Source organism: Oncorhynchus mykiss, chromosome 21, assembly GCF_013265735.2.
Source record: "Oncorhynchus mykiss isolate Arlee chromosome 21, USDA_OmykA_1.1, whole genome shotgun sequence".
In the NCBI taxonomy this organism is placed as follows: Eukaryota; Metazoa; Chordata; class Actinopteri; order Salmoniformes; family Salmonidae; genus Oncorhynchus; species Oncorhynchus mykiss.
In genome coordinates this window covers 20,054,297-20,122,806 of record NC_048585.1, presented here as the reverse complement: position 1 = coordinate 20,122,806, position 68,510 = coordinate 20,054,297, and the positions used below count along the sequence as shown (strand labels likewise).

General features: G+C 42.0%; 1 protein-coding gene and 1 long non-coding RNA gene across 2 annotated transcripts; both read right to left on the bottom strand.

The window, feature by feature from the left end:
* Window positions 1-11,093: 11,093 nt before the first annotated feature.
* On the bottom strand, window positions 11,094-13,682 carry nmes1 (Normal mucosa of esophagus-specific gene 1 protein). The gene is given in 4 exon segments (NM_001160604.2): window positions 11,094-11,489; window positions 12,796-12,856; window positions 13,104-13,192; window positions 13,486-13,682. Coding segments are annotated over 4 exon segments (318 nt in total). The 5' UTR covers window positions 13,585-13,682; the 3' UTR covers window positions 11,094-11,420.
* Window positions 13,683-30,692: 17,010 nt separating this feature from the next.
* On the bottom strand, window positions 30,693-67,641 carry LOC110499953. The gene is made up of 5 exons (XR_005038552.1): window positions 67,493-67,641; window positions 59,326-59,416; window positions 47,945-48,042; window positions 32,149-32,249; window positions 30,693-32,015 (listed from the first exon to the last, which is right to left on the bottom strand). It is a non-coding gene; the product is annotated as an uncharacterized LOC110499953 (long non-coding RNA).
* Between the last annotated feature and the right edge of the window lie 869 nt (window positions 67,642-68,510).

The following is a 68,510-nucleotide window of genomic DNA, read 5'->3' as shown; positions in this document are numbered from 1 at the left end:
AAGCTACAGAACATGCGTAGTACAAGTTGTTGTGTTGGAAACTTTGACAAGAAACTTTGTTGTAGTTATTGTGTTTGAATTGAATCTGAATCTTATTAGCCACATCAACACAACACTTGTGAAAGCCATCCGTTAGGATGGAGTAGCCCACACACATCAAGCAGGAACCTGTGTGTTACCTAAGAAGAGACAGAGGTGGACTCATCGTTGCCTTTCTATCTGAGTTCACGTGTCTGCAATATGAAGGCTTGTTCCACTAAGGCTGCGCGGAGTGCTGACTCAGAGGCTTCCTTTCTCACCCTCTCTCTCTGGCAGCAGGGGGTGGGGGTATGCCAGTAAGTAGATGCATAAATAGGCCATGTGCATGACTCCCACTTAACAGATCTCCAAGGCTATCTGTAGCATGACAGATTCCCACTAAACAGGTCTCCAAGGCTATCTGTAGCATGACAGATTCCCACTAAACAGATCTCCAAGGCTATCTGTAGCATGACAGATTCCCAATAAACAGATCTCCAAGGCTATCTGTAGCAAGTAAATGCTGTGTGCCATAGGTTATGAACACACTTTTGCACATAGCCTACCACCATGTACTACAGTATAACACTCATGCCTCTTGTATTGTCATTCAGCAGAGTGATCTTAGAGTGGAATAGGTCCATTTGTATTTCTGAATGTCTATTAATTAATGTTCAGATGGGAGCTCGCATTTGTATGTGTTAGCAATAGTGCTTTTTTACATTCATGCTAAAGACGCAATCATTACCTTGCTCAGTTTGTCTATGAAACACGGTTTAGTTTGTAACATTTCTACCGTGTTCGGTGTTCTCAAAAGCGCTCTCATGCACTACTTTACCTGTGTAGTGTGCATACATTTTTTGGGCTAAGTTTTGTGTCAATTAAAATTCATTATACTCATTCCATGACCATTATACACTGAGTGTACAAAACATAAAATCTTCGGGGCATGGACTCTACAAGGTGTCAAAAGCATTCCGCAGGGATGCTGGCCCATGTTGACTCCAACGCTTCCCACAGTTGTGTCAAGCTGGCTGGATGTCCTCAAGTTGGCTGGATGTCCTTTGGGTGGTGGACCATTCTTGATACACACAGTTTGTGGTCTCTTCTGCTTCTATGGAAGACTAGAGTGGTGAGATCCTGTTTGTGCTGTTGTATTACACTAACACCACTAGATGGCGTAGTTATCATCAGCATGGTGTGTTCTGTCCAGACTTGAGCCTAGGTGTCACAGTGAGGAAGAAGTGAAGCATACACTCATGCTGAAAACCACTACACTTGACTAGCCTGTTTTTCTTCTATACTAATAACCACCACACTGTGACTGGCCTGGTTTAGAACTTTAGTACTGCACTCTGCTCTTGGCCTGGGTGATCAGTTTAGAAAGGATACAAACCCTGCCTATCCCAATAAACAAGAGGAAACAGTCAGTGTTCTGAGTGGAGTGGACGCCTAAGTCACAATGAGCTAGACTTCCTGATCACAAGACAGGGGTGTGAGTGGCAGGATGTGTGTATGTGAGACTGTTGTCACATACACACACTGACCCCTATTCAAACCCTTTACATGTGCACCTTTAATTTCTTTCCTCTTTCCTCTAGGTAAGTGCAGATCTCACACAATGGAAATGGGTGTAAACAAGGGTTCTGTTGTATAGCTTTCACCCATCCAGTCATATCAGATCATTGATTACCTCAAAGAGAGGAGGATGGACTATTTAGTCTCTGTGGTAATAAAGAGAGTCTTTTTTACTTGAGATATCAAATTGATATGGTTATAGAGCAATATCTTTTGATGCAGTTGAAGTCTGTTTACATACAAGTTTGTTTACATACAAGTTTACATGCCCTTAGGTTGGAGTCATTAAAACTCGTTTTTTAACCACTCAACAAATTTCTTGTTAACAAACTATAGTTTCAGTTAGGACATCTACTTTGTGCATGACACAAGCATTTTTTCCAACAATTGTTTACAGACAGATTATTTCACTTATAATTCACTGTGTCACAATTCCAGTGGGTCAGAAGTTTACATACACTAAGTTGACTGTGCCTTTAAACAGCTTGGAAAATTCCTGAAAATGTTGTCATGGCTTTAGAAGCTTCTGATAGGCTAATCTACATAATTTGAGTCAATTTGAGGTGTACCTGTGGATGTATTTCAAGGCCTACCTTCAAACTCAGTGCCTCTTTGCTTGACATCATGGGAAAATCAAAAGAAATCAACCAAGACCTCAGAAAAAAATTGTAGACCTCCACAAGTCTGGTTCATCCTTGGGAGCAATTTCCAAACGCCTAAAGGTATCACGTTCATCTGTACAAACGATAGTACGCAAGTATAAACACCATGGGACCACGCAGCTGTCCTACCGCCCAGGAAGGAGACGTGTTCTGTCTCCTAGAGATGAATGTACTTTGGTGCGAAAAGTGCAAATCAATCCCAGAAACAGGTACAAAAGTATCTATATCCACAGTAAAACGAGTCCTATATCCACATAACATGAAAGGCCGCCCAGCAAGGAAGAAGCCACTGCTCCAAAACCGCCAAAGCAAGACTACGGTTTGCAACTGCACATGGGGACAAATATCGTACTTTTTGGAGAAATGTCATCTGGTTTGATAAAACAAAAATAGACCTGTTTGGCCATAATGACCATCGTTATGCTCGGAGGAAAAAGGGGGATGCTTGCAAGCTGAAGAACACTATCTTAACCGTGAAGCACGGGGGTGACAGCATCATGTTGTGGGTGTGCTTTGCTGCAGGAGGGACTGGTGCATTTCACAAAATAGATGGCTTCATGAGGATGGAAAATTATGTGGATGTATTGAAGCAACATCAAGACATCAGTCAGGAAGTTAAAGCTTGGTCAAAAATGGTCAAGTCAAGGTATTGGAGTGGCCATCACAAAGCTCTGACCTCAGTCCTATAGAACATTTGTGGGAAGAACTGAAAAAGCATGTGCAAGCAAGGAGGCTTACAAACCTGACTCAGTTACACCAGCTCTGTCAGGAGGATTGGGCCAAAATTCACCTAACTTATTGTGGGAATTTTGTGGAAGGCTATTCCAAACGTTTGACCCAAGTTAAACAATTGAAAGGCAATGCTACTAAATACTAACTGAGTGCATGTGTAACAGTATAACTTAAATCAATATCTCTACTATTATTCTGACATTTCACATTCTTAAAATAAAGTGGTGATCCTAACTGACCTAAGACATGGAATTTTTACTAGGATTAAATGTCAGCAAATGTGAAAAATTGAGTATAAATGTAGTTGGCTAAAGTGTATGTAAACTTCCGACTTCAACTGTATATGGGTACCAAGGTAACAAGAGTTCAGACTTCGCCTCACTGGAAGTCTATCTGTCCAGGCTCACCCAGTGGTTAAATGACACATGCTCATCTGTGGTAATGGCAGCTACAGTGCCTTCAGAAAGCATTCACACCCTTGAGTTTTTCCACATTTTGTTGTGTTACAGCCTGAATTTAAATAGATTAAATTGAGATTTTGTGTCACGGGCCTACACACAATACCCCATAATGTCAAAGTGCATTTTTTTTATTTTTGTGTTTACAATTAAATTAAAAATGAAAATTTGAAATGTCTTGAGTCAATAAGTATTCAACTTCTTTGTTATGGTAAGCCTAAATAAGTTCAGGAGTAAAAATGTGCTTAACAAGTCACATAATAAGTTGCATGGACTCACTCTGTGTGCAATAATAGTGTTTAACATGATTTTGAATGACTTCCTCATCTCTGTACCCCCACATACACTGAGTGTACAAAACATTAGGAACGCACCCCTTTTTTTTTACCCCGGAACAGCCTCAATTCGTCGGGGCATGAACTCTACAAGGTGTCGAAAGCATTCCACCGGGATACTGGCTCATGTTGACTCCAATGCTTCCCACTCATGTATGATGAGATGTGCATTCTTTTATAAGTCCTTGGGCACCAATGTTGTACTGGATTGTCAATTCACTAACTGTAGCCCGTCTGTTGCTCTGCACAATTTGTGTCACAGCCTCCTTTGTCCTCTTTCATCAATGACCACTGGCCTGCCGTTGGCTGGAAGTCCTTTAGGTGGTGAACCATTCTAGATACACACGGGAAACTGTTGAGCATGAAAAACCCAACAGCATTGCAGTTCTTGTCACACCCAAACCGGTGCGCCTGGCACCTACTACCATAACCTGTTCAAAGGCACTTAAATATTTTGTCTTGCCAATTCACCCTCTAAATGGCACACATACACAATCCATGTCTCAATTGTCTCAATTAAAAATCCTTCTTTAACCTGTCTCCTCCATCTACACTGATTGAAGTGGATTTAACAGTTAATCAATAAGGGATCATTCACCTGGAGTCCCCTGGTCATTCTGTCATGGAAAGAGCAGGTGTTCCTAATGTTTTGTACACTCAGTGTATACGTGTAGTAAGTGGTGATATAATAATAATGCTTTATGAGAGGGACTTGTAGGTGTTATTGCTCCACCAACCAGTAAGAGGACTCTGTCTCTGAATGCCAAACACAAGGAGAGCAACACAAAGGTGCATGCACGCGGACACAACAGACACACACAGTGTCCTGAAGGTAACTCTATCCCCATCCTGCTCTCCCTCTGCCTCAGTGTAATCAGTAATCATGTTAAGAGAGGGATTGGCTCCAAGCAGCCCAGTCTGGTGCATTAGGACTGTTCCATCAGTCAAGACAATGCATGGCCGATATTGTTTTCTGAATACTAATTCTAGACTGACATTTTGGGACACAGACAGAAGCCAGACAGAACTATGATGTTACCTTATGGACAGTTGGGCACAAGGGTTTTCGTTACACAGGTTAATGTCTCCATCAGACACACTTCTGGGGACAGAGACAAGCCAGACAGAGCTGTGATAAAGTTACCTTGATGATAGTTGGGGACACAAGCTTTTGAAAACAACCACCAGAATTGACGTACTTAACTCCATGTAGACACTCCTCATTAATAACACGAGCAATGGTACATTTTTTTGTCAATAATTATTATTTCACACACTAATACGATTTGTTTCACAAACAAACAGCTTTGGTCACATTTATAGTCAGCTATAGTGCAGTACAGTGCAGTTACATCACTGTGACAGACAGACAGCTGGTTTACAGTGAAGACAAAAGCTTTTACTCTTTACAGCATGGCGATGTAAGTAACACTACAGCTGTGGACATCCTCAGTCCTGGGGACAGTACTGAGCACAGTGATACCCCACCAGCATAGCAGAAGCGTTTCCGCACACTAAGTATCAGAGAAACTAGTTATGGCAGAAAGGATTCTGCTAGACTGGGAGGGGGTGCAGGGAAGGGCAGGGAGGCAGCTGTCATTCAGGATGGAGGGGGGAGGAAGGGGAGAGAATGGAGATAAATAGAAAGAGAGAGAGATTACTTGGTCATACTCTTCATCAGCTCCAGCTCTTCAATGGGCCTCCATTTCTGGTTGATAGTGACCAGCTGCACAACACCAACAATAACACTACTGGTCATATGTTACTACAAATACTCACCAGCGTTGGGGTCAATTCCATTTAGATTTAGTCCATTGACAAAGTAAAGTCAAGTTCAAGTTCCAGTTTTCCTCATTGCTTGATTAGAATTACAGTTGCAGTCAACATCCTGGATTGACAAAATTGAAATGGAATTGACACCAACCCTGCTGCTTCACACTACATCCACAGTCAATCAATCCCACAGGGCATCAAATCATCCCCACTGCATCTGCCTCCTTTATCAATAGGTCCCCATGCAAATAATCAACTGTGAATACAGATGTTAACAGATTAAATTACTTTTAGATTTAGACTTAGATTTAGACTTTTAGACAGTAGAAATAGGAGACGTCCCACCCCCGATGGGTGCCCAGCTGTTTATGGTAAGTTATAGTCCTACTTGGCAACGTTTCTCTGTTGTGTGAGTGACTCAGGAGAATAGAGGAGGAACCACTGCACTGGCACACAACCTACACCCATAACGTTAACCACAGAGTGGTCTCAATACCCATACCAATATCAATTTAGAGTGGTCCTCTGTCAGAAATAACGAGGCATGTGAAGAGTGTTTATAATGTAAAGCATACACAGCTCACTAATTAAGCAAAAAAAGAGCAAGAAATGTCAATACCAAAATAGACAGGTAATAAATAGACAGACATAAAAAGTGTTTATAATGTTATCAATCACTTTCTGTGGTTTAGATGGGTCCAGTCTCTCCCAGGGTTCAGTGTTTGTGCTTTTATTTAAACTGAAAGTAAGTTGAAGGCAAATGATTAAAACAGAATATATCTCTGCCTGCTATGCCAGGGCTTGTCTTTATCAAAATATAAAGTTAAAGGGGCAGGCCTGTCAGAGACTGATAAACAAATGTGGAAATCAGCATGGGGCTGCAGTTAGAGCAAGATCATACCAGGTTAGTACTTCAAGTTTCTAATCGTACCCATTACTAGAAACACAATGAAATAACCAGACAAGGAAATATAATGCACATGCAATAACAACAAATGTGGATTCCCCAGACCCAGATTAAATCTTACCCTGGACTAAAAATGCTTTGTACAGTACTAGGTTCATTTGGGTCCAGGAAATCAGCCCTAAAAATGTACAGCAAATACATGATAAAATACATCAAATCTCACATGACATCATTCTTGTAAACAGGAAGTAGAGGGAGGCACAGGTGACTCCTACAGCAGCCAATGCCACGAAGCCAATCAGAGGATCAGCTGGGGGAGAGAAACATGTAGCTGTCAGGATAAGGGCCTCATACGCTTATACGTGGATAGCATGGTTGGTCCTAACTCCATTTGAGAATTGGGGTCTACATATTTTAATTCAGGAAGCAAGGGAAATGGAATTCCCATAAATAAATACAACTTAAATGATTCATTTGGAATTTAATTTAAACTCTTGAAGGGAATAACCTTGCTAGGATAGGAAGAATGAATAACCTTCATCAGAAACCATAGAAACACTGATCCAAAACAAGAAATAGAGAGAAACTCACCTCTTTCCTCTTCCTCAGCATCAGAATACATCCATACTACATTTTTATTTTCAAATTCCGTTCAGGTATTTAAAAGACAACAGATATTTAAAATATTTAAAATATTCCACTCAAATGATTGAGTGGAATATTAATTTGGTAAAAAGTATTATTCTGTCTAGCAAATCTTTTTCTGTGTAGGTCCATCCTATAAGGCAACAGGTCTATAGATGCTGACTGTCTCACCTGCTGCCGCCAGAGTCCCGCAGAGCATCCTGATCATCTATTGAAGTAGGCTACTATCCGACCAGAGGTGATACGAATTGTAAAGCACGTAGACATATTCGCTATCGAAATCCTTCACAGCGTTTCAATTGAGCCGGCGGTTGATCAACTTTCCTCTGTGAGTGTGAGCGCATCGCCCCCGGTGGCTTCAAATGTTCAAGGTTAAAATGCCAAGTGCATTTCTGTTGCATGTTTTCTGAGCATCTCGAAAACAGAGAACTCTTTCAAGTAAATATAATTGTTAGAACCATTTTGATAGAAAATAAAATGTGTTTAAATGGTTGGAATGTAAAGAGACTATTATTTAGGGAAAACAAATATGTTTAGAAGACTTTTCTATTTTGTTTCTTGTGACACCTGGTGTTTACCTGTATTGGACCAGCAAATTAATATGGTGCAGTCAGTCATTGATAGACACCAAGCAAACACATTGTTTTCAACTACACTGAACAAAAATATAAACGCAACATGTAAAGTGTTGGTCCCATGTTTCATGAGCTGAAATAAGAAATCCCAGAAATGTTCTATATGCACAAAAAGCTTAATCATCTCAAACTTTGTGCACAAATTAGTTTACATTCCTGTTTGTGAGCATTTCTCCTTTGCTAAGATAATCCTTCCACCTGACAGGTGTGGCATATCAAGAAACTGATTAAACTAGCATGATCATTGCACAGGAGCACCTTGTGCTGGGGACCATAAAAGGCCACTTTTTTATGCACAATCACCCGACCTCAACCTAATTGAGTTGGACCGCAGAGTGAAGGAAAAGCAGCCAAGTGCTCAGCATATGTGGGAACTCCTTCAAGACTGTTGGAAAAACATTCCAGGTGAAGCTGGTTGAGAGAATGCCAATAGTGTGCAAATCTGTCATCAAGGCAAAGGTTTGCTACTTTGAAGAATCTAAAATCTAAAATATGTTTTGATTTGTTTTACACTTTTTTGATTACTATATGATTCCATATGTGTTATTTCATAGTGTTGATGTCTTATTATTATTATTATTCTACAATGTAGAAAATAGAAACATAAAGAAAACCCTTGAATGAGTAGGTGTGTCCAAACTTTTGCCTGGTACATACATACATACACACATACACACATGCACGCACGCACGCACGCACGTACATACATACATACATACATACATAACATAACATAACATAATACAGAAAAAAGAACCAGAAGGCATTTGAACCCAATCTGGCACAAAGAGAAGATTCACATGGGAGACAAGCCTATACACAATCTATATACTGTACACGTGCATTTTACCACATATAGAAGCTAAATATTTTTTACAATTTAATGCTAGGTGTCCCTTTTTCTTTTATTCCAGGCTTTATCTAAACATTCCACAAACGGAAATACACAATGGACAAAAAAACATTACAATTGAAAAGAGCAGTAACTACACATTTGGTCAAAATTGAGTTCAAATTGAAATCAGGCTTTGTAGTATCGGTTTATCTTGTGTCAAATTTGCTGTAACTACAAAATCCAAGTAAAAACCAAGGCAAAAAGCAGTAAATGAAGTAACTAAGTGCACTCTGGCTTTGTCCCACCATGTTTTCACTGAAGTTACTGTGATTTGCCTTGATATTCTATCGGGCCCTGAGTTCAGGTTATCCCAATCATGACGCCCTTACACACACACACTATGAGAAAGCCAAGAAAGTTGGATAAACACATTTAGATTTTAGATAGTGCACTTTGCTTTTGCATTACCAATATAAACTCAGCAAAAAAAGAAACGTCCCTTTTTCAGGACCCTGTCTTTCAAAGATAATTCGTAAAAATCTAAAATAAATTCACAGATCTTCATTGTAAAGGGTTTAAACACTGTTTCCCATGCTTGTTCAATGAACCATAAACAATTAATGAACATGCACCTGTGGAACGGTTGTTAAGACACCAACAGCTTACAGATGGTAGGCAATTAAGGTCACAGTTATGAAAACTTAGGACACTAAAGAGGCCTTTCTGCTGACTCTGAAAAACACGAAAAGAAAGATGCCCAGGGTCCCTGCTCATCTGCGTGAACGTGGCTTAGGCATGCTACAAGGAGGCATGAGGACTGCAGATGTGGCCAGGGCAATAAATTGCAGTGTCCGTACTGTGAGACGTCTAAGACAGCGCTACAGGGAGACAGGACGGACAGCTGATCGTCCTCGCAGTGGCAGACCACGTGTAACAACACCTGCACAGGATCGTACATCCGAAACATCACACCTGCAGAACAGGTACAGGATGGCAACAACAACTGCCCGAGTTACACCAGGAACGAACAATCCCTCCATCATTGCTCAGACTGTCCACAATAGGCTGAGAGAGGCCTGTTGTAAGGCAGGTCATCACCAGACATCACCGGCAACAACGTCGCCTATGGGCACAAACCCACCGTCTAGACCAGACAGGACTGGCAAAAAGTGCTCTTCACTGACGAGTCGAGGTTTTGTCTCACCAGGGGTGATTGTCGGATTCTCGTTTATCGTCGAAGGAATGTGCGTTACACCGAGACCTGTACTCTGGAGTGGGATTGATTTGGAGGTGGAGGGTCCGTCATGGTCTGGGGCGGTGTGTCACAGCATCATCGGACTGAGCTTGTTGTCATTGCAGGCAATCTCAACGCTGTGTGTTACAGGGAAGACATCCTCCTCCCTCATGTGGTACCCTTCCTGCAGGCTCATCCTGACATGACCCTCCAGAAAATAAAATTTGATTTGATTTGAGCATGACAATGCCACCAGCCATACTGCTCGTTCTGTGCGTGATTTCCTGCAAGACAGGAATGTCAGTGTTCTGCCATGGCCAGCGAAGAGCCTGGATCTCAATCCCATTGAGCACGTCTGGGACCTGTTGGATCGGAGGGTGAGGGCTAGGGCCATTCCCCCCAGAAATGTCCGGGAACTTGCAGGTGCCTTGGTGGAAGAGTGGGGTAACATGTCACAGCAAGAACTGGCAAATATGGTGCAGTCCATGAGGAGATGCACTGCAGTACTTAATGCAGCTGGTGGCCACACCAGATACTGACTGTTACTTTTGATTTTGATCCCCCCCCCCCCCCCCCCCCCCTTTGTTCAGGGACACATTATTCCATTTCTGTCTGTGGAATTTGTTCAGTTTATGTCTCAGTTGTTGAATCTGCTGTGTTCATACAAATATTTACACATGTCAAGTTTGCTGAAAATAAACGCAGTTGAATAGTGAGATGAGGTTTCTTTTTTTGATGTGTTTAGTTGTTGAAGGTCATACAAAGGCAGAGTGCAGTATCGGCATTTTAGGGGTCATAGGTCAGATCAGTGGTCATAGTTGTTTTCCTTAAACAATGATTTTATAATGAGATAATACAGTGCCTTCAGAAAGTATTCACACCCCTTAACTTTCTCCACATTTTGTTGTGTTACAGGCTGAATTTAAAATGTATCAAATGTATATATTTTTTGTCACTGGCCTACACACATATCATTTTAAAGTGGAATTTTGTTGTATGAAATTTTTACAAACGAATAAAACATGAAAAGCTGAAATTTGCTAAACAATTCAACATAATAAGTTGCATGGACTCACTGTGTGCAATAATAGTGTTAAACATGCTTTTCTGTACCCTACACACACAATTATCTGGGTCCCAAACACTGAATTTCAAAAATAGATACAACCACAAAGACCAGGGAGGTTTTTCAAAGCCTCGCAAATAAGAACATAGATGGGTAAAGGACATAGATGGGTAAAAATGTAAAAAGCAGACATTGAATACCTGTTTGGGCATGGTGAAGTTATTCATTTACATTTTTAATTGTTCTGTTGGTGGCATTGTCATCCTACAGCCATTGCTTTAGATTGGATCACACAGGCACACACTCCTCATGAATCATTAATAACACAAGCCATGCCCATTTTCAATTGCAATAACTTATTTCACCCTCACACATACATTATGTTTCACAAACAAATAGCTTTGGTCACACTTATAGTCAGCTATTGTGCAGTATTAGAGACTCTAGTCTGTGTCGAAATGATTCCGATGGAGGGGGAGGGGAAAGGGAAAGGGAGAGGGTGGAGAGAGAGAGCGAGAGAGAGAGAGCCCGCACGTGCGAGATCACCTTGTCATGCTCTTCACCTGTTCCAGTTCTTCAATCGGCCTCCACTTCTGGTTGATGGTGACCAGCTTCAGAATAGGAACAACACAGTCACTTACACAACAGCAACACTTACAACAACAAGCACCACTACTGATCACATTTTACTACAAATGCTCACCAGGGTTGGGGTCAATTCCATTTACATTTGGTCAATTCACAATGCAAAGTGACATTTTTCCTCATTGCTTGATTAGAATGTCAGTTTCCTGAATTGACTGCATTGAAATGGAATTGTTAGCTTCCAGTGTTGGGGAGAACTGAACTACATGTTCTTTGTCTATTTAGATTTTTTTTTAAAGTAGATAACAACTGTTTTACCATGTAGTGGTGTAGCTAACTACTGGAACCACACACTACTTCTTTAATATGTAATGCTGTAGCTAACTACTGGAACCACACACTACTTCTTTACCATGTAGTGCTGTAGCTAACAACTGGAACTACACACTACTTCTTTACCATGTAATGCTGTAGCTAACTACTGGAACTACACACTACTTCTTTACCATGTAGTGCTGTAGCTAACTACTGGAACTACACACTACTTCTTTACCATGTAATGCTGTAGCTAACTACTGGAACTACACACTACTTCTTTACCATGTAATGCTGTAGCTAACTACTGGAACTACACACTACTTCTTTACCATGTAGCGGTGTAGCTAACTTCTGGAGCTACACACTACTTTTTTTGCAGAAAGAAAATTAAATATGGGTGAAGTAAGCAATCATTTACTTTCCTTTTCAGAACAAGACTTACCTAATTCTCACTTGAAACATAATTTTTGTGTTTAATAGGCTAAATTACCAACCTATAATTCAGATTTACATATGATAATTTTTCATGAAGTAGTTACAATGTAGTGAACTACTTATTCAACGCAGCTTTAGTTAAGTAAACTATATTTTTCACAGGGGTAGCTTTAGAGTAGCTTAACTTCTTTCAGTGTGAAGTAACTGGTAGCTTATTAAACTTTATTTTCAGAGTAGCTTCCCCAACACTGCTAGCTTCTCACTACATCCACAGTCAATCAATCACCCATCATGTAACACTACTGGCGCCTGTCTCCTTCACCAATAGGTGCCCATGCAGAGAATAACCCATGAATACAGACGTTTAGATTAGTTTAAATGACGTTTAGATGACAGTTAAAATGGGATAATTCCCGCCCACGATGAGTGAGTTATAGTTATACTTGGCAACGCTGCTCTGTTTGTGTGACTAAGCAGAACAGAGAAGGAACCACTGACACAAATGGCTACTGATGCCAACGCCAACGTAGAGAGGACAGAAATAGACATAGAAATAGTGCTTGTAATGTTATAAATCACCTTCTGTGGTTTAGATGGGTCCACTCCCTCCCAGGGTTCAGGGATTCTACTTTTATTTAAACTGAAAGAAAGTTGAAGACAAATTATTAAAACAGAATATATCCCTGCCTGCTATGTCAGGGTTTGTCTTTTATCAAATGAGAAAGTAAAAAAAACGGCAGACCTGTCAGAGACTGATAACCAAATTCACTTTAGATAAAAGTTTTTTTAAATGTCAGGTTAGTACTTCTAGTTCACATTACTAGAAACAAAATAAATGCAAGACAAACACATATAATCCATATTAAATAGTATACATTAAATCTCACATGACATCATTCTTTGTAAATAGGAAGTAGAGGGAGGCAAAGATGGCTCCAGCAGTAGACAATGCCATGCAGCCAATCAGAGGAATCACCTGGGAGAGAGGTGTCAGGATGAGGGCCTTATACTTCTTATAGTAGATAACTGGGTTGTTCTTAACTCCTTTTGAGAATTAAGGTCCTCATACAGTATTTCAATCCAGGAAGCTTGGGAAATGAAATTCCCATAAATAGATAAACCTGATAGTAAAGACAAGCTTAAATTCTCTATTTGGAATTTCCTTTAAATTCCTGAGGGGAATAACCTTGCTAGGATAGGAGGAAATAATTACCTTCATCAGAAACCATAGAAACACTGATCCAAAACAAGAAATAGAGAGCAACTCACCTGTTTCCTCTTCCTCATAATCTGAATCAATCCAAACTTCATTTTGTTTTTCAAATTCCATTCGGTATCAATTCTTACTGTGTATAGTAAATCCTTCATCTGTGTAGGTCTATCCTATAAGGCAACAGGTCAATAGATGCTGTCTGTCTCACCTGTCACTGACAGAGTTCCAAGGTGCTTGTGAGCACCGTCTGTCTGAAGTAGACTCCTAGCTGACTAGAGGTGATATGAGTTGTAAAGCACGATATGAGTTGTAAAGCACGTAGACAGATGCACATGATCAAGTCTGAGCACATCTCCCCCCTGTGGTTTTAAATATTCAAGGTGAAAATTACATGCATTTATTTGTACACGTTTTCTTAGCATTCAGACAGCAGAAAAATCTTTTAAGTAAATTTTGTTATAGTCACTGATAGATAGAAAATAAAAGGTGCTGAAATTGTGTATGGAATGTAAATAAAATACATTTAAAAAACCTTATATTTGTTTATTGTGATACCTGGTAATTTACCTGTATTGCACCAGCAAAGTGATATTGATAGACTGTGATAGATGCCAAGCAGAGACACAGGTTTCAACTGTGTTTATCTACCGTTTTGTTTGGAATTTGTATCAATATATCATTTCATTTATCATTTTAAATGGATCACTTTTGTGCCATTTTTTTTGTTTGCCTTTGCCATCATCATCACATTGGAATCAAAAGTGGAACCATAATTGTGGAGGACGGGGTCATAGTAATGGCTGGAACAGAATGAATTGAATGGGTGTGTTTGGTGTGTTTGATAACACTCCATTCCAGACATTATGAGCCTTCCACCGCTCACCAGCCTCCTGTGCATAATGGCCAAACAGAAACTGTTTGGCCATAATGACCATCGTTATGTTTGTAGGAAAAAGGGGGAGGCTTGCAAGCTGAAGAACACCATCCCAACCGTGAAGCATGGGGGTGGCAGCATCATGTTGTGGGGGTGCTTTGCTGCAGGAGGGACTTCACAAAATAGATGGCTTCATGAGGATGGAAAATTATTGTGGATATATTGAAGCATCATCTCAAAACATCAGTCAGGAAGTTAAAGCTTGGTCGCAAATGGGTCTTCCTAATGGACAACGACACCAAGCACACTTCCAAAGTTGTGGCAAAATGGCTTAAGGACAACAAAGTCAAGCTATTGGAGTGGCCATCACAAAGCCCTGACCTCAATCCCATAGAAAATCTGTGGCAGAACTGAAAAAGCGTGTGCTAGCAAGGAGGCCTACAAACCTGATTCAGTTACACCAGCTCTGTCAGGAGGAATGGGCCAACATTCAACCAACTTATTGTGACCCAAGTTAAACAATGTAAAGGCAATGCTACCAAATACTAATTGAGTATGTAAACTTCTGACCCACTGGGAATGTGATGAAAGATATAAAAGCTGAAATAAATAATTCTCTCTACTATTATTCTGACATTTCACATTATTTTTATAAAGTGGTGACCCTAACTGACGTAAGACAGGGATTTTTTTTATTAGGATTAAAAGTCAGGAATTGTGTATGTAAACTTCCGACTTCAACTGTGCATACCATCTACTGCACCTTGCCAATGCCGCTCATCCATATAATTACAGTGAGGGAAAAAAGTGTTTGCTCCCCTGCTGATTTTGTACGTTTGCCCACTGACAAAGAAATGATCAGTCTATAATTTTAATGGTAGGTTTATTTGAACAGTGAGAGACAGAATAACAAAAAATCCAGAAAAATGCATGTAAAAAATTGATTTTCATTTTAATGAGGGAAATAAGTATTTGACCCCTCTGCAAAACATGACTTAGTACTTGGTGGAAAAACCCTTGTTGGCAATCACAGAGGTCAGACGTTTCTCGTAGTCGGCCACCAGGTTTGCACACATCTCAGGAGGGATTTTGTCCCACTCCGTTTTGCTGATTTTCTCAAAGTCATTAAGGTTTCGAGGCTGACATTTGGCAACACAAACCTTCAGCTCCCTCCACAGATTTTCTATGGGATTAAGGTCTGGAGACTGGCTAAGCCACTCCAGGACTTTAATGTGCTTCTTCTTGAGCCACTCCGTTGTTGCCTTGGCCGTGGGTTTTGAGTCATTGTCATGCTGGAATACCCATCCACGACCCATTTTTAATCCCCTGGCTGAGGGAAGGAGGTTCTCACCCAAGATTTGACGGTACATGGCCCCGTCCATCGTCCCTTTGATGCGGTGAAGTTGTCCTGTCCCCTTAGCAGAAAAACACCCCCAAAGTATAATGTTTCCACCTCCATGTTTGATGGTGGGGATGGTGTTCTTGGGGTCATAGGCACCTCCTCCTCCAAACATGGCGAGTTGAGTTGATGCCAAAGAGCTCCATTTTGGTCTCATCTGACCACACCACTTTCACTCAGTTGTCCTCTGAATCAATCAGATGTTCATTGGCAAACTTCAGATGGGCATGTATATGTGCTTTCTTGAGCAGGGGGACCTTGCGGGCGCTGCAGGATTTCAGTCCTTCACGGCGTAGTGTGTTACCAATTGTTTTCTTGGTGACTATGGTCCCAGCTGGCTTGAGATTATTGACAAGATCCCCCCGTGTAGTTCTTGGCTGATTCCTCACCGTTCTCATGATCGTTGCAACCTAGGGATATTGACAGTTCTTTTATGTTTATTCCATTTGCGAATAATCACACCAACTGTTGTCACCTTCTCACCAAGCTGCTAGCCGATGGTCTTGTAGCCCATTCCAGCCTTGTGTAGGTTTACAATCTTGTCCCTGACATCCTTGGAGAGCGCTTTGGTCTTGGCCATGGTGGAGAGTTTGGAATCTGATTGATTGATTGCTTCTGTGGACAGGTGTCTTTTAAACAGGTAACAAACTGAGATTAGGAGCACTCCCTTTAAGAGTGTGCTCCTAATCTCAGCTCGTTACCTGTATAAAAGACACCTGGGAGCCAGAAACCTTTCTGATTGAGTGTGGGTCAAATACTTATTTCCCTCATTAAAATGCAAATCAATTTATAACATTTTTGACATACGTTTTTCAGATTTTTTGTTGTTGTTATTCTGTCTCTCACTGTTCAAATAAACCTACCATTAAAATTATAGACTGATCATTTCTTTGTCAGTGGGCAAACATACAAAATCAGCAGGGGATCAAATACTTTTTTCCCTCACTGTATATGTACATATTCTCATTCACCCCTTTAGATTTGTGTGTATTAGGTAGTTGTTTGGGAATTCTTAGATTACTTTTTAGATTTGTGTGTATTAGGTAGTTGTTGGGAATTGTTAGATTACTTGTTAGATATTACTGCACTGTTGGAACTAGAAGCACAAGCATTTCACTACACTCACATTAACATCTGCTAACCATGTGTATGTGACCAATAGATTTTTATTTTATTTTATCTTCAGGTCGGAGAAGTCAGAGCTCTAGTGTTGCATTGAAGACAATTCAGAAACTCAGAACCTCTGAGTTAAAATTATGTTATTTGCGTAGAGCTTCCTATTGGTGGATTCTGAAATTTCCCAAGTGGGAAACTTGGGCCTCATCTTTCTACAACAAGTTTCCAAGTTCAAAATGTCTTTGATTTTTAGTTCCATGTTGTCTTAAACATGGCATTAGACGATACCCGAGTTTCCAACTTGTAATTGTTGGATGACCGTTCAAAACAATGTTTCCCAGTCGGAGGTTGTTTTGTCCAAGTTCCGAGTTCCCTTGAATGCACCATTACATTTGGTCTATGGGTAACATAAACTTGAGTTTTCATGGGCTCCCGAGTGGCGCAGCACTCTAAGGCACTGCTTCTCAGTGCTAGAGGCGTCACTACAGACCATGGTTTGATTCCAGGCTGTATCATAACTGGCCGTGATTGGGAGTCCCATAGGGCAGCGCACAATTGGCCCAGCGTTAGTGTTAGATTTTGGCAGTGGTAGGCCATCATTTGAAATAAGAATTTGTTCTTTTTAACTGACTAGGTAAACAAAGGTTAAATATATATATTTTTAAATACAGTTGGATGAAGCATGAATGGCGTTGGAAGTTCTCAATAACCCTCTCCAGCGGGGCTTCCTGCTGTAACTTCAAAGGCAGGCCTTTCTAGCACATAGCAGGATCGGTAAGTTTGTCAGTTTACATAGGTACACATTAAGATTTCGCTCTTGCATTTCAGGTTCCTTAATATGGGTTGTTCAATGTCAAGTTAGGTAGGCCTACAGGTGTAGGATATTAATTTGACCTATATTGTCGCAGCAAAAATGTTGCTTGATTGGTGGTTAAGTTATTAGCTGGTCAAAATTAGGCTACATGAAAAGTGGGAAACTGTTAATATAACCTCAGTAATTTATGTAAATCCCGAAGCTCATAAGCACTGCGCAGGAAAATTCTCAGCATCAAAAGAGTGATCAAATTAAGATCCTACATCTGTATAGCCTACAGTACATACACATGTCAAGTGTCTCTAACTGTTTGAACTCTGAAGTATACAGTTCTCAGAATATTATCTGTCCAGCTTTGTGGCATAGGCTATCCCTGGCTGTCACGATCGTCGTAAGAAGCGGACCAAAGGGCAGCGGTGTGAATGCATCATTTTAATGGATGACGAAAATATAAAGTAAACTGACCAAAACAATAAATGACCAACAACCGTGACGCTATATACGAAGTGTGCTGACACAAACACAACACATAGACAATCACCCACAACCCAAAATGACAAAACAGGCTACCTAAATATGGTTCCCAATCAGAGACAACGACTAACACCTGCCTCTGATTGAGAACCATATCAGGCCGAACACAGAAACAGACAAACTAGACATACAACATAGAATATAGAAACATACAAAGCAAACTATGGTCAGGGCGTGACACTGGCGTAATGCACGGCCAGCAAACCAGTCAATTAAATGTTAGTCTGTGTACACCTTAATACTCTGATGTGGCACAAGCATGCCTATGCACTGCTGTGTGATGTGCTGGAGTTGTTTTAAGCAGTACATTTTGGAACAGCTCAGCTGTTGTGATGTTGCTTGTTGATCAATGCTCACCTCTCCTCAGGGACCCCCAGACGTTTCAAAACAATTATTTTTCTGAACTAGCTCACCTGATTCAACTAGTCAAGGACTTGATGATTAGTTGACAAGCTGAATCAGGTTTGCTGGCTCTGGAATAGATGAATACATGGAACGGCTGGCGATCCCCGGGGAGAGGTTTGAGAAGCACTGGTCTATTTGATGCACAATACTATAGTATATTTTCTGAGGTCCCTATGTAGTGCTCTGACAGGGCTTACTTTTACCCGTAATCACCACCAGAGAGAGACAAATACCATGGTATAGAGAGGATGTTATGGTCTGTGGCAAGACGACAAGGGATGGACATTTTTATTTATTTATTTATTTTATTGAACCTTTATTTTTACTAGGCAAGTCAGTTAAAAACAAATTCTTATTTACAATGACGGCCCACCCCAGCCAAACCCTAACGACACTGGGCCAATAGGGCCCTATGGAAGTCCCAATTACGGCCGGTTGTGATACAGCCTGGAATCAAACCAAGGTCTGTAGTGGCGCCTCTAGCACTGAGATGCAGTGCCTTAGACAGCTGCGCCACTCAGAAGCCCATACATTCATACAGCTAAAATCAAATCAAATTGTATTTGTCACATGCGCCGAATACAACATCTATACTGTATTTGTCACAGTGAAATGCTTACTTACAAGAACATTGCTACTAGTAATAACATTGTTACACGTTACAGAACCCACACAGGTTAATAGGATAATCACTTTGAACAGTCACTTTTGAAAGAGATAACTTGTTAAAAGATGGAACAGAGCATCTAACACTGTTGACACGTTGGCTCGTCCATGAAAGAATTTGTAGTCACATATTGTGTATTCAGTGAATTACTATGAATGTCTTGGTTTTGCCAGCTATTTCTGATTCATGAGTTATGTTAGATTGGTCTATGTGTTTCATAGATCAGTATTCGAGTAGTGTTGTCAGTTTGCAGACCTACCGTCAACCTGTGTGTCTGACTCATGTTCCCATCTCAATTGATTGGGGTTATAATTGAAGCGATGAGACAAAAGAAAGAGATCGGTCTCAATACTCAAACAATTTAACCACAGATCACAAGGGCAGGAAGAGCGAGAGACGAACCTGAATGCCTCATTAGGCAAAATGTCTCAAGGCCTCCAAAGGCTCATTAAATTTGTTTAAAAACCTGTTCTATTTTGTCCTCATTTTATGAAATGGTCATGTAGTGTTCCATAGTTAGAAGTGTGACATTTGATAGAAAAAGGTAGAAAATCCCACCTAAAAAATTGTTGAATTAAATGTACAGGATTCTGATAAAATACATTTCACAATTGTGAAACTGGTAGAGGATTTTCAGCCACACCACTTTACGTTGGGGACATTGAGGGAATTTTCAAAAGAGATAATATCAAAGTCTAAATTAAACTATAACAAATTAAATGAGTGACATTATTATTGTTATTTTATTGTTACCTTTTCGGATTGTATTTTTTACTAAATATTTTCTTAACTCTATTTTCTTAAAACAGCATTGTTGGTTAAGGGCTTGTAACACCTGTTGTATTCGGCACATGTGACAAATAAAATTGGATTGATTTGATTCAACATACCAGTAGTGAAATGAGTCAGAAATTACAAGACAAAGCAAGGCCACTATTCAATATATACCAATCTAGTTGTTAATTAATTTGATTATTTATTTAACAGGACAATGCGTCATTAGTTATTTTTCGACACATTTGTTCATAGTCCAGGAGCAGTACCAATATGTTGCCTGAACCACAGCATGACAGCATGTTGTAATGAAAGACCCAAACTACAGGCCTAGCAGTAATATTTTAGAACCCAGAATCCCAAGTTTGGTTGATTAGGACCTTATGACTTCAAATGAGTCACCATAGACTTAAACAGAGACCATTCTCCCGATTACACAAAGGGCTATTGAATTACTGACAGGGCTGTCTAGATTAAAACACTTTCTGTCTTTCTACATGTCAGGAAGCCAGCAGAGTTGGGCCTTTGCACTTGGCCTCAATCAATCTCAGGTAAAATGATAAGCTGCGGTTTATCTCGCCCAGGTCACTGGGATGAAAATAGGTCATTGATTCCCTTGTCTGCCACTGTAGATTGCAAACAGCCGCTCTGCCCTAGTGCCCTCCTGAACATTGAGGACATTTCAAGCCAATCAAAGAGTGAGATCTTCTGTGGCTGACCATGACTGTTGTAGGGGGAGGAAGTATGTTAGGATGCAAGGGGATCATTCCTTGTGCTACAGGCAGATTCAGAAACCTTTGTAACTTCCTGCTGAAAGAAAGCAGGGCTAAAACATACAGTTTTACATACAGTTTTTACATACAGTAGGAGACAGAAAATGATATCCTGATATCAGAATAACTCCTTTTTGGTGACACTAGTAACAACAATGAATTTAGGCATATTAACATATTGTTGCACTATAGTTTAGTAATTGTATAGCAATTGAGTTGAGCATTTTTTTAATCACACAAGATGAATAGAGATCATAATTACAGTGTTACTACACAAGCATTTGTCTGTAAACGGGAGGGGGTGTATAGCTGGAGGGGGGAAAGAGACATAAGGATGACTGAGACTGTGTTAGAGTGTGTGCGTGTGTGTGTGTGTGTGTGTGTGTATGTGTGTGTGTGTGTGCACACGCACACACACACAGGTTGTTTTTTTTGGCAAAAGGAGTGCGATGAGGCAGGCTGGTGCTCAGCCAGCCAAAATCCTATTGCATTCCCAGAGTTGGAGAGTGGGGGTCTGCGCAGTAATTACTTTGGGGGAGTCGCTGTGCTGGGGTGGAGGGAGCTTGGAGCGCGTAGCTGTGCAGCTTTGTAGCCGTGATCTTTCCATCTCATCTCATCACCTTCGTCTGGCAAATTCCCTCGACGGCTCTGTGAAGCCTGCTGCATTCAGCGCTGTCAGTCTGGGCCGTCAACTAAAAAAAAAATCGATGCCCATCTCGTCCACTTCTATATTTAACCAGGTTCAACGACTCAGGCACTGATAGGGAGCCTCCCCCCTTGCCGCTCCGCTCCCTCTCTCTGAGGTTAGATAAGCAGCAGCTCCAGACTGATCAATGCAGGATAATACACTCTGCAGCCAGATCAGATCAGGCTGAAGCTCTGCCTTCTGTTACTAAGCCAATTTGAATTGTAATTATTTTTGTATGCAGTGACGACCCGTCATTCAGTGCAGTTGGGGCACCTGTTTTGCATGTTACTTTTGCACTTTTACGTGTCACATATCAGTTTGCAAACAATGTAAAAAATAAATTAAAAAACATTAATTGAGTTAATAAAGCTGCATACACACTTGGTCTCTTTTTTGCTTTCTTGAATAAGGCAGCTTCAAAATGCAGGTGTTTCAGCCCAGCTCAGTGATTTCTGTAGTGGTGGGGCAGCCAGCGGAGTGTAGGTGTTGGTAATGTTCTCTAGTTGTGCCGTGATTGGCTCAGTGTTGGCTCAGTCACTTATGGGGATACTAAGTCACTGAAAAATATACGGTAGAGCTCAAAAATTCAAGCCCTTTGGGTGCTGCCATAGAGTTACATTAGAAGTGCCCATCCAAGAAAGCTAAAGGTCATTGGCCACAGCTAAAATGATGTCAAATCACATTATATCTACAGTAGCTGTGATTTGATTGACATGTCAACATCATACTTTCAAAATCATAGCTAGCAAGCTAGCAGTCATCATCAGGAATCAAGTCGACAATCTACTGGCAAATAATTTTTAATCCTTGTCATATGAAGAGAAATAATGAAGAGAAATTATAGATAAAACGTATCGGTGCTTATCAGCCATTGGACATAAACATAACACAAGAAGTTTGAAATCGCTAATTCAACAATGAGTGGTTTGGAAGGAATCAGTGGCTAACTGCAAGCATTGCAAAGCAATCACTAGCCTGCTATTCAGTGGAGTGTGTGTGGTCCAAGTCTGGGTTTAAGGGTCTCTTTTCCAAGCTTAAAAAGATAAACCTTCAACATTGGCCATGCTTTTAATCCAGCATGACTTCAGCCGCACTCAAAACAACTAGAAACTCAGAACTGGGACATCTCAGACTTCAGTACGTTCAAGACAACTGGGAACTGAAAAAAACAAGCTCAGACTGGGAAAATAAGTTTTGAACGGTCATCCAACTTGGAATTGCAAGTCGGGAACTCAGATCTCTTTCTAGAGCTCCAACCTGAAGATCACTGACGTCATCATGATTCGACTTTGTTTTTTTCAAAGTTCCTAGTTGTCTTGAAAGCACCATAAATCCAGAAAATGCCAGACTTTGATAACAAAGTTTGATGACAAAACTTACCCACAAAGGACCGCCGCGCCACATTCCTGTTCAAGTGAGCACAGCAAGGTGAGTCCAAAAATGTATTGTATGCTGCTGCAATAAATTATGTAATGTGCAAGGGAGATACAGTGGGGAGAACAAGTATTTGATACAGTGCCTATTTTGCAGGTTTTCCTACTTACAAAGCATGTAGAGGTCTGTATTTTTTTTTATCATAGGTACACTTCAACTGTGAGAGACAGAATCAAAAACAAAAATCGAGAAGATCACATTGTATGATTTTTAAGTTATTAATTAGCATTTTATTGCATGACATAAGTATTTGATCACCTACCAACCAGTAAGAATTCCGGGTCTCACAGACCTGTTTGTTGTTCTTTAAGAAGCTCTCATGTTCTCCACTCATTACCTGTATTAACTGCACCTGTTTGAACTCGCTACCTGTTGTTTAAAAGGCAATAAATTAGGCTGAATGAACTGTTTCACTGCCAGACAAGGCTCTGTTGATAGCCAGGTCTAGCAACGGTAAGGTGTTGGGACTGCTGTTGGAACTCTGCTGTTGGGACAACTTTATGTAGGCTCTAACAGTTTGTGGCCACCGTTTATCACTGCTAAAGTGCAATTAATGTATTGTTTAGTGTTATATTGTGTAGTGGCTTTATTGGCATGCATCTAAAAACAATTGGTGGGAGTTTGCCCCACCAAGATATACTTGCTAAAATCACCACTGATTGTATGGACACTTCACAGTTGTGCAAAAAGAATCAACTAAACTATAAGCTAATGACAATACAGTTTCCTCCAAAGACACACTTGAGATGTTTGTCAGGACATTTAGAATGAGAGCCCAAAAGTCAAACTGTAATAAAGGACTTTATCATTATCAGTCAATGGAACATTTGTCCATTACAGTCAAATGTGCCATACTGCTGTAATTGCACACGGTAACGTTTGACATTTCCCTCATTAACGTGACCAAGTGTCCTCAGGAAGAATGAAAGCATATGAACAAGGTGGATTAACATCTTACTTTTAACCCTGTCGCTAAGCGATGGTGAACCCACCTGGATGAAGGGTGGCTGCTAAATTAATGAGTAAGGAATGGGGGAATGAATGAAAAGCGGAGGAACGTGGTGAAGAAGCATATTTGAGACAGGTGGCACAGCCAACTTCATCAAGGGATGAAGCTTTCTCTGGCAAGAGATGGGCCGATAGTGCTGTGCTAATTAATCCTTGGCATCATGGAGACGGCAACAGTGTGTGTGTGTGTGTGTGTGTGTGTGTGTGTGTGTGTGTGTGTGTGTGTGTGTGTGTGTGTGTGTGTGTGTCAACTAGTTCTCACAGTCTCACGTCAGAATTAGACGTTCGTCAATGTTTCTCAAAAATCTAATTTCGAAGTTGTTCCAAATATCACATTTCAAAGTGTTTAAGGTTACGTTTAGGCATTAACTCCGAAATCTTAATGTTAGGCATTAACCCCAAACGGTCAAGGTAAGGGTTAAAGTTCGGGAAAAGCTTTTTAAAAAATCTAAAAAACAACTTTCTATTGCTGGTTTTGAACTTGCAACCTTTTGGTATCAGAGGCAGATGCTTCAAACGTGCAATCTTTGGAATCAGAGGCAGATGCTTATGCCAATCCACCATCCCCGTCCACAACGCCCTAGCGAAACCAAAACCTACTTGAAGATAACAGCGCTCACTGCTGCCCCTGGTGGCCGGTTTCCACATCATCTCCCGACATCCTCAGACATGGATGGACGTTGAATACTGACTTGTATGACAGGTGACCTGGCTGGTGTGTGTGTGTGTTTGCACTGGTGTGTGTGTACTGTGTTGCTGGTTGCTCTGAAAGCCTGTTGCTATCTGAACATAACACAGGCTTCTTTTTAGTGTCTTTTGTTTGATGAGGCCCTCCACTCTACTTTTGTTAGGCACTTTTTATAGGCTTGGAGTAAGAGAATGAGGGAGGAAATATACTTATTGATTACCAATATAATTAAAAGATAATGTCTTTGAAACCAGGCAATGGAAATTATGACTATTTCTGTGTTCACGTGCTAGTCGGAACTATAGGAAACTCAGAAATGTCCAACTTGCTAACTGGTTTTAGTTCTACACCTGCCGCGTTCAACCATTTAGTAAGTCAAAAATATCTGAGTTTTATAGTTCCGACCACGTAAACATGGCATATGACTGCATTCTTGCGTTAAGAAAGCATCTGGCTCGTTGTCAAAAAATATTTATAATAAAAAAAACAGTCTGATAATATAGAATGAATGTTTGAGAATATAACTTTAACTTATTGTTAGTATTCTGAGGAAGCACCACGTCTGTCATTTTTTAAATTGCTTTTCCATGAACAGACAGTACATTTGGTAGAAAAGTTTTACAAATAAATTCCTCTATGTCGTTGGCTGCACACCCAGTCAGTGCTCCTGCAGGCATTCCCATAATGATACCAATCAGTGAGACACTCCCATTTAACTAATCCCACTCTTTATGTATGATAGTGGTTCTCTGTATTTACAAACCACCCAATTGCAACATAGCATCACTTCTGACTTTTCAGGATCTTGATGGAGAAAAGTAGGGGTTCTGTGTTACGCTGAATGCTTGAGAGCAAATTACACTAATTAATTTAATCAAATGTGTACAAGGAGGGGATGGAAGTAGACCCCAGTTGTGAGCACTGTTGATCATTGTTCTACCATGCTAAATCAGATGACACCTGTAGGGAGGAACACTTGTCAAGCGTAGCAATTGCATCTTTTAATTGGGAAGACTTCAGCTGGGGCACAGACACAATCAATAGCCCACTGTGAGAGGAAAGTCAAACCCATTCATACGCTGCCATGAGCGTTACGAAAAGTTTGAGAGTACATTTAGTATTTATGCACTTTGTTTCAGATCGATTGCAGAAACCAGAGAGTATATCATAAATAGTCCAAATAGGACAAGAATAAGCTCATATGTAGGCTAACAGCTGTGAAATCATTTGGGACTCATTGTGGCTCCTTTAATTCCACAATGGTTAAGTTTGCCCTGCGGCATTTTGGAATGGCTGACACTCTAGGTAACACAAACTGATTGCGTTTATCATGTATGGATTCAGAAAGGTTTATTCTACACTCTTAGAATTTTTGAGTGTAGAACACCCACTCACTTTACATGCCACTGTACACTCTTACACTCTATCTAGAACCTAAAATGGTTCTCCGACTGTCCACATAGTAGAACCCTTTTTTGTTTGATGTAAAACCCCTTTGGGTTCCATGCAGAACCCTATGTGGAAAGGGTTTTTCATGAAACCAAAAAAGGTTCTACCTGGAACCAAAAAGGGTAATTCAAAGGGTTCTCCTGTGGGGACAGCCAAAGAACCATTTTAGGTTATACATGGCGAGTGTAAGAGTGTACAGTGGCATGTAAAGTGAGTGGGTGTTGCAGAATCAGCCAACAGCAGGGGGTGCTGTGTCTATTTTAGTCATTACCCAGTATTGGGTTCAGGTGTGATCACTGAGCTGCTTTGCTTATGCACTACCCTAATATACAGTGTTGGGGATCTATGTTGACATTAGTCCATGCTGTAGGTAGGTGGTTGTATGTGTATGGCAAGAAGGGACGAATTGTCTTCAACTGGACATTCAATCAGGTCTCATTTATCTTCAAGCACCTGTTCAGTTGTGAATGCAATTTTCTTTGCAGGAAAACCTTTTTGTATAAACCTATAGAAATACAACCCTATAGAAATGCAGCAGATATAGTATGCAACCCTGTCTGGATGTAATGAATACTCATGGGAAAAAGGTGTAGATTCACAGGCAGAGTGTGGCAGATGTTTATTAAGCCTTCACAGAAGGCAGGCATTGTGGTCGCAGTCAAAAACAAACAGTACCTCACAACCATACAAACAGAAAGAACTGAACTAAATAGGGAGCTGATGAGACCAGGTGAGAAACGAACAGGTGAAATAAAATAACAAAAATGAAAGACGGCTACGTTCCAGAACACAAAGAAACAGGGCTACGTTCCAGAACACAAAGAAACAGGGCTACGTTCCAGAACACAAAGAAACAGGGCTACGTTCCAGAACACAAAGAAAAAGAACACAAGGTTGACCAAGAAAAGAAAAGCAGAACCTTACACTGGATGGTTGTGGGGAGAGAATATAGCCATTCCTATCAGGAATGGAATTATTTTCCAGCCAACATTATCCAGTTGTTGACTGAGCAAAACTCTAACATTCTCAGTAATTACAGGTTTAGCTTGGTACTGGACACAGCAGCAGCAATTTAAGCAATTAATGTTGTTTGGGCAGCTGGGATGCAACACAGCAAAGACCATTAACAAACCATTAAAAAGTCATAACCACTGTGATCACCGCCAGAATGCTGACACACTCGTTCGAGGACCTGGGATAAGGAAGCGTTATTGTGAGATATGTCTTGCTAAGACATATTTAGCCAATAAGACTCAGCAGCAAGGTTCACTATAGGTCAAAGATGACTAATTAAACTACTGGTATTGAGGACACAGATACTGGCCTTGTCCGAATACCCATACCTACAGTAAACTTGGGTTAAAAATACTGTAGTAGCCAATTTCAACATTTGAGTACTCTTTAAAACAAATAATGTGTATAAACCCTGGATTGCTGATGCCATGTATTGGCCAATAAAATGTAATTACCTCGCTACTATGGCCTATTTATTGCCTTACCTCCTCACGTCATTTGCACACACTGTATATAGACTTTCTTTTTTTCTATTGTGTTATTGACTGTACTCTTGTTTATTCCATGTGTAACTCTGTGTTGTTGTTTGTGTCGCACTGCTTTGCTTTATCTTGGCCAGGTCGCCGTTGTAAATGAGAACTTGTTCTCAACTAGCTTACCTGGTTAAATAAAGGTGAAATAAATAAATAAAAATACAAATATTGGTACTCCTCAGAAGGCGCAGTCATGGGAATTAATGGAATACTATAATATTTCACAAAAACGTTTCAAGGACATAAGTACATGTATTTAAGTATTTCCTTGTTGTAGTTGGGACAGTAACATTAGCACTCTCTAAAAACGACTTTAAGGAATATGTTTTTATATATTATTCATGTTCATGTCTTATTCACATAATATCATTGTAAAGTATGCATTAAGGTGTCTGTATTAGAATATACTTGTCAAAACGACTGTAGACATTAATAAATGCATTTCTGTAGCTTCATATATTTTTTTTTACAATGGAGTACCAAAATGGCTGTGTGGTGGCTTCCAAACAGCATCCCCCTGTCAGTCATTGTTTAACGCCAGATGTCAAACTAATTTAGGCCTTTCATCTAGTAGAATTGGCTGCGTGCTATTGAGGAAGAGAATCGTCTTTTCAGACCCATGTGTGTTTGACAACAACTGATCATTTGCTGGCAGGACAGGCTGTACCAAAAATGAACAATTGGCGGGAAATGCAATTGTGCATTAGATGACGCATTCTCAGTATATGTGAGTCCTAGTATGCTGACATGTTTTGCTTACTGCATCATTTTTACTAAGCAGTACATTCAAAATAGTGTGTACTACGATTAACAGCCAATACAGTATGCTGTTGTAGTAAAATGTAGGCAAGACAGATTTCGGACATGACCATTGAGTATCACTTTCTGAATTAATGGGGAAACAAATATACACATGACTCTGGCTGCATTTACTCAGGCACCTCAATTCTGATATTTTTTACCACTAATTGGTCTTTTGACCAATCACCGCGGATTTTTTCAGAGCTGATCTGATTGGTCCAAAGACCAATTAGTGAAAAATAGATCCGAATTTGTCTGCCTGTGTAAATACATCTTAATCCTTTTTAGACTGGCATAGTTTAGGCTACATTTGGCTCACCCTGCAGTTGTTTAGCATGCGTTTCACTCACTGGGCTCATCTGATTCAATATTTGTCAGAAGTTCAGGTTTAATTACAAACTCCCCGAACACACTGCTGAAATTCCATGGATTATCCAATTACCATTTTATTTCCGTGCTGACAAACAAGTGGGCTTCTTTGCGTTCCGCTAATTGCGGTAAGAAGTGGAAGCAGCGCTCGGGGGGAAAAGGCTACGAGGAGGAATTATTGAAGAAAGGAGAGAAGAAATAGAAAAGAGAATGTGTGGTGTGCCGGCAGCAGTCGGATTTCCTCTAGTTTCATCATGAAACCACAAACTGGATCCCCCAGACAAATGGCTGGTGTGTGTGTGGGCGGGTTGCTCCCAACCACAGTGAAGAAGAAAAACATGCTGGTCTTCTATCAAGTTTCCACTTTAACTCAATCACTCACTCCAGACTGCTCCGCTCCACTCTGCTGTCACGGTTCACCTGTCCCTGCAATCACTCAAACTCTCTCAGGCTTTCCCTGACAATCATGTCCGAAATATTGTTTGCCAAGCCAGTGTCAACTATTAACCCATCAATATTGCCTTGATTTTTTTTTTATGACAACACATTGGCACAAATGTATCAACATTGACAATTTATGAAAGGATTCAACACAGTGCTCTTACAAGTGTTAGGGTCAAAGGTCACGATTGGGTGTGTTTTTTAATTGCTATTTACATACGAAATGAGTAGGAGTTTAGACTTCTTCAACCCCTGCGACAGCCTTTCAGTATTTAATTTGAGAACACAAGTTTGTCTAGGTGTTGCGAAAAGAATGCTTTGGTGTGTGTGTGTGTGTGTGTGTATCATTTAAATAACAGTGCAGATGAGCAAAAGAAACAGATTGGTACAGAAGGTTGGCTGAATGCATAATTTATTAATCAATTCGCACCATTGAAAATATGAAAACAAATGAAGAACGGCAACAACACAAAACACAAAAGAGCATTATTTATTACAGGAAAATCTGCCAGGAGATAGATTCTTAAAAGACAGAGATGCATGTATATAAATACAAAGACTTCATATTAATGCATCAACTCAACTCAGGAAAACAGACAGCCACACGCAGCCTCAGGCAGTGAATCCATTGGCAGTAATCTATTCCAACACATTCTCCCTGAAAGCTTGGAGGTCTATAGAAAACACTGTCAATAATTGATGCTCCTATCATGTGTTGTGATGTAGATTTATAGTGTGAACATTCATGTACATTAGTGAGGGTGTTGAATTATTACACTTCAGCTATGATGGCAGCTAGAAGTAGGTTTTATGAAGCACATAGAATAACATTTCACACTTTACAATGATTCATCTCAGTATTCCAATGTTCATCCTATTTGGGGTTGGGAACCTGGACGAAACTCACCTCAGTTTAGATGGATGTAGTGGACCTACCTTAGCTTGAAGTATTCCATCCATTTGTTAGTAGACCATGGCTTCCCTTTTCTTAAGGATTTCTTGAACAAGGTTGTTTGATAACCAGTGAATTACAGAGTGGTTTTGGACTATATCTTAGGACTTTCTTTGGCTTTGTTACAGCCTTTAGTACTGGGCCTTTGTTGGTGGGTCTTTGAGAGTTGCCATTCTGTTTAGGCCTATGTGTTTGACATTTCTGTTTAGAAGTAATTTTTTTCTCCCCAATTTCGTGGTATCCAATTGGTAGTAGTTACAGTCTTGTGTCATCGCTGCAACTCCCTTACGGACTCAGGAGAGGCAAAGGTCAAGAGCCATGCGTCCTCCGAAACACAACCCAACCAAGCCGCACTGCTTCTTGACACAATGCACATCCAACCCGGAAGCCAGCCGCACCAATGTGTCGGAGGAAACACCGTACACCTGGCGACCTGGTCAGCATGCACTGAGCCCGGCCCGCCACAGGAGTCACAAGTGCACGATGAGACAAGGATATCCCTGCCGGCCAAACCCTCCCTAACCCGGACAATGCTGGGCCAATTGTGCGTCGCCCCATGGACCTCCCGGTCGCTTCCAGCTGCGACAGAGCCTGGGCTCGAACCCAGAATCTCTGGTGGCACAGCCTTAGACCACTGCGCCACCCGGGAGGCCCGTTTAGAAGTAACTTAACGGGTGCATGTAGGCCTAGAGTTAGACAGTAAATTCCACTGTAACATCACCGCAGGCTATTTTCTCTGTGTGGAAAAGGAAGCTTTGGCTCTACTGGCCTGCACGTTGACCTCTCACCGTGTGTTTAGTGGCTTCTATCCCTACATGAACACATCTACCCTCACGTAGGAATAAAAAGCCATAAGACACAGCAGCAATCTCACAGGAGGAGGAGGAGAACGGACATCACCTGAAGGAGGGCAAGGAAGAAAAGAGGGCGAGGAGGAGAGGAGAAACCGGTGCTCGGAAACTAGTGGAGGAGGAGAAGAACAGTGGGGCAGCAGGGAAGTAGGGACAGGGGGAGACACAGAGACAGGGACATTAAGGGAACTAGCTACTAGCAGGCAACAGTCAACATGGACAGGTGGAGGCTTGGCTGGACCGTGTGTGCATGACTCTGCGTGTAGATCATCACTAATATACTTCTCGTCAGATCTCAAAGTGTAACTCATCTCATCTCCCCTGTTTGTGTGTGAGAAACTGCCTGTTTATGTGTCGGTTTGTCAGGTGATTGACATGTAGATTTCACTGACCATCCTCACTCAGGACATCTCATGCTCAAACCATTAGGAATGCACCTCGGTTTCCTCCCTCACTTATGTACCACGACTAAGTTATGCCTGCGTGCGGGTTATTGTGCGAGTGTATTCGTGCGTAAGCCAGGCACACGGCGATAAATATGCATGACTCTGCCGCTGATATCCTGCTTTGTATGGAAATGAGCTTGTGTAAGTTTAATAATGCAATCCCGGTGGATTGGAAAGCCGACACGTTGCAGAGCGGAATTTTAAACAGGGCTCTCCGCCTGTGGGCTCCTCATGGCTGGGATCAGACCTGGCTCTCCGTACAGCAGAGACACCATGAGAGCCTTCCCCTCTGCAGCCCAGGGCTCTGACATGGGGGCCAACGTTAATGAGGGGTACAAGAGAGGGAAGGCCAACTGGATTCTCGTTGAAAGCCACTGTCACAACTAGACTGCTGGGTGGAAACAGCAGGACTGAACAACAAGAGACTGGAGTCAAGTTGGTGATGGGAACTGGAGTCATGTCAGGTTGAGTTCGAGCTGGATTGGAGCTTTTAAACTCCTAGGGCATGATGGGATTCTTGGGATTCATGGCGGGTGAGCCCAGCACATCTTGTGACCTGTTTTAGAAAGAGGGGGGATGGGGGGTTACACAATTGCAGGTACAATTATGGACATGGTGCGTAAAGTATTATGTAGACCGATAACCTCGCTCTCTCTCTATAATAGATGTCTTCTGAAGACATGACTTACCTGTATGTGAGATGGTGGCACCAGCCGACCCACCTGTTAATGTGCTAATTGCTGACATGTTGGTCACTGAAACAACTTCTTCCAAATGATTTTGTGGGGCCCTGAAAGAAGAACGGGGGGATAGATTATTATAATTATTATATAAAATAATATAAATGTAATGCTGTGACAGTTACTATCACCATTGCTAAACATCACTATTGTTAATGGCAGCAGTAAAAATAGAGTTAGTAGTACTGCCATTAGCAGCACAATTGAAGCCTCCTCGAAGACCCTATGGACCTCATTTGATAGATGTGCAAAAAATAGGTTCTCTTTTCAAAGTGTCCTATTTTTTTCCCTTCTCAATTTTGTTCCAAATGGTTCAGTATTACATGGCACACAATGAGCAGTGACATATTTATTGTAAAAAGATCGATTGATCTGCCTCAAACTGGTGCTATTGGAGAGACAGATTGCTCAATTTTTTTTGCTCCAATAGCACTACATGACAAATGGGCTATTTACACAACAGATGAATAATGACTCACTCTAACCATTAGAAGTGGACTCTGGAACTACCCCAAACTGCAAAGGCCTTGCCATCTATTAACATGTTGTACATGAATAATTAAACTCCTATAAAGTGCTAATTAACGTGTAATTTATGTACTATCCACAGATTTGATTGGGTTCTGGCTCTGATGGATCTTTGGGTGCGATTTCACAGTGGGAACAGATGTATACTCGTGCATCTGAGAGAGCTACGGTTGCTAGTGATCATTCCCACCCCACTGAGAACAAAATAGCCCTCATATATCCCTGTAATCTGCATTAGCACTGGAGCGGGAGCTCCCAGACAGCAGCTAGGAGGATGAGTAATGGGCTACTGCTGTAATGGCTGCCCCTGAGCCACACCCCAAAACCAAACCAAACTGCATCCAAGAGAATAGGAGATGTTAGTAAAAGGAAGCTCCCCTCAACACTGTTTCTAATAACCAGCATCTCTCCAGCTATTACGACACGTTTCACGATGATACACCTGTTGAGCTAAAGACCAAAGAACACATCCAAGTCAGAAAACTGCCCTAATACTGTAAGTCCCAAGAAAATCATGGAGCAACTCCTCACACAGACTACTGCACTCAATAATTCAACACAACCAAGACCTGGCCTGAAGACCCCTTCCCAACTTAGCCAACAATTCTCTGAAGAGTGTTTCCCTTAAGCAAGATAGGACAGCCATATCTGATGTTGGAGAAGCCAAAGCCAGCATTTCACCCTTGAGGATGAAATAGCCTTCAGAATGTCATGATAAAATGCCCTTAATTTAAAAATCAAATCTGTCCTCCCCTGCAATCTTCCATTCAGCTTCTTTCTCCTTCTCTTTCTACCTCTCGTTCTCCATAGCACTCCCACTCCCTTCGACTCCTCGATAAGTGAAAAGATTTTAGAGTAGGCAATAAAAGGCTCATCAGGACAAGCTGAATGATTTCTTAATACGATGGCTTTTTAATGAGGACTGAACGAGACGGCCGTGTGGCTGATGGCAGGTCCCTCTTTATCTACGAGGGCAGGGCAGGAGGACTGATGGCACTTAAACACTCTGGCTGGCAACCCTCTCCACGGTGTGTGTGTGTGTGTGTGTGTGTGTGTGTGTGTGTGCGACTGTGGATCATTGATTGGCCTTTATTCAGCCTACTCCAATCATAATTTTTTACTCTGAAAACCTGCCTCCTGCATTGTGAGAAGAGAGCTCTGCTATGATATACAGTGCCTTGCAAAAGTATTCGGCCCCCTTGAACTTTGCGACCTTTTGCCACATTTCAGGCTTCAAACATAAAGATATAAAACTGTATTTGTTTGTGAAGAATCAACAACAAGTGGGACACAATCATGAAGTGGAACGACATTTATTGGATATTTCAAACTTTTTTAACAAATCAAAAACTGAAAAATTGGCCGTGCAAAATTATTCAGCCCCTTTACTTTCAGTGCAGCAAACTCTCTCCAGAAGTTCAGTGAGGATCTCTGAATGATCCAATGTTGACCTAAATGACTAATGATGATAAATACAATCCACCTGTGTGTAATCAAGTCTCCGTATAAATGCACCTGCACTGTGATAGTCTCAGAGGTCCGTTAAAAGCGCAGAGAGCATCATGAAGAACAAGGAACACACCAGGCAGGTCCGAGATACTGTTGTGAAGAAGTTTAAAGCCGGATTTGGATACAAAAAGATTTCCCAAGCTTTAAACATCCCAAGGAGCACTGTGCAAGCGATAATATTGAAATGGAAGGAGTATCAGACCACTGCAAATCTACCAAGACCTGGCCGTCCCTCTAAACTTTCAGCTCATACAAGGAGAAGACTGATCAGAGATGCAGCCAAGAGGCCCATGATCACTCTGGATGAACTGCAGAGATCTACAGCTGAGGTGGGAGACTCTGTCCATAGGACAACAATCAGTCGTATATTGCACAAATCTGGCCTTTATGGAAGAGTGGCAAGAAGAAAGCCATTTCTTAAAGATATCCATAAAAAGTGTTGGTTAAAGTTTGCCACAAGCCACCTGGGAGACACACCAAACATGTGGAAGAAGGTGCTCTGGTCAGATGAAACCAAAATTGAACTTTTTGGCAACAATGCAAAACGTTATGTTTGGCGTAAAAGCAACACAGCTGAACACACCATCCCCACTGTCAAACATGGTGGTGGCAGCATCATGGTTTGGGCCTGCTTTTCTTCAGCAGGGACAGGGAAGATGGTTAAAATTGATGGGAAGATGGATGGAGCCAAATACAGGACCATTCTGGAAGAAAACCTGATGGAGTCTGCAAAAGACCTGAGACTGGGACGGAGATTTGTCTTCCAACAAGACAATGATCCAAAACATAAAGCAAAATCTACAATGGAATGGTTCAAAAATAAACATATCCAGGTGTTAGAATGGCCAAGTCAAAGTCCAGACCTGAATCCAATCGAGAATCTGTGGAAAGAACTGAAAACTGCTGTTCACAAATGCTCTCCATCCAACCTCACTGAGCTCAAGCTGTTTTGCAAGGAGGAATGGGAAAAAATTTCAGTCTCTCGATGTGCAAAACTGATAGAGACATACCCCAAGCCACTTACAGCTGTAATCGCAGCAAAGGGTGGCACTACAAAGTATTAACTTAAGGGGGCTGAATAATTTTGCACGCCCAATTTTTCAGTTTTTGATTTGTTAAAAAAGTTTGAAATATCCAATAAATGTCATTCCACTTCATGATTGTGTCCCACTTGTTGTTGATTCTTCACAAAAAAATACAGTTTTATATCTTTATGTTTGAAGCCTGAAATGTGGCAAAAGGTCGCAAAGTTCAAGGGGGCCGAATACTTTCGCAAGGCACTGTATCTCCCATATGATGACAATGTTATGAAAAATATTGCAGTTAAAGCTGCAATATGTAACTTTTTGGGCAACTGGATTAAATTCACATAGAAATGTTAGTTATAGATCTGTCGTTTTTGCTTCTTTTACTTTTGGTTTTGTACACCAGCTTCAAACAGCTGAAAATACAATATTTTTGGTTATTGAAAAATATTTCCCAACAATTTAGATGGTACAATGATTCTATACACTATAGTTGCTTGTTTTGTCACATAAACTGAAATTAGGCGAACTATTATAATTTTAGCAACCAGGAAATGTGTGATTTCTACATAGCGCACCTTCACATTTCTCTGCCTGTTGGTGAATGACTCGGCAGAAGTATAGCGTTAGGTTACAACTAACATAACCGTACATGCTGCATTGATTCTGACTGGAAAAGTCTAACTTTGTTTGTAGAATTATGTTCTACACCATTCTTCTATTCTTCCAGCATTCCTGTATGTCTGTCCTTATTCAACGTTATTTCTTATCCTCTCACATCTCTCTCTTTCTTTAATTTCTCTCACTCTCTCTTTCCTTTGACGGCTCTCACGTTGGATGAGTGGTCAGAGTTGGCTGACTTTGCTATGAAACCTGGAGGTCAGATTAGAACGAAGGCTTCACAAGACGAAGAAGGGGTGAGGAGTAGCAAGTCGGAACGGAGGAGGAGAGAGGCCCCCTGCTAGGCAGACAACAAAACGTGTTTGCGAATCGCCCGCGTGGGCGTCCCGCCAAGCCGCCCCCCTCACATAATCAGAGCCTGGTGCGGACACAAGGTCGTTTCAACACCGGCTACGCCTCCCCAATTAGCATGCAGCCCGTGGCGCGGCCTGTCTGGGAGCAAACACGTGCAGGGCGCTGCCCTAATGAGCTGCCAGTCAGCAAGGAGCAGGCGGCAGGCACAACGTAAAAACTTTCCCGGAGTGTTTGCGTGTGGTCTCAAGGGCGGAAGAGGACACTCTAACCTTGAGAATACCGTCCAGCCATATACTCCACAGGTCACCCTGCCAGCTCCTTTGGAGAACAGGTGCTAAACTGGTGCTGCTAATTTACTTCACGACTCTGCCCAGAGGTCCTCAGAACTGTGTCTGAACCACTACAGCACTAGAACTTCCAAAGCTCTGTCAAAATTGCTTCTACATATTTGCAAAGGCCCTTTCCAAAGACTGTCTTTGCATGTTCTGTCCCATTGACAAATAGCATATTAAATGTCCGTTTTCAACTGAAAGTGACTCTCTGTTGTGAGCCAGATATACAGCAGTCTTCCTGTTGTGTTTGAATCTGTAATACTTTACATAGAATACTGTCCTTCAGCAGTTTATCAGTCTGCATCAAGTGATGATGTGGTCTACACAGAGAAACAGCAATAACACATTCAGGCCAAGTACACCGGGAAGCCTCTGTAACTGGGTCTGTCGCTAAGAGACGTTACTTAAACACAAAGGACAATATTTAGACCTGAGCCATCTCTCTCTGTGCTGAGGATCGATGGTAAGAGGCAGTGGGGGATCTTGACTAGATATAGATGTTGTTTGGGGCTAAGTGAGTGTCAGCTTTCCTAGAAGCTCTGTAAACCGTCTGGAGCATTCATGATTCAACATTTCGCTAAACAAACACACCACATATTGCCCATTATTCCATTCATGATTTATGTTAGACACCTAGTCTTTTAAAACCCTAACCCTAAAAGAGTTATCTGTCTCAGACAGTTTAGCTTAAACCATTTATAATGAAGTATATATCAAACCCTGTGTAATGCATGCATACAGTATATTCCTTGACTATTCATAATGGTTGGTTAAACAGGTCCGTAGTCTGGGGACTTTGCCAAATGTAGCATAACCCTTACGTCACCCTTTAGTATGATACATACTTCGTTTAGCTTTTGATTCCAACAATGATCTGCGACTATAAAACTTTCAAAGTCTAAAGGAGATCCACCGTAACTCCTGTTATGGGATCAACCGTCTGGCATCACTGGTCGCCGCTGAAATCCATTGAAGGGTGCGTTTCAGGTTTGCCGTCACTAAAGACATTTGCCAATTTAAACAATGAAAACAACCATAACAACAGCTGTTGGTTTATCAACATGCCGTGGCGTGTAACAAGCATATAGAGAGCTGAAGGCAAAGCTCTGGCTTGCAGGCCCACCAAGTGTATGCATTGGTATATTACACTGATATATTTTAGTAAGAGAGGGGCTTTAATGGAGGATAATTATCTAACAGAATCTTCTGCTTCCCACACGTTTGTTCCAGATTCATCCTCCACACCAATCTGTCAAGACAATCTGCTCAGTTGCCGTGCCCAAAGTGTGATCAAACAGCCTGAACCAGCAGACTGGGAAAGGAAATACAAGAACTCACTAGTTTGATACTCCTTTGAACTCTCAATAAAGCACCGTGTCATTCTCAAACATAATAATTTATTTGTTTATTTGGGCATGAAAGACTCAATTCATTAAATTCTTTCTTCATCCACCTCACTGAAGACGGAGGGATGTTGGAAGATGTACTGGCATCTAATGGGACCATTTCTGATAGACTGCAGCAGGTTTATAACATGCTGACAGCACTGAATAACAAGAGTACAGTAACACAACGAGTACAACATTAAGATGCATGTAAGTTTACGTACGGTATTATTAAGATGGACATTAGGCCATGCTTAACATTAAGGTGCATGTAAGTTTACGTGTGGTATTATTAAGATGGACATTACGCCATGCTTAACATTAAGGTGCTTGTAAGTTTACATGTGGTATTATTAAGATGGACATTAGGCCATGCTTAACATTAAGGTGCATGTAAGTTTACGTGCGGTATTATTAAGATGGACATTAGGCCATGCTTAACATTAAGGTGCATGTAAGTTTACGTACGGTATTATTAAGATGGACATTACGCCATGCTTAACATTAAGGTGCATGTAAGTTTACATGTGGTATTATTAAGATGGACATTAGGCCATGCTTAACATTAAGGTGCATGTAAGTTTACGTACGGTATTATTAAGATGGACATTAGGCCATGCTTAACATTAAGGTGCATGTAAGTTTACGTGCGGTATTATTAAGATGGACATTACGCCATGCTTAACATTAAGGTGCATGTAAGTTTACATGTGGTATTATTAAGATGGACATTACGCCATGCTTAACATTAAGGTGCATGTAAGTTTACGTACGGTATTATTAAGATGGACATTAGGCCATGCTTAACATTAAGGTGCATGTAAGTTTACGTGTGGTATTATTAAGATGGACATTAGGCCATGCTTAACATTAAGGTGCATGTAAGTTTACGTGTGGTATTATTAAGATGGACATTAGGCCATGCTTAACATTAAGGTGCATGTAAGTTTACATGTGGTATTATTAAGATGGACAATACGCCATGCTTAACATTAAGGTGCATGTAAGTTTACGTGCGGTATTATTAAGATGGACATTACGCCATGCTTAACATTAAGGTGCATGTAAGTTTACGTGTGGTATTATTAAGATGGACATTACGCCATGCTTAACATTAAGGTGCATGTAAGTTTACGTGTGGTATTATTAAGATGGACATTAGGCCATGCTTAATGTCCCCTACGAACCAATACGGTCCTTTACTGCTTCAAGTCCTCTGTAACAGTTTCCCATCATTACACAATCACACTACTGAATGGCACATCTACAATCAAGTCTATGCGAAAGCAAGTCACGCCTCGTAAAGCCCTGACGGAGTTCGCTAACTGTCTTTTTTGTCATTGCATCCGCATAGTGCCGGTCCCTGTCGGCAAAAGGGTGTTCTGTTATTGCTGAGCCAATCACCCTGCTGACTGTTTGCTGGCCCCTATTTCCCTTCCACTAATCTGCCAGCTCTCTGATGCAGCCGCTAAATCAGCTTTCACTCCTGAGCTGCCACCCCATGACGACGCAGGGAGCATCCCAAGGGCGCCTCGCGGAGCAGCCAGAGCCCAGGGTTTCCATGGAGATGTGAGCGTTAGGACGTGGATGGGCGGGCTAATGATGCCGTTATCTCCACTCTAATGGTTCTGGCAAGAGGCCAGGGTTATTAACACCATGAGATGACCCTAACAAGGAGGTCAGCCAATGACCGAGGGCCTCTACTGTCCAAATACACCTGCTGTCTACTACGTGTTTTGTGTGTTTGTGTGAGTGACAAAGAGAGAGCCGTTTTAAGGAATACAGGATGTTGAGGCCTTACAGCTCTCAGAATATATAACAACTCATGTGTTACAAACACAATCATCTTTGATACATGTTACACAAGGGTTTCCCAAACTCGGTCCTCGGGATCCCAAGGGGTTCAGTTTTAATGGTGTAACACAGGGTATCCCAAACTCGGTCCTCGGGATCCGAAGGGGTTCAGTTTTAATGGTGTAACACAGGGTATCCCAAACTCGGTCCTTGGGACTTCAAGAGGTGCACATTATTGGTTTTTGCCATAACACTACACAGCTTGATCAAAGCTTGATGATTAGTTGATCATTTGAATCAGCTGTGTAGTAGTGGCAAAAACCAAAACGTGCACCCCTTGGGCTCCTGAGGACCAAGTTTAGGATATCCTGTGTTATATTATTAAAACTAAACTAAGGAATACTTTACCTTCAGAACAGAATTTAGTGTCCATTTGGCTGTAACAGTGTGAAATCTTGTTGGTAAGAATTCCTCCACAGGATTGAATGGAGGGCTTATCTCACCACTTGAGAGGGACAAGCGGTGAGAGATGTAGCTAAGAAGTGAATAAACTCAGAGGACGGTGGTATGATTAATATGCGAGAAGTTACGGCTAGCACACAGACACACTTAGCCCCCCGTTATCGAGAAGCACAGATGTGCACAGCCACTTCCCAGCCCTCCCCTCATCCACATCCATCAGAGAAATGCACCTTGGGAGATTAAGAGGATGGCACCGGCGCCAAGCCCACCATCTGCTGTCATTTAGAGATAAATGACGGCCCAAACCTAGGGGGAGCTCTCCATCCGCCTGTCTGGTTCTGCTGCCAGCCCCCGACGTGGTGACGGATCCGCCCAACCTTCGCTTCCAAAATCGATGTCTGAGACCCTGGCTGTCAGAATGGAGCGCACCTCGGAGAGAAACTCAGCCTGGCTTTGGTTGGCCGAGCACAGTCTTTTCCTCTGGAGGGTGGGCAGTTGGAACAGCTCCACTGCCACTGATGCCACTTTGTAAAGGTACTCACTAATACCTTACAATTGGTCAGGTTAATCAAGGCAACATGATAATATTTTGTGAACTATGCATCTAAACAGCTGTGAGTTAGAACTGTATGTAAGGAGCACCTTGGGGAACATCGTTGCTCCAGGTCTAGGAACATCCTCTGTTCCCTGGGAAAAGCACTAAAGTTCCAGTTAGCTAAGTTCTCACACTGACTCCACTATGCCACTATGTCACCGAGCCACCAAGCCATAGCAGTCTGCTGATGGGAGGTTAGCTTGATTAATTTCATGGATTTGGAAATGAGCCGTGGTGATAAGGCTATCGCTCCCTCATCTGGGGCTGACGGGGGCGTAATTAAACAGATAGCCAAAGATGATGAGGAAACGGTCTGGAAAGCCTGGGGAATATGAGGGTGGAATCGTCGGCCCGTTTACGCAGGCGGATGATTAGATTGGCGCTTAATTGCCGCCTATGCTATTTTTAGGGGATCTGCTTACATGAGGCGTTCCCCCACTCCGTCATCTGAGCGGTCAAGGTCAGCCTACTGCCCCCCTACTCAATTGTTAAGGCTGTGTCAAAGGGATGGGTGGTAGGCGATATTGAGAAAAGGTGCCCACGAATCTCCACCAAACCCCCCCCCCTCCCTTCAAGACAGGCTGGTGAAATGCCTGCTCTTGCAATAGAAGAAAAGAAAGTACATTATCAAGCTCCTTCGGGGTGCATACTCAATAGAACTTTAGCTGCCTCTGGTGCTGAAACACACCTTTCTGCAAGCCAGAGAACAGAAGAAAAAGTCACTTGGGTATTGGAGCCACACAATAGCACTTATTTGCAAATTGAACAGTTCCTATAGTGTTGCAGCAAACAGAAGGTTTGGGTGGTATTACTGAAAGAAAATAGTTTGATAAATTGTCCCCTGGCTAGATCAATATCATAGCCTGATTGTTGCGCCATAGCATCGAAGACCGCGAGACAGAGATGGATAACTGGATAACGGCACAGATGCCATTGTGTATTTCTCACAAAAGCTATTGGATGAGAGCTACCTGAGCAAAAAGTAATCAGGCAAGGCTATTGGGTGAGGTGATTTCATACATACGGACACATGACACGATTGGAGGGTGCGAGTCTTTCGAGAAACAGAGAGGACGATTGGATGAGACAGATGTGAAAACGTGCTGTAGACGTATGTCTCATGCTCGCGCAGTCTGCCTGAACGGCCATGGTGTCTGTGCTGTATGCCGTTCTCCAAAAGGCTCTGCGAAATGCTAAAGCCGTCCATAAAACCATAATCCCGGCTCTGCAGACACAGAAGACAATAGAGCTTTATCGCTTTGGGTGACACTCTGTGTGTTTCCCAGCATCCTCCGGGCTTATCGCGCCACGGCACCCAGCGTATCGTCCCATTATCCCAAGCACCGGGGCAGTCCTTAGAGCTGGAGAATGAGCCGACTTGTCAGACAGCAGTACAAAGAGAATCTGTAGAGCCATGGATTAGAGCGATAGAGATAGATAGATGCAGGGAGGGAGAGAGAGAAAGTCAGAGGGAGAGAGGTGCCTAGAGAGAAAAGGATGTTGAAGGCGAGTTCTACCTTATACCTGTCGTGGAAATTCTACACAGGGACAATCACATACCATTTGCAGTCGTTCAGTGAGTTCTGGGCTGACCAAGTGAATTGTTTCTAAAGGTAGCAACAATCTTTAATCAATAAAAAAAACAAGCCATCATTCAATCAATCAAACAGGATGAAAGAGAAAACACTTTATTTGTGCAATAAAGTGTGATTGCAGAAAACACCTCCTCTCCCGTCCACAATCACTCACACACACCCGGACGCCAACGCTCGTAGAATCCCAATATCACCAAAAAGCTATATGGTGCAGACGAGCACGCACGCCATCCCAAGATCCCACACTTCATTACGTGCCCAGCCAACCTTGACAGGAGGAAATCGATGCAGGATAATAGCCAGCAGACGCCTCCTCCCTCCAACCCACCCGCCGGTTTTATCAGCACTGCAGATCATTCCGCTTATCAGACTGGGCCAGTAATAACCCTCACATATAGCGTCTGTTGTGATCACTGACAGCTTGGCTCTGCTCTGTGTGGTGACAGTATGTATATGTTAAGCTCACTCTCCTGTTCTGTCTACCGTGTGTCAGACTCCTTTCAGTTAGGGGCTGTTCTGTTTGATGTATTTTCAGGTATCTGAGATGTTTGTGTTTGTGAATGACAAAAAAAAAGCCCTGCACAAGGTTATTGCTACCCAGTATCATTGCGCTCTATTTTCAACCATGACAAATGCATGTTTATAACTTAGCCTATATCGGGACATATCACATTTCTTTGTGTGACAGTTAAGGCATTTCTAATAACCAAACGCATTTTTTTTTCTGTGGAATTAAAAGGGAACAAATCAATTATGGGGATTTGTTAAGATGTGAAGAGGGAAAGGAGGTAGAGAAGAAAAGACAGAGTCAAAGGTCAATATCGCAAAGTTTTGCGATATTAGAATTAAATAAAGAAAATGTCTAGTGTGGAGAACCGGTCAGCTCTGTCAAACGAACCATTTCAAAAAATGTTAAAGACACTTCTTAAAACAAAATATGGTAGTGGGAAAGAAAGGGAATTCAGATATTTCAAAGAGCTGTCAAAAAGCAAGGTTGGCTCAGGTGATGATAATCTGTAAGCAGAGTATTGATCAGAATTATGATCAAAGACGGCATCCTTTCACCTTACCAGTGGGAAGCAAAATCCCAACTGAAGGTCTTATCTATGATGGAGAGCACGGTTGGTGAGTTTTTAAAAACATTTTTTTGTCATTTTTAGCAGACACTTTTATCCAGAGCAACTTATAGGAGAAATTAGAGTTAAGTGCCTTGCTCAAGGGCACATCGGCATATTTTTCACCTAGGCTGCTACGACATTCAAACCAGCAACCTTGCGGTTCCTGAACCAACCCTCGTAACCGCTAGGCTACCTGATGTCCGATCTCATGGTGTCTCAAAGCTCTAACATTTCTTGCTATCCTCATTCCATTCCCTGGCAGGAGCTCTGTGTAAATACATTTAAAATGCACCCTTCCTTTTTCCTTTCCCTGAGGTAATGACTGCTAGGCATGACTAGACTGGTGTAGCAAACACCACTATCTCCTGACAGGACGGGGACTAAATAAATATCAAAAGACTTACAAATAGTCAAATATCACGTCGAAAGAAAATTGTACTATGAATCAACTGAAAGTCTAAAAACATGTTAAATAAAGCCTACAGCACAGAAATGTAAAAGAAATTCAATCACTCTTCAGCTGTTTGGTAAGTAAATTCCACTGCAGACGAGCTAGATGTGAGGTAAACCTATCCGAGGCTGGTGTTGATGCAGAGTTAATATTGAAGCAGCTGCAACTCTCAGTGTGGCGACCATTAAGATGGGGAGGGTGATCGAGGGGGTTCTCCAGAGAGGAGGTATCTAATGAAGGAACATCGCTCCTCGACATCTGCCTCCCCCCATCCCCGTTTACACCCCTCCCTCTGCCGCAGCAACCCCATCGCCTCCATCTCTTCTTCTCCTTGTTAGCTATGTTTGTTTTCAGCCGTTTTTCGGTGGGGGGTCTGGAGAGTATGAAGGAGGGGTGCCCCCCCCCAACACCTTCTCCCCAGGGCTGCTCATAAACCCACCATCAATCTCCATTATGCCCCAGAAAATGCTGTTTGTCACTTTGCGGGGGAAAAATAATCAATATGTCTTGTGGGGGCAGCGAGCGCATTAGAGGAAGCAAATTGATGTCTCTCGCCCCAGCGCGCCTCTCCAGCACACTGCACCCCAACTAATGGGAAACCTCACAGGTCTGGCAGACAGGGACACATGGCCTGTGTGTGTGTGTGTGTGTGTGTGTGTGTGTGTGTGTGTGTGTGTGTGTGTGTGTGTGTGTGTGTGTGTGTGTGTGTGTGTGTGTGTGTGTGTGTGTGTGTGTGTGTGTGTGTGTGTGTGTGTGTGTGACTGAATAATTGAGTGAGCAGGCCATAGGGAACCGGTAAGTAATGCATTTGGCCAATGGGTTTGGCAGTGTGGCTATATAACTGTATCTCTGTATGTATGTGGCTCCTTCTTCCCTAAGCCTTAGCTCTACTAGCCATCTGGTACCAGATCTCTGAGCATGTCTCTCTGTCTCAGGGCCTCCACGGAGCACCTTAAAGACCACCTCCCAGACTGACACTACACTGTCAGGGCCAAGAAACCCCCTCCCCTGATTGGTGCCTTGCAGACAGGAGTGACTCCCACTCACGTCTCATCACCATGTTCCTAGAGAGCTCTGGTCTTAGCTCAGGTGGTCGGAATCACAAAGGTCCAAGTAGAGCCTGCCAACATCTTTTAGAATCTATCATATTAAGTCTCTCTCCTCTTCCTGGAAGGGTGATAGTGGTTTCAGTCAGCTTAAGACACTTGTCTTTAATAGCCCCAACCCTGGGTAGGTTGAGACAAGGTATGTGGTTGGGTGTCTCAAAGATAAAGATTGGTCGCAAAATGAGAAAAGAAACACACACACACACACACACACACACACACACACACACACACACACACACACACACACACACACACACACACACACACAGACACACAGAGAGAGAGAGAGAATCATTCTCAGAATCTGTCAGAGCTCAGAAGGCTACAGTGGGGCAAAAAAGCATTTAGTCAGCCACCAATTGTGCAAGTTCTCCCACTTAAAAAGATGAGAGAGGCCTGTAATTTTCATCATAGGTACACTTCAACTATGACAGACAAAATGAGAAAAAAAATATCCAGAAAATCACATTGTATGATTTTTAATGAATTTATTTGCAAATTATGGTGGAAAATAAGTATTTGGTCAATAACAAAAGTTTATCTCAATACTTTGTTATATACCCTTTGTTGGCCATGACAGAAGTCAAACGTTTTCTGTAAGTCTTCACAAGGTTTTCACACACTGTTGCTGGTATTTTGGCCCATTCCTCCATGCAGATCTCCTCTAGAGCAGTGATGTTTTGAGGCTGTTGCTGGGCAACAAGGACTTTCAACTCCCTCCAAAGATTTTCTATGGGGTTGAGATCTGGAGACTGGCTAGGCCACTCCAGGACCTTGAAATGCTTCTTACGAAGCCACTCCTTCGTTGCCCGGGTGGTGTGTTTGGGATCATTGTCATGCTGAAAGACCCAGCCACGTTTCAGGAGGAGGTTTTCACTCAAAATCTCTTGATACATGGCTCCATTCATTCTTTCCTTTACACGGATCAGTCGTCCTGGTCCCTTTGCAGAAAAACAGCCCCAAAGCATGATGTTTCCACCCCCATGCTTCACAGTAGGTATGGTGTTCTTTGGATGCAACTCAGCATTCTTTGTCCTCCAAAAACGACGAGTTGAGTTTTTACCAAAAAAGTTATATTTTGGTTTCATCTGACCATATGACATTCTCCCAATCTTCTTCTGTATCATCCAAATGCTCTCTAGCAAACTTCAGACGGGCCTGGACATGTACTGGCTGAAGCAGGGGGACACGTCTGGCACTGCAGGATTTGAGTCCCTGGCGGCGTAGTGTGTTACTGATGGTAGGCTTTGTTACTTTGGTCCCAGCTCTCTGCAGGTCATTCACTAGGTCCCCCCGTGTGGTTCTGGGATTTTTGCTCACCGTTCTTGTGATCATTTTGACCCCACGGGGTGAGATCTTGCATGGAGCCCCAGATCGAGGGAGATTATCAGTGGTCTTGTATGTCTTCCATTTCCTAATAATTGCTCCCACAGTTGATATCTTCAAACCAAGCTGCTTACCTATTGCAGATTCAGTCTTCCCAGCCTGGTGCAGGTCTACAATTTTGTTTCTGGTGTCCTTTGACAGCTCTTTGGTCTTGGCCATAGTGGAGTTTGGAGTGTGACTGTTTGAGGTTGTGGACAGGTGTATTTTATACTGATAACAAGTTCAAACAGGTGCCATTAATACAGGTAACGAGTGGAGGACAGAGGAGCCTCTTAAAGAAGATGTTATAGGTCTGTGAGAGCCAGAAATATTGCTTGGTTGTAGGTGACCAAATACTTATTTTCCACCATCATTTGCAAATAAATTCATTAAAAATCCTACAATGTGATTTTTCTGATTTTTTTTCTCATTTTGTCTGTCATAGTTGAAGTGTACCTATGATGAAAATTACAGGCCTCTCTTGTCTTTTTAAGTGGGAGAACTTGCACAATTGGTGGCTGACTAAATACTTTTTTTGCCCCACTGTATGTGTCTCATTCCAAGCTCTGGATGGGGGCTGGCACCACAGGATATTATATTATTAATCTATTCGCTGTTGAGTGCTTAAGGGCCTGTCAATCACAATTTACCTGGGCTCTCCACATACTCCCACTCCCGCCAGCTCCCGCTAGCTCCCCCCCCTGCTCAGCCACACACACAAACACACGCACACGCACACACACACACACACACACACCAGCTCTGAACACCTCTATTTTGCACATTTCCCTTAGTTGTAGTCCTTGATCCAAGCAAGGTGATCTAGAGAGATTACATCCGCCTTACAATACAAACCTGGTTGCTTTCGAGCAGCCAGCAAACAAATTCATCACACAGACTCACAAAGGGTTGACATTGCAAGGTCTTTTGGGAGGCATGTAATAGAGAGGAAATAGGATTTTGTATATTTATGAAGCATTCTCTTGAGTATTTACCATTATAAATTGAATATTTTAAATGTTTTAAGCACCATATTATCCAATGACTTTCAGAGATTAGACAATTAGCAACTTTACTTGATTAGAATATCTAATTTCATGCAGCAACAAGAACACAATTCAAAGTTGAATATTTTAAAACTTTACAATGTATGCACACATCCCTACTGAAAAATATGTTTTTTTTAAGTAAGCACAGATCCACCAGGAAAAGGTGGATACTTAGGCTGTGTTTACACAGGCAGACAAATTCTGATATTTTTTACACTAATTGGTCTTTTGACCAATAACATCAGATCTTTTCACATCAGATATTTTTCAGAGCTGATCTGATTTGTCAAAAGACAAATGAATGATTAAAAGATAAGAATTGGTTGCCTGTCTAAACACAGCCTAATCAAACATTCTTCACAGTTAAAATGAGTAAAGATGATGCAGTAGGTGGATAAATACAGACTAATGGTTTCAGTATTGATGCACACAGACACACACATGATGACACACCTATGGTAGAGCTGAATGGTCCTCGTGGCCTGTTCCGCTCCAGTCGATGTCAGTCTGTACCACACACCGTCCATAGTAGAATATGAACATCAGTTTATCTGCATAACAAAAACAGATGAGACCCATTATCAAAGACAGTAAGACATCTCTTATCTTTATCATAAAAACTGTATACTCTACAATCCCTTCCATGTAAATTCAGAACACGTTATCTAGCAAGTGCTATTATCCTACCATCTATCTCAAAGGGAGGATGCGAGCAGATTTGGATCTCATTCTCTGGTTGCTGCTGACAGCATGTTTGCACGGCCATTTGTCTGCCTGTCCCTACCTGACTATGGCAATATGTTAAGACTGTCACATAGAAACCTGTGCCTGATTGATGATGACAGCATGTTTGGTTTCTCGTCTGTCGTTATGTTCATTGCTGATGATGATTAATGACAAACAGTTGACTGTCATGACATATTTAAGATTCTAAACTGGGTGGTTCGAGTCCGGAATGCTGATTGGCTGACTGCCGTGGTATATCAAACAGTATACCACGGGTATGACAAAACATTTATTTGTACTGCTCTAATTATGTTGGTAACCAGTTTATAATAGAAATAAAGCACCTCAGGGGTTTGTGGTATATGTCCACCATACCACGGCTAAGGGTTGTGTCCAGGCACTGCGTTGCGTCGTTCCTAAGAACAACCCATAGCCGTGGTATATTGGCCATATACCTCATCCCCTCGGGCCTTATTGCTTAAATAGAGACTGATGATGATTAGGAGAAGTTCTCACTTGCTGCAAATCCAGGATCAGCTTGTGTATAAGTAACTGCTAGATTGTGTATAAACTGTAACTAAGTACAATGTAAGTATTATATAGCAATTTGCAATATGCATTAGTTTGCAAGTAATGTATAATAAATTATGTGCAGTTCAGTTCCAGTGGTAGAGCAGGTGCAAATTGGTTTCAGTGAAAAAGACCTAGCAGTGTATGTAAGGGTTTAGGTGAAAGAGACATTATCATTCTAGTATACAACATAAAAAGCTTCTCTCATGTCATTTTTATGATATCCCCATAATCATTTCCGTTCTGATTGAATAAGGAGCAATGTTTGGCAAAGGTGCCATTTTCAAGAAGAAACATTTTGATCACATCACAGACAGAATGAGATCGAGACGCCGTAGGGTAAATCTGAGCTTTGGCTGATGCCGACAGTGAAACTGTGGCAATTAGAAAAACAGTGTGTGAGTTGGCTGGTGCATGCACCGCTGGGCACAAATGAGTCTAGCAGCCCGGGTGACACAGGCGGGCTGTAGCGCAGCCGCCTAAGACACGCCTAAGACTCCCATTGTACCACGGCTAATCCATTTCCACTCTAACAAGCTGCTGCCTCCGACTGAGTCATCCAACTAGTCGTTTCTCTCCCGTCTGTTGGGCCTCGTTCAGGTCCAAACTCAAGCTGTACTGGGATCTGTGTGAAGCTAACATGATGGCTCTGTTACAAATGGCAAAGTCACTCCCAGGGAAATAGTTACTGGTTCAGGGACTGTCCACGTTTATTGTTAAGTTCAATGAAAAGCTTTAAGGCTGGTGGTGATTATGATCGTAACACCTCAGCAAATGTGGGTGTAATATTCAAAGCAGAGCAATACATGTGCCATGCACAGACTCAATAATAGTACGTTTGAACCGATACCAGCGCAGTGAACATTCTTTAGATGACTGAAATATCCAAACGCGCATTTCTCCAGCATAAGAAGAACATACTCTGTACCTCAGCAGGGAGTTGTGTGAGGTTACTGACTTTCCTCTAGACGTTTGATGCTGACAGGTGGCAAATCAGCTACAGTGCATCAAGTACCCTGCAGTCAATGTGAGATGATGGGAGTTTCTCTCTAACCAGTCGAGTATGAGCATCAAAGCAGCCACAGCAAGCCGCATATATTGTACAGAGAATTAAAACTGCTCTTTCAACTTAACACCATTGTAACTCCCTGGGGAGACCATGGAGAAGATATTGGCATGTCTCCAGTCCGGTATCATGAATGGGATCGTGCTCTTCATCACTTAAGACATGTAACCCCATTTATACATTCTTTAAAACACTGCCACAAAATCTGTTCTCTACGATTCATTTTGGTGATGGAGTGGATTTTGCACAGATAATCTGGTCATAATCGATAGACCTACTTTCCAAGTCAGTAGTTCCTTTTCACATAGTTTAATAATTCAAATGATTGTGACAAATACCTATCTGGAAGTTAGTCCAAACAAACAGATTTTTTAGCAATAGCAATACCTCCCATGAATGCATTTCCCTCACTAGAGACAATACAACTAGCAGAAATTGGGGGCTCTAAAGCTGGTTTAAACAGTCCAGAGCAGTGGGGCTCCCAAAGCCAGGTAGAGGCTTGCAGAGACCTTACAAGGACTCACAGAGAGGAGACATGGGGCTCTCCTAATGAAGCCCTTAGAGACAGAAAGGAGTGACATACATGTACTGCCTTTAAAAGGTCCCATCGAGACTGGAGGTTGGTCCTCCACTTTTTTTTTCTCAATTATTCTATTTTTGTCTGCCTCTAGCCTTCCCCCGCTATAGGCCTGTGACTCTGGAAATTAGAAGAAAGTGTTCATTACATTTAAAAAACCATGGAGGTCCTATTTCAAAGAAAAATGTGTATTGGCCAATTTCGGCCTGTCTCTGTCTAAGCTGGTCCCACTTTACAATAAATGTCCCTCAGACCATGTTGAGTGCAATTACAATTGTGAGTTAATTTGTAAATCCTTGAAATAGGATGCATGATGCAAACAGGTATTAATGTGTAACAATGTATAACTAAACTGTAGCTGTCTATAGAACGACCATGTAAATACATAGTTACAGTTTGATTTTGGTTAATTGTCTTAAAAAGTCAGCAGTAGACCTGGGTTCAACTACTTGTTTTGTTATTTAAATACTTATTTTCTGTGTGTTTGAGTATTTACAAATAATGTGACCCGAATCCACTACCTCTATTGAAGTATTTTAAAGTATTTTCAAAGACTTATTTAAAATACTATTTTTAAAATACTTGGTTTAAATGCATGGGAGTGTAGTTGAGTTAGTGTATTTGAGTATTTACAAATACATTCCATTATTCAACTACTTTTCAAATAAAAATATCTGAATACTTACTTCCAGAGGTCTTTGAAAGTAATTGAAATAGCCTAAATAGTATTTAAACCCAAGTCTGGTCAGCAGTAAAATTACCAACAGACCAACATGCTTCTGACATACCAGAAGATGACCAAGTGAGAGTCCTCCACATCTCACATAACATCAACAGTCACCACATCTCACTTAACATCAACAGTCACCACATCTCACATAACATCAACAGTCACCACATCTCACTTAACATCAACAGTCACCACATCTCACATAACACCAACAGTCACCACATCTCACATAACATCAACAGTCACCACATCTCACTTAACATCAACAGTCACCACATCTCACATAACATCAACAGTCACCACATCTCACATAACATCAACAGTCACCACATCTCACATAACATCAACAGTCACCACATCTCACATAACATCAACAGTCACCACATCTCACATAACATCAACAGTCACCACATCTCACATAACATCAACAGTCACCACATCTCACATAACATCAACAGTCACCACATCTCACATAGCATCCACAGTCACCACATCTCACATAGCATCCACAGTCACCACATCTCACATAACATCAACAGTCACCACATCTCACATAACATCAACAGTCACCACATCTCACTTGACATCAACAGTCACCACATCTCACATAACACCATCAGTCACCACATCTCACATAACACCAACAGTCACCACATCTCACATAACACCAACAGTCACCACATCTCACATAACATCAACAGTCACCACATCTCACATAAAATCAACAGTCACCACATCTCACATAACATCAACAGTCACCACATCTCACATAACATCAACAGTCACCACATCTCACATAACATCAACAGTCACTACATCTCACATAGCATCCACAGTCACCACATCTCACATAACATCAACAGTCACCACATCTCACTTGACATCAACAGTCACCACATCTCACATAACATCAACAGTCACCACATCTCACATAACATCAACAGTCACCACATCTCACATAACATCAACAGTCACCACATCTCACATAACATCAACAGTCACCACATCTCACTTGACATCAACAGTCACCACATCTCACATAAAATCAACAGTCACCACATCTCACATAACATCAACAGTCACCACATCTCACATAACATCAACAGTCACCACATTCATACGCTTAGGATCTGGAAACAGATTAGGTATTTTCTTAACATACCCACTGTTTACATTGACAGACCAATTTTCCTGCATCATGCTTTCCACCTTGCATTGGATGATGTGGTGTTTTCACAGTGGAGGGAGAAGGGGCTCACAACAATTGGTAATCTATACATAGATGGTCAGTTAGCTTCATTTCAACAATTACAGGGAAAGTTCAACATGCCAACAACACATTTTTTCAGATACCTCCAAATCAGGAATTTCGTAAGAACACACATCCCACAGTATGGCATGAAGCCAAATAGTCCTACATTAGATAGCTTGATCCTTGTCAAGCCCCATTCAAAAGGGTCGGTCTCTAGACTGTATGATGTGCTACAGGCCCACATAGAGGTATCCACAGACACCATTAAAAGGGCTTGGGAACAAGAACTTGGTTCAGAAATCTCAGATGAGGACTGGGTAGAAGCTCTCAGGAATATAAACCACAGTTCAGTGAATGCCAGACACAACCTTGTACAGTTTAAGGTGATACACAGGTTACATTACTCAAAAGTAAAACTGCATAAAATATTCCCGGGCACCTCACCACTGTGTGAGAGGTGCAAGCAGGATGAGGGGAGGTTGACCCACTTATTCTGGACATGTCCTAAGTTACATGTTTACTGGGCTCTCATTTTTGAATACTTATCTAAGAGCCTTTGATAGAGTTCTAGCCCAAGACCCATTGATCGCTCTGTTTGGTACAGTTGATGGGAATAACCAGGAAGGGAAAGCTGTCTCTCATTGTACTCTATTAGCCAAAAGGCTCATATTGCAATTTTGGAAATTGAAGAGTGTACCTACCTTTGAAATGTGGTTACGGGATTTAGGAAATGTAATACATATGGAAAAGATTCGATACAATACCTCCAATAGAAGTCCAATGTTTTACAAAATATGGCAGCCGATACTGGATAAATGGTCTAGTCCCGCTTCATAACTGGGTTGACGATCTGCTGCTACTCTGTGCTGTACTCCACTCAATATTTATTTTTGGCTTAACTACACTGCTTGTAATGACTATTTGCTGTCTTCTGATACATGTACCACCTAATAGGATTTAGTTTTATTTTGTGTATGTGTGAGTTAAGTTTTGTTTTGTCCTCTAAATTCACCATCCCATTCAACAAGTACAATGAATGTCATTGTTAGTATTGCTGTCTTTTTTTATTAGATTTTTTATTGGAAAATAATAAACATATTATTTAAAAAAACAAACAGTCACCACATCTCACATAACATCAACAGTCACCACATCTCACATAACATCAACAGTCACCACATCTCACATAACATCAACAGTCACCACATCTCACATAACATCAACAGTCACCACATCTCACATAACATCAACAGTCACCACATCTCCCTTAACATCAACAGTCACCACATCTCCCTTAACATCAACAGTCACCACATCTCCCTTAACATCAACAGTCACCACATCTCCCTTAACATCAACAGTCACTACATCTCACTTAACTTCAACAGTCACCACATCTCACATAACATCAACAGTCACCACATCTCCCTTAACATCCACAGTCACCACATCTCACATAACATCAACAGTCACCACATCTCACATAACATCAACAGTCACCACATCTCACATAACATCAACAGTCACCACATCTCACATAACATCAACAGTCACCACATCTCACATAACATCAACAGTCACCACATCTCACATAACATCAACAGTCACCACATCTCACATAACATCAACAGTCACCACATCTCACATAACATCAACAGTCACCACATCTCACTTAACTTCAACAGTCACCACATCTCACATAACATCAACAGTCACCACATCTCACATAACATCAACAGTCACCACATCTCACTTAACTTCAACAGTCACCACATCTCACATAACATCAACAGTCACCACATCTCACATAACATCAACAGTCACCACATCTCACATAACATCAACAGTCACCACATCTCCCTTAACATCAACAATCACCACATCTCACATAACATCAACAGTCACCACATCTCACATAACATCAACAGTCACCACATCTCACATAACATCAACAGTCACCACATCTCACATAACATCAACAGTCACCACATCTCACATAACATCAACAGTCACCACATCTCACATAACATCAACAGTCACCACATCTCACATAACATCAACAGTCACCACATCTCTCTTGACATCAACAGTCACCACATCTCACATAACATCAACAGTCATAGGCTACGCTACACCATCAGCTATTGTGTGCTTTCGATGCAGTGTCCCCTCCACCCACTCCCTGCCAGGGTGTAGTGATATGAGATTATAGATTAACAGGCTGTTCAAAGTGACTGCTACTTGCGACTTTTCTGATTGGCAGAGGGAAAATCAACAAAATATACCTCCAGCCAAGGACAAGGCACGTCAATAACTGCCAACCTCGGCTTAGAGGAGCTTATAACAGGGTCTCATTTCCTACGTTAAAACAACGAGCCCGGGAGACCGGCTCAGTGCAAACAACAGAACAAGAAGCCAAATCCCACTCACCTTCATTTTGAACACGTACAGTTGGTGTTTTGAGCCACAGCAAATATTAGCATTAAAACTAGTGGGATGCTATCTGACTTTTTCGCTGTTGTTTGGTTTCTAGAATCCTCTGTTAACAAAATCAGAATAGACAAAGAATGTACTATTTTATGTGTATGAAATTTTTAAAAGTAACAAACTAGAATGTGCGTCAATGTTTAGATAAATCTGGACACGACCTTTTGATGTCTGATGCGATCTGGTATAGCCTGGCAGTAACAGCAGTATGCCGTTGGTAAGTTATGACTATGTATGCTACAGTATACACTCTAAAAGCAAACTCGAGATGTGCTGACATTGTGTGGTCACCAAACACTTGGGATATTGCAAATGTCAACATCGGTGTTCTACTTGTGTAGTATCCTGGTGGCAAGCTCTTCCTGTGTGGTATACTGGTAGTTAACATAAGGTAGAGAGGCTACGCAGTGTGGCTTTGGCTATAGCACCTCTCCAGCTCTTACCTAGTTCTGCCTCTGGTAGAGTTGTTTCTCTGGTCACCCACACATTGTGGAAGGATGAGTTTCGCTCAGTGGTAATGTGTGCAGTGAAGCCTCTATCTGGGGAGCGTAGACTTCTATTAGAGCCATAAATCATGTTAGTGGGAGAGGAGGGTGGACAGGGGGAGGTGGAGGGTGGACATGGGGAGGTGGAGGGGGGCTCAGGGTCGTAAATCTCATTACCTGAGACTGTTGCTCCCGTTCTCAATCACTCCCATTATCAGCTGACCTTGACCAGCAGTGCAGACACTCACACTCAATCAGGCCTCGGGGAGATGTATGCTTGCGTGTGTTGTGCGTGTGTGTGTGTGTTGTGCGTGTGTGTGTGTGTGTATGTGTGTATGTGTGTGTGTGTGTGTGTGTAGTGAGAAAATGTCAGAAACCTCTTTACTTTTTCCACATTTTGTTGTGTTACAATGTGGGATTATAATAGATTTAGTTGTCATTTATTTGTCACTAACGTCAAAGTGGAATGAAAAATAAAACTAATATACTGTATCTTGATTAGATGAGTATTCAACCCCCTGAGTCAGTACTGTACATGTAAGAAACGCCTTTGGCAGCGATTACAGTTGTGAGTCTTTCTGAGTAAGTCTCTAAGTCTCAGGGCTTTGCACACCTGGATAGTGCAATATTTGCACATGAATCTTTTCTTCAAGCTCTGTCAAGCTGGTTGTTGATCAATGCTAGACAGCTTTGAATACCAATTTAAGTCAAAACTGTAACTAGGCCACTCAGCAACATTCAATGTTGTCTTGGTAAGCAATCAGTGTATATTTGCCCTTGTGTTTTAGGTTATTGTCCTGTCTGGGGAAAAGCAGACTGAACCAGGTTTTCCTCTAGAATTTTGCCTGTGCTTAGCTCTATTCCATTTATTTTTATCATAAAAACAGATCCTAGTCCTTGCCGATGACAAGCATACCCATAACATGATGCAGCCATCAAAAAAATATATGATGAGTGGTACTCAGTGATGTGTTGTGTTGGATTTACCCCAAACCTAACACTTTGTATTCAGGACAGAAAGTTCATATCTTTGCCACATTTTATACAGTTTTACTTTAGTGCCTTATTGCAAACATGATGCATGTTTTGGAATATGTTTTATTCTGTAAAGGCTTCCTTCTTTTCAGTATGTCAATTAGGTTAGTATTGTGGAGTAACTATAATGTTGTTGATCCATCCTCAGTTTTCTCCTTTCACAGCCATTGTTTCTATTTTAAAGTCACCATTGGCCTCATGGTGAAATCCCTGAGGGGTTTCCTTCCTCTCTGGCAACTGAATTAGGAAGGACACCTGTATCTTTGTAGTGACTGGGTGCATTGATAAACCCAGGATCAAGGATATTCAACGTCTGCTTTTTGTTGTTGTTGCCATCTACCAATAGGTGCCCTTCTTTGTGAGGCATTGGAAGACCTCCCTGGTCTTTGTGGTTGAATCTGTTCTTGAAATTCACTGCTCGAATGAGGTAACTTATAGATAATTGTATGTGTGGGGTACAGAGATGAGGTAGTCATTAAAAAATCATGTTAAACACTATTATTGCTCACAGAATGAGTCCATGCAACTTATTATGTGACTTGTTAAGCCAATTGTTACTCCTGAACTTATTTAGGCTTGCCATAACACAGGGGTTTAATACTTATTGACTGAAGACACTTCAGCTTTGAATTTTTTACGAATTTGTAAACATTTTGAAAAACATAATTACACTTTGAAATTACAAGGTATTGCGTGTGGACCAGTGATGAAACATCTCAATTTAAATTCAGGCTGTAACACAACAAAATGTGGAAAAAGTGAAGGGGTGTGAATACTTTCTGAAAGTACTGTATATCTGACTAGGTCAGGGTCGTTCAACCTCCGTACAGTATAACCATTAGTTCCAATGTGTCCATGATATTCGTGATCTCCTTAAGTGCATGAGGGTGATAGTTTGCAGTGTGATTTCCTTCACGTTCCACTGAAGTACTGGAAACCTTTTTTTTTATAGTCTCTCACCACAACACAACGTGGAAAAGTCAAGGGGGTTGAATACTTTCTGAAGACACCGTGTATTATGTGTGTGGGCGTTCATGTGTTAGAGGAGTCTTGTTGTCATACAGGTCAGCTGTTACGATGCTCATAATGTCAGTGGTGCGAATGGATTTGGACATGAACGTGTTCCTGTTTGTTCATATGTTTCTGCATTTCCATGTACTGTATGTTGCGTTTCAGCTCGTTTAGTTCTTTGATTCCATTTTTGTCTTTGCACTCCAATCTTCTCTATCGTCTCAGCCGACTTTCTCCATCTGTCGTCTTTATTGGACCTCTCTGACCTTTTCTCAGTCTCTGTCCTGTGCTGTTTGCTTTTCTCAGAGTGGAGTTGCAGCTCTGTGGCGTTGCCCTTGGTTTCTCTGTTGTTAGAGCACTCCTGCCATCAATCTAACAGTGGGGAACACCGACCAAATGAATGTCAGGATTCCAAAAAGAGCAGAGAAGCCAGTCTTGTGTTGCTTACACACACACACACACACACACACACACACACACACACACACACACACCACAGGAGGCTGCTGAAAGGAGGACGGCTCATAATAATGGCTGGAATGGAGTGAATGGAATGGCATCAAACACATGGAAACCAATGTGTTTAATGTATTTGATGCCATTCCACCACTTCCGCTCCAGCCATTACCACGAGCCCATCCTTCCCAATTAAGTCAACCTCCTGTGACACTCACACACACACACACACACTGATCGTTATTCACAAACCAATTTCTCTATTTCTCTCCCCACTGTTGGTTTCTTGCTACTTCACGTCCTCTTTCAAGCACACAACAATCAATTACCAGGTGGATGCAAACCACAGTGCAAGTTCACTTAGAATGTTTATGCTATATAAGGGGTGTTGACTGCATTCAGACAACGTACCCTGCAAGCTGTCCACCAACAATGTCATTGGATATTGAGGCAAAACAACATCAGTCCTAACAATACACCTTGACAAACATTTTTTGTAAACCTGCAGTGCGGTATATGTTTTTGGGGCTTTAGTCACCTACTGTAGAGCGCACACACACACACAAACACACACAGGTCTTGGAACAGGTCTCGTTAAAGACCACTGCAGGGTCAGAGTGCACCGTACCCGTGTCACTTAGCCATCCCACAATCCCCTGGGGCCTCAGCACAAACACAACAAATCACTGCACAATGCCTGCTGCCGGCATCCTAATGCCTAGATCTTTACACTTCAAAAACACAATTATGCTAATGCCAGGAATCATTTGCCATTCCGGGTCTGATTTAATTCACCCTTTTAGCGAAGAAAGCTAATTAGAGGGTTTAATTAACATTTGCGACACAAACCGAGAATGGGTCGGCGAGCCTGTCGATCGTAGAGAGCAACTAGCACTACTGAAGACGAGGGAAGAGAGAGCGAGAGAGAGAGAGAAAAGGTCTGAAACCCATGCAGATGAGGAGAGGGAGCACCATAGGGAGCACTAAGTGAAGCTCCTCCAGCCGTCTGCCAGGGAATCAGAGCACTGTCTTGTGATGTCTACTGCTGCAATGGTTTGGTAATTATCACAGTGTGACTTAGCCAACGGCTGCCTCAATAACACACTACGGGTGACATTTTACACTAGCAGTGCAGTCTGGCCAATGAGCAACAGGGGGGAAGGAAGTGCAAAACAATACAGCATGGAACAAGTGGTGACATCCCACCCACGGAAAGGAGGCATCCCAGTAATGCACTCTAACCCAGACCAACAGGTGATCACAGATAACCCTGGGAACATGGGAACATGTCAGTCACACACCTTAATGGAGTGTTAAAGGCCCAACAGTAGTAGTTGTGTAATACATCAGCTGGAGTCATCACAATGACACCCTACGATCCTGGCTGAAGCTAGTCATCAACGAGATGAGGATATTTGACAGGAGGGAGAATGGCACACCTTTGTATGCAGTGCACTCCACTCAGCCTGGGGCAGGAGAACACTTTCACCTTCGTCTTCATGGCACAGAGCAGCTCCTCATCTCCTCCACCTGAAGGACAATCATAAAGAATACATTAATGACGGATTAACTTCACGCTCTCTCTCTCTCTTCACTTTCTCATTTTTTTATGACATGACCAATAGAGGTCTTCAACATCAAACCTAAAACCAACTTGACACTGGCTCAGTGGTACTCTTAAAAAAAAGGGTTCCTAATGGGTTCTTCGGCTGTCCCCATAGGAGAACCCTTTTGGGTTCTACATGGAACCCAAAAGGGTTATACCTGTCCCAGAACCAAAAAGGTTCTGTCTAGAACCAAAAAAGGTAATTTAAAGGGTTCTGCTATAGGGACACCTGAATAACTCTTTTAGGTTCTAGATAGCACTTTTGTTTCCAAGAGTGTCAGGTGGTGCTCTGTCAACACCACAGCCCAGAGACGAACAACAACAGGAATATATTCTGCTATGAAGTGCATCAATGTAGCGATTGACTTCAACAGTGTGTCATTTTGATAAGACTTGCTGGGGTCTCGCTATCGTGCGAAACACGGTTTTTATATGAAGTCAATCACCGGCATTAATCCCCATCTTCAAAGAACTGTGAACATAAAGGCAGTGGGAGAAAAAAAACTCTGATAACTTCAATCGACAGTCTGCACCACGCAACGCTCATTAAAAAAACAATACGAGCCTAGAGGAATAGAACAGCGGCAACAATGGCGGTATACCAGGGTGGTTGGATGTGAGGGCTTTGTAGTGAACCTGATTAGAGGGAAATTGCTTTCTAGCGCTCTCAGGGTCTGCCTCCCCGAGTGGCAAAGCTCTTGTCAGCACTAAAGGTAGAGTCTCAGAAACTATTCTGTCAGTCAGAGATACCCAACATGAGGGGATGCTCCTGAACTGCTGGAGAACAAAGAACGAGGAGGTTCTGATGATGCCTAACAGGGTGATGGGTTAAATGGCTGTTGAAGAGGGGGACTTTGTTTGAGTTCATTTCGGCTTGATCGAGTTGATGTTTCACTTGATACCAACGCAGGCAATCCAAGTCACCTCAACCATCTGGGAGGTTCCCTCTCAACTCCTCGACTCGCAAATAACTACAAAATATTCCAAATCCTGGTGGTCTAACATCACTGTCAATTCTGCTAAAATATATTTTGGCCAACTTGGGCTATCAAGTTAAGTTCAGTTAATTAAGTCAAAAAAGTGTTTGGTTGATGTTTGATTGATGTCGTAATTAAACTGAGTGAGCACTCGGACCCGTGTCTGTATTGTATTTGTGTCTTTGCATTAGACTGTGTCGACTTGGCTCTAGATAGGAGATATGTCAGTGACTGAGCCAGGACAGGAATCCCATGGCAACACTCATCCCACACGATCGATAACCACTGTGACAACCGCCGCATCCGCCTCGCCCTCGGTCGAGGTCCACAGAACAAGCCATCCTGGGGCCTGAGACTGACGATAACAGCCCCGGAGAGGTAGCTTGATTTACGACCGTAGTATCAAGATTGAGGCACCCCCATCCACCACAGTCGCCCCCACAAACGACCTGCCTCCAGTGGGGCTTAGCCTGATGCTCACACCAGTCTCCCCACCTCCACGCCTGTCCACCCTCCAGTGTCTGTCTGTCTGCCATTTAATAAGGCTAATATGCAACACAGCTGAGGTTAAAGTACCTGCCCTGGAGGAGTCTGGGTAATCAAACTGTAATTTTCTGTGTTAGAATGGATGTCACATAGGACAGATAAGAAGACTCCATTTTAAAGGGTAAACAGGAAGGCAGAATTAATATATCCCTCACCTCAATTAACTCGACTGCCCAAGTTAAGGGTGTGTCAGTCTGTCGGCCAAATGGAGCTATTCGCAGATGTTGTCCCATACCTCAGCCCCCACCACCACCCCCTACCCACCTATCCACGACCCCCCCCCCCCCCCCCCCCCCCCCCCCTCCTGTTCATCGGTGGAGGTTGATGAGCGATTGAAGACATTGCCTCCATCTCTCTCCCGAGCCGTATCAATATTCATGGGGCTGTCGGGCGTGTGTGCGCTGCCTGTCTCGTTACCCTTTGATCCCCCTGCGAAGGCTGTCGGAAGCCCAGCCGCACCAACAACACAGGCGGCGTTTGAAGTGAGGAGAGAACAGCTGCTCACATTGATCTCCAAACACTCTCTCGCTCTCTGCAGCACCCCCACACACATATAAAACACATACAAAACACATACGAAACACATACGAACACATACGTTCAGTCCCACCCGCGGGCATGCACAGCTCCGCATGAAGTACATTGAGTCTGTGATGAAACATCAAACACAAGTGAACAACCTCTATGTAGACACCCCACTATGCCAAACATAGTAATAGAAACAGTACAGCTGTGACAAGTGCCTTGTTAATTTACTCTTCCATCATATTGTCACAACAAACTAATCAACAAGTTTTTACGGTAACGAATTACCGTAGTTGCGTGGGGTCATTGCTGTATTTAAACACAGTAAAGAAAAAGCAGGAAAACTAGTTGCTCGTAAATCATTTCGGTTTAGTTACTATCAGTGATATTATTCAGATCCACATCTAAATATATTATATTATATTTCACTTACTTCTTTATGCCCTTTCAATTTCGTAATATCTAGCAATTAAATTAAATAAAAATAGGAAGAAGTTGGCTTATTTGAACATTAATTGGTTTGAGTGAGTAAATGTACATTTTTATTTGCAGTGATTGGTTATTTTAACTCTCAATAGAGAGTAAGTAACCTCAGGTTCGTTCAGCCAATCCTATGGGGGAAATTAATGAGTAAAGAATAAGGTTTTGCGATAAACGTAAAAAAAAAGGTCTGTGGTAAACACAGGCTTAGGAGATCTTTTACGTTTTGTTCTATGAGATAATATCAGTCAGTTAACATGACCTTTATGAATTATGAAGCCTTTATGTGATTTTTTTTATTACAAAAATACAAAAAAAATCTGTGACTTTAGCTGATGAAGATTATCTCATAGAACAAAAACGTATAAGATCTCTTAAGCCTGTGTTTACCACAAACCTTATTTTCAGTGTTTATCCAAAAACCCTAGAAAAACTCCATTCATTTCCCCAGGCTTTGACCAACAAGTCATGCCTACAGTTAGAGTTGGTGCCTACAAAAAGACGCCATTACTATTGCGCTCTATTGCAGTCAATTTTGCACAAATTTAAACCTAGAGTTAAAATAGGTCTCTGACTTAATTTGTAATTCCAACCAACCCAAACTATGATGACGACATCTACAAAAAAAAACATGAAGATTGAAATAATACATCTATTATAATCCTATTAAATGAAGGTTTATTGTCAAATACAATCTGGAAATCAGGCAAATTAGTAATATCAATGCAGTCAGTTATTACAGTGCATTAGAATGACATTATCCAGGCCAAAGGGTGTAATCAATATAACCCACTATCAGACATTTATAAACCTGTAAACCTCACTAACTGTAGCCTCTGCATGACTCCATTTTATTTTATACTCAGTACGTTCTCATGCTCTCTTTATATCTTGTGTGATATCTCATAACATACACATTGGCAAATTATTGTTATGGACTATGTACATAGAAACACATATTTCCCATTGTTCTACCATCGGTTGTGGTGTTGGTTGGAATTGCTTCACACTGACTGAACAGAAATAAGAGGTCAATCTAATTTGACAAGCCTAGAAACAAATCAAGGTTTTAGTTTAGAACACCCTATGAGAACATCCTATGAGAACACCCTATGAGAACACCCTGTGAGAACACCCTGTGAGAACACCCTGTGAGAACATTCTATGAGAACATCCTATGAGAACATCCTATGAGAACACCCTGTGAGAACACCCTGTGAGAACATCCTATGAGAACACCCTATGAGAACACCCTGTGAGAACACCCTGTGAGAACACCCTATGAGAACACCCAATGAAAACAACCTACAGTATGAGAACACTTTATGAGAACACCCCCTGCGGATTTTGTTCCAGTGACCAAATAACCTCAGTAAGTCTAGTTAGTTAATCAAATTTTCAATTCATGATCATATAATTGAATAAGCTAATTATTTCCCCTGGGCCTCGCTTGCCAAAGTAATACGATGCACCATTTTCAGCCTTGTATGTGAAGTTAGATGAATGTCTTACATTCTCAAGAGAAATCAAAGGACAAATCACGGGTCTCGATGCAAAATGTCTCTTTCATTGTTTCTGATAGCACCTTGAGTGTGCTTCGCATGTCAAAATGTATCTTTCACAGGGAGTGCTCACCAAATTGTGGTCACCCATGTAATATTGACTGCACAGTCCCATTCACTCAGATGCAAAGCAGAGAGCTGTTAAACACATCTGACCTATTCAAAAAGAGAGCATTGCAACAGTGCTATGGTAACCATGCTGGTAGTACTAAGTGTATTTTTATCTATGAGTGGAAATGCTCATGGAAAACAAGATAAGTGTATGTTCTTAACAACGCTCTTATCGCAGACTGTTGTTAATCCGTGTCCTGGTTCAATTCCAAACCTGGCCCCTCACTCCATCGTGGCCATGTAGCTTGGTTCCCAGTGTCAAATTAGCATAACCACTTCACTGTGACAATGGATATGTGGTGAGAGTTCTGGCACAAAATGGCTGTCATGCATCACCCAGGTGGGTTCTACGATGTGGTGAGTTTCTCCATATGACAAGTCCTGAAGAGCTACTGGGTGTGCAGGCCTGTCCCAAGTAGCATGAGTAAATCTGATGATCTCATGAGTTGGACAAATAAGGCGGGGGAAGGTGGGGCTACAGTAGTATACAAGGTTTACAAAAAAATTGAATACTGTGTTGACCACACTCTTTCTTTTCGGTCTATAATACAGCCTGCTAGGAACCATCTCGTTTTTCTAGAGATGGTACAGTGAATCATGGGCAACCCTCCAGGGATGATCCCCCAGAGAACGACAGGAGATAAGAAAGAGTCAGCTCTGAGAAATACACCCCAGCTGGAAGTTAACCCTAAGTACAGACCTAGGATCAGCTCTGAGGAATACACCCCAGGTGGAAGTTATCCCTAAATACAGACCTAGGATCAGCTCTGAGGAATACACCCCAGGTGGAAGTTATCCCTAAATACATGTCTAGGATAATCTCTCCCTACCCCAGTCCTACTCTTTAAACTTACCAACTGATCAGTGTGTTAAAAGCATCTTAACTCATTAATACGATATATGACACTTGGTTTGTTAAGATGTTAAATCGAGAATGACTGAAAAGCTGCATTCAGATCAGCAGCTGCATCGTCCATTGCTCCCAGAGGGAGAGGTTGGAGATCGATACAGCCAATCTTCAGAATAACGTTAGCCACTTCCTACTGGCGCTAATGAAGAGAGCTGTCTACAGAGAGCGAGGAAAACCTTTCTCAAGGGACCCACAGTTACCCACGATCACATTACGAGAGACGGGCAGTGAAACAGACGTAACAGATTGAGCAAACACATACCTAAATACACACACACACACACACACATACACACAGACTACAAACACACACCTAAATACACACACACACATGCACACAGACTACATGCACATACCTAAATACACACACACACACACACACACACAGACTACAAACACACACCTAAATACGCACACACACATGCACACAGACTACATGCACATACCTAAATACACACACACACATACACACAGACTACAAGCACATACCTAAATGCAAACTTGTTATAAACACTCACACAAACATAAGCCAAATGTGAGCCTGATACAAAATGACACAAAGTCCTATATATGTATATTAAACTTTCCACTGTTTTAGTGTACCTCTTAAAGAATTAGATGTAGAATTAGTTTCTCATTACGTTCAAACAGTAACTTGTATGATAAGTCCTTTATAGCACCATATATATAATACTCTCCCAAGGCACTTCAGTGCTCTTGTCTCTCTTCTGAACTTCAAATATGTGTATGGATTTCTTTCCGTACAGCTATATTCAACATATTCCTCAGTGTTTACATGACCTTCACAGGACTAATGAGGTGCTTTTGTCCCAGCCTGATCACTAGAAATAGACTTGGATGTGAAAAGGTCCTGAGAGCATAGATATCTGCCTTCCTCTGCACTCGCCCAGCAATGGGCACAAGCTCATCATGCTCAGAGCCGGAGTGCGCTGCTTCGACCACTGCGTCACCGCAGTTCACAATGCTCTAGCAAACCGTGAGAATACTTGATGATAGAAACAGGGCATTGTTTTGTATTATTTTGTTTTATTCCTGCCCCCAAACCATAGCCCTAACCTTAACCACTCAGACTTAAAGTCTAAACTGTTAACCTTAGAGTTGTTTCTGTTTTAACTCTGTAACCACACGGAATCAACCCATGTACCCACACAGAATTAATGCTTCAAAAATAGACTTTCATCCATAATACGTAGAATTTCAAAGGGAAACTATGAGATTTGATGTTTCGTCCACCCGCTGAATTACACTGTGCCCTATGATGGCCGAGGGATTGTGTTGGCAAATTATTTGACCGCTTGTAGAACAGTTTCCATAATGACTGATGGAAAGGTATCACGACTATATTAAAATAAGAGTTGCATTTAATATTTCTCACTGTGATATGGGAACTTGAACTACTGCAATATTGCCACAACCTGAACAAACTGCTATGACAATTATTATATTTTTTTCACAAAGTACTGTCCATTTGGAAACCGCCACAAGGCTTTTCTTGGACATATAGCTGGAGCTGATGAATACAAATAGAGAATAGAGCTGATGAATAGAGCACACATGTACGTAAATTCACCCACACTTAAGTAGAACAACATGGAAGGATAGTAACCTGGCCGCAGGAGGACGGTTAATGTCAATGAGCTAGCTATGTGAATAGCCCCACTTACAAATGTTTTTGTCACTGCTCGACCAACTTTATACATGAAATCTATCAATATATTTTTTACCTAAGACCACAAAGGAAACAACCATGTCGACTATTTAGTAGTATATATTTACTATATTATATATAGCATCCTGTTCGTATTAAAATGTACACAAAATATATCCACAATCACACAGGTTATAAACCAGAAAGCATATCAGTTAGAAGTCAAATCAATTCTCTCTTGGCTTAGAGATGCAGAGACACCGCTGACGCAATGTTCGAACTTACCATGTCTCTCTTGAACGCAACCCAACACAATAGCTGAAAATGATGCAGACACCAACAAAACCTACTGTAATCCTCCTGTAAACCTCCTGTAAAACCTGTTTCCTTTGTTGTTGAGGTAATGCAGAAAGTACATACAATCTGCTCTCTTTTATTAGCCGACTCATATTGTCTCCTAAAAAAGCGCACCTGGCAAACTTCCCTTTATGACACACTTGCACACGCGGACAAACACACACACATCCACAGTTTCTTCACTTGGGTCAATATCAACAGCACATTTTGTAGGTTCATGCAGATGTAGACATACTAGTTGCACAATACTCCAGGTTGCATAAAGCACCTTCTCTTTCCTACACACACACACACACACACACACACACACACACACACACACACACACACACACACACACACACATTCCTCCAACCTTCCATTGACTAGCCTGCTTTGTACTCTGTAGAGTTTGTCACTCCCTTGCTATAGAGCTAAGCACACAAGAGCCAGTCTGATCTGAGCTAAGTGTAGGCAGTCAGGACAGCTGAGGGACATGGTGGGAACACTGCAGAGAGTGTAGAGCAGAGAGAGTACAGCGGAGAGAATAGAGCAGAGAGAGTAGAGCAGAGATAATAGAGCAGAGAGAGTAGAGCGGAGAGAGTAGAGCGGAGAGAGTAGAGCGGAGAGAGTAGAGGGGTGAGAGTAGAGAGGAGAGAGTAGAGCGGAGAGAGTAGAGGGGAGAGAGTAGAGAGGAGAGAGTAGAGAGGAGAGAGTAGAGGGGAGAGAGTAGAGAGGAGAGAGTAGAGAGGAGAGAGTATAGGGGAGAGAGTATAGGGGAGAGAGTAGAGGGGAGAGAGTAGAGCGGAGAGAGTAGAGGGGAGAGAGTAGAGGGGAGAGAGTAGAGCGGAGAGAGTACAGCAGAGGGGTACCTCGGTACATACCTACAAGGCTGTGCAGAGGCTGTGGAGTCGCAGTGGTGAGATTCATCTAGACGAGCAGGAAGGATGGATGGATCAGTGCTCCTCAACAGCTCTCAGCTGAAGACTTGACATCCTTTAACAGGAGAGGAGCTGTTTCCTCTCTTCCCTCCTTCTCTCTGACTCGCTCCTCCACTCTCTCTGCCTTACGTCTCGCTCCCTCCCTTCCCCTACTCCCCTCGTTCTCTCCTCCCCTCATTCTACCCCCTCTACATCCCCCCCCCTTTTCTAACCCACTCTTTCTCTCTCTCCTACTCTGCCCACCTTTTTCTTTACTTGTCTCGCTCTCTCTCCCTCCCTACACAACACTACTCTTCTCAATCTTTAGAATCGCTTTTATCCCAATGAAATTCTGAAGTTCTATGAATTTGAGGATTATTTAGAAATCCTGAATGGAGGGAGTTGACTAAGTATCACCTGTCCCTCTGCGTACGTAGGATGAAACCCCTTTGTCCAAGCCCGAGTGTGTGTGGTTTAGGAACAATGAATTAAGTATAGAAACAGGTTGAGGTGTGTGTGTGTGTGTGTGTGTGTGTTTGGGGGGGGGGGGGGGGGGGGGGCTGATCAGTAGTGATCAGTAGTGATCGCTGATCGCCCCATCCTTCAGAATAGCAGAGATGCCGATGAGCTCTTGCCATCATCCGTGAACTCTGCTGTTTAATGCCTATTGATTGTCACGCACAAAAACATGAATTTTTTTGCCAATGCTCCAGTATACTGTGGAAGAGGAGATACAAACATTACACACACAGGTCAGCTTATGGCCACTGTAGCAGTTGAATGGTAGAGTAGCGGAGTGGTCTCTTCACATACACAGAAACACACTCAGAGGATTGAGCTGATGATGGCAGAAAAGGTGAAGTGCTCTCCCTGCCATTATCAGTGCCAGAGGGAGAGCGGGTGAGATCATCCCTGGACTCTGACTGCAGTCGGTGTTCCACCTTCCACCCCCCTCTGTTTTCTGCTCTTCCCTTCACTACGA